General features: G+C 41.4%; 1 long non-coding RNA gene across 1 annotated transcript; it reads left to right on the top strand.

The window, feature by feature from the left end:
• The first annotated feature begins 43,300 nt into the window (after window positions 1-43,300).
• LOC131402129 (uncharacterized) lies at window positions 43,301-44,194 on the top strand. The gene is made up of 3 exons (XR_009218300.1): window positions 43,301-43,392; window positions 43,695-43,730; window positions 44,101-44,194. It is a non-coding gene; the product is annotated as an uncharacterized LOC131402129 (long non-coding RNA).
• The last annotated feature ends 27,895 nt before the right edge of the window (window positions 44,195-72,089 follow it).

Below are 72,089 nucleotides of genomic sequence, written 5' to 3'. Positions count from 1 at the left end.
GATAATTCTGAATTATCTGGATGGGTCCAATATAATCACAAGGGTCCTTACATGTAAAAGGGTAAGTCAAGAAAGTCAGAGTCAGAGAAGGAGTTATGACAATGAAAACAGAGATTGAAGTGATACGAGGCTATTACCTAGGAAAGTGGGCAGACTCTAGAAGCCAGAATGTGCAAGGAAATAGGACTCTTCCCTAGAGCCTCCAGGAGTAATGCAGTCCTGCTGACAATTTGATTTTCACCAGTGAGACTCATTTTAGATTTCTGACCTACCAAAGTACAAGATAATAGATTTGTGTTGTTTTAAGCCTCTAAATCTGTGGTAGATTCCCAGAGTAGCAATAGGAAATGAATACAAGTCCTCTTTTAATCCAATCTGAGTGTCTCTGGGTGACTCAGAATTACAGTATCCCAACATTTTGTTTTTTAAAGCTATATTCACCAGTGAAAATACTTTAATATTAGAGCAACAAAAGCCTATGTCCTATTGTGCAATCTTCTGGAATTGTGTGTTGTACCTTCTCAATTAAATTGTTTGAAAATTAACATTGGATTGAACTTAGATGTGCAAGAGCGTAATCAACCCAAAGATAAACTCTAAAGCTCACTGCCTATGATGGCTTTCTAATCTGTAAAGAAATAGATGAAAAGCTGCAAGTTTACACTGCTCCTTGGACTCTGAATAATTTTTACTCTTTTAGAAAAACATAGAGTCATAAATTGCCTTTCTCTTTGTTTTCTCCCTAAGACTATCTCCTTATTTATTATGATGCAGTTTCCCTGCTTCTGGTAGTATGTTTTTCCTAAGTCTGTGAGGCAGGCAGTTTTAGAAAGGTATATTGCAAAAGTTTTGATGACACCATTCTATTTTCGACTTGCCCTTCCTCCAAGCTTTTCTTCTGCACATCCCTGTCCTACCTAGTTTCTTTGTATGGATCGTGAACTTTTGCTTCATCCTGTTATATCAACACTTGGCCATGATCAACCTCATGTTGCTGTCACTGCATGAAATAGTGCTTGACTTGTAAATAAATATGTAAGTTGGTCTTTTCCCCTTAAGCACCCTTCCAAGTAACTCATTTTAGGACATTGATCTATGTCTTTTGAGTGCAGAGCAGTAGTGCTGGATCTTCCAAGGCTTTGTGAACACCTGTGCATGTGCTTTGGAATCCAAAGTCATGAAGAGACAGTAATTTCTCTGGAATGAACAAGTTGCTTGAGTCAAAATGCCATGCTTTTCCTCCTTGTTTTCCCACAAGAGTTACTCCTGAAGTGTATGACTTGATCTTTATTTCTAATACTATTGCCTTGATACAGGTCGAACTACAAAAACTATCGTTATGTCCTGGTCTTTGTTTTTGCCTTCAAGGAGATCAACGGGAGTCCCCAGCTGCTCCCCAACCTGTCTCTGGGTTTCCATGTCTACAATTTCTTCCACAATGAAGTCAGCACGTTGGAGAGCACCATGAGGTGATCATTAAGACGGGGCCGGAAGATCCCTAATTACACCTGCCAGGCACAGATCAAGATTGTGGCTGTCACTGCAATAACCACACCAGCATTCTCTGCTCAGATACGGATGCTGTTGGAGCTCTACAAATACCACAGGTATGAGCATGGTGGGGGGATGGAGCTGGAGGGACAGAAGTTTTCCTCCTTGGTGAAGATCTTTGGCCAGTCAAGTGGAAAAGAAGAAAGTGGGTTTTCATGTCTCCCTAATAGGAAAATACCTACCACAGATAGTTCTTGATATGGTGGACACATTATTTTGGTGTGTGAAGCTGAGAAGAGATGAAGTAGCCAGAGGCTAGCATCATTGGCTAAAGCAGACCACAGTAGCTTCTGGAAATGTGGTTGCCCAAATTCTCTCAAAGGAATGGAAGCTAGATATTCTCAAATAACCACACCTTAGTTATTTATCTTATAGTTAGTAAAATTTTGTATGTAAATATGTACTTAAAAGCATTTTACATTCGTCAACTGCTTTACAAATTAGTCACAAAATTAATCCTAATAAAATAAACGAAAAGGTACCATTATTATGGGAATCTTTAGAAACATAGAAACTAAGATGGATAGAGGTTATATAACCTTCTCAAGATGGTTAAGTTAGTCATATTAGAGTCAGAATTTGAACCCAGGCAGTCTGGCTTCAAAGCCAAGCTCCCCCTCAATCACATGTACCATCAGATAATATTGCTTCATATTCACAGTGTTAGCACCAAGAATATAAGTTTAGCTACCTGATCATATGAATTTTGCTGAAATTCTCTTTATTTTGCTTCCAGAGACTCAAAATGGAACATTTTTTCTCTTTTGATTCAGATAACCTATGGAGATTATGATCCTGTACTGAAAGGTAAGGACTAGTTTTCCTCTTTATCAGATGGCTTCCAAGGTCATATCTTTAGTCTTCAGAAGGGCTTCATTGTTGATACATTTTTGCTGGACTTGGGTGGGAATCTTAGTGTCAGTTGATATAAAAAGTGAGCAGTCCTCTGGGAACTTAGATGAGAGGTGACTATGAACATTGCCTGCCTGTGACTAAGATACCTGTGACCAAGAGGACATACACTTCAAAAGATTGGACCTACATAGCCAGAATCAGGCTCATCAGTCAATATGTTTACCATGTATGGTGAGACAAGTATATAAATAAGTGTGAGCATTGCAGGAAAGTACTACTTAACCACTTGGAAGGTGTGCATCACTACACCACAATGGAATGCTTCTTTTTTTCCACTTCACCACTTTTTAGATACTTACTATGGATGTCTTTCCGTTGCACACCAGATCTTTGAGATATCTGGATTTAAACACTCTCTATGGACAGTTAGCCCCTCTAAATACCCAGAAGACTTTTTCTTTACCAACTTATGGCTTGAAATTTTCAACTGCTCATTTGCAGGTACTGAATGTGGAAAATTTTGGAGTGTCCGCTCAATGCCTCCCTGGAGTCTCTGCCAAAGGACAAATTAGACATGACCATGTCTAGATCCAGCTACTACACCTATCATGTTGTGGATGTGGTGGCCTGATCCCTCCCTGAAATGCTTTTTATGAAAGCAGAAGTGTTGTCCATAATGGATACAGGCCAGCTCATGTTTCTCCCTTAGCAGGTAAAACTTCTCCCTTAAATATGATTACCATTATTGTTTTTTAAGGATCAGAGTGTTATTTTATTTGAGTACAGAATTGTGATTGTGACATTGTAACAGATCAGCAGTCACTTGAGCATAATAAATTGTTGTTCTTTCTTACAGGTTGCAAGTAAATCTCTAATGATTGTAGGGTCTAATTGGCAACAGTGTCAACTCTTTTAACTAGAAATAATCAATTAAAAACTTTCACTGTGAGAGGTAAGTTTTTAAGATAAGACTTAATGACAATTCATCTTAGGGAATTTTAAAATTCAGTGATTTGCAAACTGTAGTTCTGGCCCTATCCCATGATATCTTAAATGTCTCTGGGGAAAGACAATTTATTTGAACTTCCTGCATTTTTCTAGAAAGGCTAATGATAGCTAAATAAATTTTTCCTCATTGAAATTTAAAATGACTTTTGGAAGCAAGGAGTTTGATCCCCTTTTTACAGATGAGAACGCCAATACTTTGAAATATGTTTTAATTTCCCCAAGTCCTTATCAATTCTACTTAGAGGAATTTAGACTTTCATAAATCCAAAATCTATGAATAATGTGTCTTGAAACTCTTGCTTTCAGGTACAAGGAAGTGAATGTCATGTCAGATCTAAATACACGCATTTAATGTGAATATATATTTATTTATGTGTATATATAACCATATATATAGTTATGTTTTATATAAATATTAGTTATACATATACATATAAATTATATCAATTAATGCATGAATATTGTTTACTAGGAGCTTTCATCTCTTCTCTCTCATTTAATAAAATATTTTGTTCAAAGGTAGTAAGAAGCAAGATGTCTTTCTTTCTTATCTCTTCTTGAGTTCAAGGAAACTCCTAAAGCAAACCTCATTGCTCTGGGTGCAGCTCAGGTTTAGCCCTACAGCACTCCCTGGACATGGAATCTTCAGGAATGGTTTAAACAAATCACCGTGTGCTCTCTGAGGGCAGACACGGATGCCTTCTTCCTTAATCATGCAGAAGAGTAAACACACCCTAAATTGAACTTATTCCTAGGATGATTAATATAGAGGGGAAAAAATCGAATTGTTGGGCAACTGAGTATCCCCACCAGTTCGTATCTGGGTTTTCTGCCTCCAATTTCCATGCTCATTTCATTTCCCAAATTAGTCTCCCTTTCAGCTCCACACATGCCTAAAAAACACCCAATTTAAAAACAGCACTGGAGAGTGAGGTCAGCGTCATGGCGGAGTGAGCTTTCCCTTAAACTCCTCTCCCGATAAGATACAACTAAAGGAACAGTCACAGACCAACAACAAAATCCTAGACAGTGAAAAGCAAGATCAGAAAGATGCACACTGCCGCACTTCTGACAGTGGACCATGCTGGGCCCTGCGAGGAAGTGGGGAGAGGTAAGGAAATCTCCTCTCCCTCCCCATCAGATCAGCAATCCCAGTCCTCGGGGCTCCCAGAGAGGGGGGAGGGGCGGCCCTCTACTGGGAAACCATAGCTCTTCGGACTTTCTCAGCCAATGGGAAACTCCCACACAGAGGAATCAGAACTGCTATGGGGTACCATCAACATCTGGGCAGCCCAGAGAGTGGATAACGAGGGGTGAATGAGAAGCCCCCTATGCCAGGGACCCAGTGGGCAAAAGAGAGAGCTCCCCCTCCCCACAAACCGGACCCTGCAGCCCAGCAGACCAGACCACACAAAGCGACCTGTGAATCACAGGGAACAGCCACAGCAGAATGCAGGGGGCTCAGATTACACAGCCCTTTACCCCCACACAGTGGCACGGTGGAAATTGCAACCAGATATTTCCAGGATGAGGAAAAACAAAGCCAATACAAGAACCATAATTCAAAGATAAGTAAAATCACCACACCATAAGGAAAATGACAAGCACCCAGAAACCAACCATGATGACACAGAAATTCATATCCTAAACGACAGAGATTTCAAAATAGCTATCATAAAAACACTCAATGAAATACAAGACAACACAGACAAACAATTCAATGAGCTTAGGAGTTTCTTCACACAAGAGATTGAAATCATAAAGAAAAACCAATCAGAGCTGATGGAGATGAAGAACACAATGGAGGAGATAAAGTAGAATCTGGAATCTTTAAAGAACAGAGCTGACAATATGGAGGAAAGAATTAGCATTATAGAGGATAGAAATACAGATATGCTCCAGATGCAAGAGGAGAAAGAACTAAGACTGAAAGGAAATGAAGAAAGTCTCCGAGAAATATCTGACTCTATTAGTAAATGTATCATAAGAATTATAGGTATTCCTGAGGGAGAAGAGAGCGAAAGAGGAACAGAGAGCCTATTCAAGGAAATAATAGCTGAGAATTTCCCAAATCTGGGGAAGGAGCAGGAAATACAAGCAAGCAAAGCCAACAGATCACCTAAATACATCAACAGGCAAAGGCCCACTCCGCGACACCTAGTGGTAAGCCTGGCCAAAGTCAATGACAAAGAAACAATATTAAGGACAGCTAGATAAGAACAAAAAATAACGTACAAAGGAACTCCCATCAGCCTCTCAGTCTATTTCTCAACAGAAACTTTACAGGCTAAGTGAGACTGGAATGATATATTCAAAATACTGAAAGACAAAAACTTTCAGCCAAGAATACTCTATCCAGCAAAAATATTCTTCAAATATGATGGAGAAATAGTAACTCTCCCAGATAAACAAAAACTAAGGGAGTTCATGGCCACGAGATCCCCACTACAATAAATATTCAAGAAGGCCCTCAGGCCTGAAAAAAAGAAGAGAAAGGGAATACAAAGCTTGGAGCAAGGAAAAATATACGTAGACAAACTCAGAAAAATAGTAAGTCTTTACCGGAATAGGTTAACAACCACTTAAAAACCAAAATCAAAGATCAAAGGAAGGAATTCACCAAAAATAAATTTAACCTCATCACTGTAAACACACACCCACAACACAAGACAGAATAAGGTATAACAAGAATGACTTAGAATGGGAAGAAGACAGTGATTGAATTGACTTAGTATAAGGAAATAAGAGGCCATCAGATAATGGACTATCTCATACACAAGATTTTTTACACGAACCTCAAAGTAACCACTAAACAAATAATCAAAACAAAATCACATATGATAAACAAAGAGAAAACTAGAAGAGTCATAAGACAGAACAACCAAACTGAAATGGCAGTCCGAAACAAATGGGACAAGAAACAAAGGAAATGCAAAAGAACCAGAAAATAAGTGACAAAACAGCAAAATTAAGCCATTATATATCAATAATTACCCTAAATGTAAATGGATTGAACTCTCCAATCAAAAGATACAGTGGCAGGATGGATTAAAAAGCAAGACACAATAATATGCTGCTTCCAGGAAACACATCTCAGCTATAAAGACAAGCACATCCTCAGAGTGAAAGGATGGAAGATGATACTTCAAGCTAATGGCAAACAAAAGAAAGCAGGTGCTGCCATACTCATATCAGACAAAGTAGACTTCAAGATAAAACAGGTTAAGAGAGACAAAGAAGGGCAATATATAATGATAAAAGGGACACTCCGCCAAGAAGACATATGACTTATAAATTATATGCACCCAACCTAGGAACACCAAGGTACATAAAGCAACTACTAACAAACTTAAAAGGAGACATTAACAACAACACGATAATAATAGGGAATCTTAATACCCCACTTACATCAATGGATAGATCATCTAGACAAAAAGTCAAGAAAGTAATAGTAGACTTAAATGAAAAACTGGATGAGGTGGACCTAGACATATACAGAGCACTCCATCCAAAAACAGTTGACTGTACACTCTTCTCAAGTGTGCATGGAACATTCTCAAGGATAGACCATATTTTGGGAAACAAAGCAAGCCTCAATAAATTTATGAAGATTGAAATCATAACAAACATCTTTTCAGACCATAATGCTATGAAACTGGAAATGAACCATGAAAATAAAAACTGGGAAAGTGACAAAAATGTGGAGATTAAACAACATGCTACTGAACAACCAATGGATCATTGATGAAATTAAAGGAGAAATCAAAAACTACCTGGAAACAAACGAAAATGAAAATATGCCATACCAAAACATATAGTATGCAGCAAAAGTGGTCCTGAGAGTGAAACTCATAGCGATCCAAGCCAACCTTAACAAACAAGAGAAAGCCCAAAAAGCAATCTTAAATTACATCTAACAGAACTAGAAAAAGAAGAACAAACAAAGCCCAAAGTCAGCAGAAGGAGAGAAATAACAAAAATCAGAGCAGAAATAAATGAAATTGAGACCAAAAAAACAGTAGAAAGGATTAATGAATCAAAGAGTTGGTTCTTTTGGAAGATAAACAAAATCAACAAACCCTTAGCCAGGTTTACTAAGAAAAAAGGGAAAAGGCTCAAGTAAATAAAATTAGAAACGAGAGAAGAGAAATTACAATGGATACCATGGAAATACAGAGGATTATAAGAGAATACGATGAGAAATTATATGCCAACAAATTGGACAATCTAGAAGAAATGGATAAATTCTTAGACTCATACAAGCTCCCAAAAGTAAACCAAGAAGAAATGGAGAATCTGAATAGACCAATCACAAGTAAAGAGATTGAAATAGTAATCACAAACCTCCCAAAACATAAAAGTCCTGAACCAGATGGCTTCTCCAGTGAATTTTACCAAACATTCAAAGAAGATATAATGCCCATCCTTGTCAAACTATTCCAAAAATATAGAGGAAGATGGAACACTTCTTAAATCATTCTACGAGGCCAACATCACCCTGATATCAAAGCCAGACAAAGACTGTACAAAGAAAGAAAATCACAGGCCAATATTGCTGATGAACATAGATGCAAAAATCCTCAACAAAATATTGGCACACTGAATACAGGACTACATTAAAAAGATCACACACCATGATCAAGTGGGATTTATACCAGGGACGCAGGGATGGTCCAACATCTGCAAATCAATCAACGAGATACATCACATCAACAAAACAAAGAATAAAAACCACATGGTCACCTCAATAGATGCATAGAAGGCATTTGACAAGATAAAACATCCATTTATGATAAAAACTCTCAACAAAATGGGAATACAAAGAAAGTACCTCAACATAATAAAAGCTATTTATGACAAACCCACAGCCAACATCATACTCAATGGAGAAAGAATGAAAGCCATTTCTCTGAGAACAGGAATGAGGCATGGCTGCCCACTCTCACCACTCCTGTTCAACATAGTACTGGAGGTTTTGGCCAGAGCAATTAGGCAAGTAAAAGGAATAAAAGGAATCCAAATAGGTAATAAAGAAGTGAAACTCTCAGTATTTGCAAATGACATGATTTTATATGTAGAAAACCCTAAAGAATCCGTTGGAAAACTATTAGAAATAATCAACAACTACAGCAAAGTTGTAGGGTACAAATTCAACCTACAAAAATCAGTTGCCTTTCTGTATGCTAATAACGAACGAACAGAAAGAGAGCTCAAAAAGATAATACCATTTACAATTGCATCACAAAGAATAAAATACCTAGGTATAAATCTTACCAAGGAGGTGAAAGACCTATACAATGAGAACTACAACACATTATTGAAAGAAATCGATGATGACATAAAGAAATGGAAAGATGTCCCATGCATGTGGATTGAAAGAATAAAACTAGTTAAAATGTCTATATTTCCTAAAGCAATCTACAGATTCAATGCAATCCCAATCAGAATCCCAATGACATTCTTCATGGAAATAGAAAAAGAATACTAAAATTCATATGGGGCAGTAAAAGATCCCGAATAGCTAAAGCAATCTAAGAAAAAAAAGCAAAACAGGAGGCATCACAATCCCTGATTTCAAAACATACTACAAAGCAATAGTAATCAAAAAAGCATGGTACAGGTACAAAAACAGACACATAGATCAATGGAACAGAATTGAAAGCCCAGAAAAAAAACCACACATATACGGACAGCTAATTTTCGACAAAGGTGCTAAGACTATACAACGGAGAAAGGAAAGTCTCTTCAATAAATGGTGTTGGGAAAACTGGACAGCCACACACAAAGGAAAGAAAGTGGACTATCTGCTATCGCCAGTCACAAAAATTAACTCAAAATGGATCAAAGACCTGAAAGTGAGACCTGAAACTATAAAACTCATAGATGAAAATATAGGCAACACACTATTTGACATTGGTCATAAAGGAATCTTTTTGGATGACATGCCTACCCAGACTAGGGAAACTAAAGAAAAAATAAACAAGTGAGACTTTATCAGATTAAAGAGCTTCTACAAGACAAAGAAAACCAGAATCAAGATGAACAGACAACCCACCAGCTGGGGGAGAATATTTGCAAAACATATATCTGACAAGGGGTTGATCTCCATAAAATATAAAGAACTCACACAACTGGACAACAAAAAAACAAACAACCTGATCAAAAAATGGGCAGAGGAAATGAACAGACACTTCTCCAAAGAAGATATACAGATGGCCAATAGGCACATGAAAAGATGTTCAACATCACTAATCATCAGGGAAATGCAAATCAAAACAACACTAAGATATCAACTCACACCCGTTAGAATGGCTATAATCACCAAGACAGAAAACAACAAATGTTGGAGAGGATGTGGAGAAGCAGGAACCCTCATACACAGCTGGTGGGAATGCAAACTGGTGCAGCCTCTATGGAAAACGGTATGGATATTACTTAAAGAATTAAAAATAGAGATGCCCTATGATCTAGCCATCCCACTACTGGGAATCTATCCAACGAACCTGAAATCAACAATCCAAAGAGGCTTAGGCACCCCTATGTTCATTGCAGCGTTATTCACCATAGCAAAGATGTGGAAGCAACCTAAGTGTCCCTCGACTGACGACTGGATCAAAAATGTGGTATATATACGCAATGGAATACTGCTCAGCCATAAAAAAAGACAAAATCGTCCCATTTGAAATAACATGGATGGGCCTGGAGAGCATTATGTTAAGTGAAGTAAGCCAGAAATAGACAAACACTGTATGATCTCACTCATATGTGGAATATAAACCAACACATGGACAGAGAAAATTGTATTTTGGTTACCAAGGGCAATGTTGGTGGGCACAAGCGGTGAAAGGAGACATATATATGGTGATGGACAAACAAAAATGTACAACCCAAAATTTCACAATGTTAAAAACTATTAAAACATCAATAAAATATAAATAAATAAATACAAATAAAAAAAACAAAACAGCACTGGAGTTCATGTGTCACTGGATGAGAAAAGAAACTCTGTGTCACAGCATGAAATTCTGAACTATATGATTTTCCTAAAGGCCTTGGACTTCAGGTGAAAGTAAGGTAGTTTGTTCCCCCAGATCCACGTGGTCAAGGTTTCATTATACATGAGGAGCTGATAGACTGAGCTGTGGGATTCAAAAAGGTTGCAGAAAACTCAATCTTGGATTAATTCTTCATCTGCATCACAAGATGGAGACCACATATGAAAACAACGGTGAAATTATTTAACTCATAACAAAATCCCAATTAATTGATATAAGTTTTCTTACTGTCCTAGAGATATTGAAAGGACACTTTTAACTAAGGAGATATTCCTGAATTTTTAAATGCTTTATATACTACAGGCAGGACAGTGAGGCTACCAATTTAATAGGATGAGCTGATAAAAAATTGATGATTTAACTTCCCATTTCAGCTGAAAAATTGTCAATCTCATTGCTTGCAAATTTATTGCTCTGCATGGATTGTGCCTCGAAGACATAACAGATGCTGACAAGCTAGACTTTTGATGACTTGTAGATACAATTCAAATTGTCTTTGGCCATATGGTTTTCTTCCAGATAACAGATTTTATTCTCTTTAACTAGAATCAAAAGAATTGACATTGAGGTTTCTTTTTCAATATTTCAATATTTTATTAATATTCCTCATATTTCCATTTCTTCATCCCACCTTTATACATCCTTGTAGAAAAATTCACCGTCAGAAAAAAAGATTCCTTTTGCTCTTCCAGGAACTACATTCTTCCTCTTCATGGGATTTCACTTTAAAACTCAGTCTTGAAAGCCATCCCTCAAGATGCTGTATTATATCATTCAAGCCTGTACATGTGTCTTCGGTGTAGAATCTACCTGACATTAAATATATTACTAAATAAATTCAATAATTGCAATTTGTACTAATCAAAAAATTCTCATGTAAATGTATTGTATGAATTTAAATATTATTTATTATTAAGGTAAAATCTGCTTATAGTTCAAAAAAGTAATCCAGGAATAGCATATTCAGAATCACATTTGACAATAACAAATATGATTCATGTTCAAATGCCCCATTTGCTTAAAACAAATAAGTGTCCTAGTCATTGAGATGGAAAAGGTTTTAAATCATTATGTATCTTCACGTTGGGAACTCTTTTCTGCAGATTGACCTTGATTTTATTTTGCTTTCCCTGGGTGCATCAACCATGTCACATCTTAGAGGTGATCTTTAGGATAGTTTGTGAGATAATTTAAACAATATTATCAATTATTCAATATTATAAAATAATAAAATATCATCCAATTATATAGTATTGTTCAGTATTATCAATAATTCTCTTCTTTCAAACTCCCCTCTATGGGTGTAGGATGTTCTGTCAGCCAGGATTCAGGAAAATCCCTCAGGAAGAGAGCTACCTGCTGCTTTGAATGTGTATTGTGCCGAGAGAGAGAAAAATGTAATCAGACAGGTATGAACTGGCAAAATTACATAATTACAATCACTTTCTCTCAGAGCTTCTTTGTCTCCAAATAAAATGTAAAGGGTCTGGGATTAACCAATAGCATCACATTTCTTCTTTATTTTCAACTATTTCATTCACTCATTCAATATCTAATGAATTAGGGGGATCTAAAATAATATAACAGGCCAGCACTGTGGTGTAGTGGTTAAAATTCAGCGTGCTCCACTTTGGTGGCCTGGGTTCATGGGTTCAAATCCTAGGCATAGACCTACACCACTCGGGAGCCATGCTGTGGCAACAACTCACATACAAAATAGGGGAAGACTGGCACAGATGATAGCTCAGGGTTAATCTTCCTCAATCAAAAGATAAATAAATAAATAAATAAATAAATAAATAAATAAATAAATAAATAAATAAAAGATAAAAGATAAAATAATGTTTCAATTTGTAATGATTTTCCTACATATCAATAGTAAAGTGTTTGATAATGCAGTATTAAAATCTCATTTCTCACTCACAAAAACAGTAAAATGTAATGAACAAAGTACATTAATTAGAATGTGTTCAGCTGAAAGTGATAGAGAACCTCATAGTGGCCTTAAATCATGACATTTGTTATTTGTTACAAGAATTTCAGAAATAGACAGATGCAAAGTTTTCTTTTTTCTATCAACCTTTTGATAACAAAGACTCAGTCTCCATATAACTTTTGCTGCAATATGCTTAGTGTGTTGGATTTTATTTTTACAATTGTCTGCCACTGCTCATCATCCACATGGGAAAGAAAGAGGAAGAATCGGCTATAGCATCCTATTTGATGCACGTTTAATTTAGTGCAAGAAAGAGACCATACAATCAGATTGTCATTGATTTATGTCCGTGGCGCATAACCTACAAGTGAGGTGGAGCACACTCTTGAAAAAATTAGCTTAGATCTGTCACAATTGGCTTAGTTCACTCAAAATTGGGGTTCTAATAGCTAGGCATAATGGAGGAAGTGTACTGAGTAGGTAGTTACTGTATGCTATGCGAAGTATAGTTTTAATTTTGGCTAAAAATGTGTTTGAGAAATTCAAAAGAAAATGAATAAATTTAGCGCCATTAAATTTCCCAAATGAAATGTCTGAATATTACAAAAGTCTGTATCCTTTCCTAAATAATTTTTAGCTTTAACGCAGTTCAAACCACTTTATCAAAGGAAATTACTTTGAAAGTTACAAATTTTACTACATTTTTTATGAAACAAAGATCGAGTTAGAAAAATCGAGAAACAAGATTTATATAGAAAAGTGAGTCAAAAAGAAAAGCTGTAATTACGGTAATTGCATTGTTCTAATATTATTTGTAGAAATAAGGACGAGAAAAGAATGCCCACTTTCAACAATAAGAATGGCTGCTTCATGCTCCGAGGTCAGAGTTGAGTAGTTGTGGCAGAGACCCTATGGCCCACAAAGCCTAAAATATTTGTCCTCTGTCACTTTACAGGAAAAGTTTGCCAAATACAAATTCATAGCCCAGGGTGCAGCCCTTGAATGATGGCTGATGGGCATGCCTGTGTATGTGTTGCAGCTGCCTCATCCTCAGCTGAGATGACTTGTTCCCATGTGTTATTCTTGTCTCACAGTGCCCCACAGAGCGATTGAGCTTTAGTTGAGCACAGTGGTAAAGCACTTGATGTCCCTGATGCTCCGCCGTCCTTTCCCTGCTTCACTTTCCCAGTACCTCACTGGTGTGTTGCAAAATCCCCACCACCGAAAATATTCGCCCCTAAACCCACAAGTTTATGGACACATCCAACTAGCACAAGACCCAAACTTGGAACTTTTGGAGGTGGATTATCACTTACTTGAACTAAAAGCATTCTGACATAGGACAGGACTGTTTAATGTGAATATTATTAACGTAAGTCTCTGCAACTTTGTGTCTCACAACCAAATATGGTGTGGGCTGTGGGCCCTATAATGACAATGAGATTTTGTTTTTTGTCTTGGGAATATGGAAGAGTGGCTGACTGAAACACCAAGACTTTCCTTTCCTTTTCGAATAGAGAGCAATGTATAGGGCGTCCAGGAAGCCAGTATGCAAACAATGAGCGAAATCGCAGCCTGCTGAAAGTTGTGACATTTCTGGCATTTGAAGATTCTTTAGGGAAGACTCTGGCTTGCACAGCTCCTTGTTTCTCTGTTGTCACAGCAGTGGTCCCTGGGGTTTTTGTGAAGCACCGAGACGCTCCAACCTCTTCTTCTTCATTGACACAGATGCACACTCTGAACATGGCCACATCATCATCGTGTGCAACAAGGACTCAGTCACTGCCTTCTACTGTGTCCTGGGATCCCTGTGCTCCTTGGCCCTGGGCAGCTTCACTGTGGCTTTCCTGGCCTGGAACCTGCCTGAGAACTTTAATGAAGCCAAGTTCCTGACGTTCAGCATGCTGGTGTTCTGCAGCATCTGGGTCACTTTCCTCCCCGTCTGCCACTACACCAAGGGCAAGATAATGGTGGCCGTGAAGAGCCTGTCATCTTGTTCTCCAGTGTGGAGCTATTAGGCTGCATCTTTGCCCCCAAGTGCTACATTAACTTCCTAAGGCCAGAGAGAAACCCATCAAGAGGTTTAAGGAATACAACTGGTTCAGGCGAAAGTAATCAATATATATATTTTTTCGCCAGAATCTGTATACACCTGAAAAATAAACTACCAAATTTTTGCAAGCAGACTTTAAGTACCAAGTAAAGGGCCAGCCCCTTGGCTTAGCGGTTAAGTGCGTGCGCTCCGCTACTGGAGGCCCGGGTTCAGATGCCGGGTGTGCACCGACGCACCGCTTGTTTGGCTATGCTGAGGCCGTGTCCCATATACAGCAACCAGAAGCATGTGCAACTATGACATGCAACTATCTACTGGAGCTTTGGGGAAAAAAAGGAGGAGGATTGGCAATAGATGCTAGCTCAGAGCCGGTCTTCCTCAGCAAACAGAGGAGGATTAGCATGGATGTTAGCTCAAGGTTGATCTTCCTCACACACACAAAAAAAATACCAAGAAAATTTAACTTACATCTCAAATTAATTTATTGCTTTACATATCTTTTGGCTTTGTACAATGATCCTCGGGCATTCAAATGCACAAATACACAAATATGAATATTACCTCAGATTAATTTTTCTCTAAAATTATCTGTGGTATCTTACATAAATGTCCACACATCAGTTCTCTCCCTCCATCTGTGTGTTTTGGTAGAACCCTCCCACTTTGACTCTGTGTGAACTTGGACTTGTAAATTGCTTTGGTCAATTGGACACTAGTAAATGACAACAACACATCTTTAAGAATATATATTAAGAATAACTTTACTAATTTTACGATCATCGATATTCTCCTGTATTGTCATCCACCACTCTTATGCACTGAGCGTTTCTAATTTTAATTTTAGCCCTTATAATCTATTTGGAGTGATTTACTTGTGAAAAATGTTAGTCGATGATCCAGTGTTTTATTTTGCAAAGGGATATCTTATTGTCTATAAAACAATTACTGTATCAATTTAAAAGTTGATTTTAAATTCAGTGAATCTGAATGATGCTTGAAAAATGGATATTATTTTCATTCATAATTGTAGTATATCTCTCCATTTCTTCAGAGCTTTTATGTCCTTTGGTATATCTTTATAATCTTCTTCATTTATCTTACATAACTTATAAATTATATAACTACACATGGCATCATGTTGCATAAATCCAATTACTTTAAATATTTTATTTCTCCTAAGATTAGAATAATTACTTATAGGTTTAAAATTGTTCTTGCTAATATAAAGCTATTTTTTATATGGTTATCTAGTATCTTTTCACATTAGTCAACTTATTTAAAATTCTAAATTTTGTAAGTTATTTCCCACTAAAATAATAGATTTTTCTCTTCTTCTCTAATATTATTTACATTTTTCTTTCTATTCTCATTTTTAAATGACTGGGCTCTCTGGTGCCACACTGAATCCCAATAATGTTTGCCAGGAGCATTTTCCTCTTCTGAAGTGTAGCATAAACACCAGATAAATTCTTTGTCAGGGCAAAGCAATCATCTAAGAGAGAGAAAACAAAAATGTGAAGGGGAACCTTTTCTACCTGGAAGTCAACAGACTTCCCTCTCTTGGTTATTTAGTGCTAGAGATGTTATGACAATGTACCTTCTGAGAATTAAAGGATCTCACTCTAGTTCCAGGAATTAATTTTGGTCAAATAGTTTAACCTCTTTAGATTTTCTTCATCTTCATTATGAAGAGCTTGAAAAGTGTTTTTGAGTTTTAATGTCCTATGATTCCAAGGTACCCTTTACCCAGATGCACTTGACAAAGACAAGAGTGAATTTTCAGTTATCTTCTTCTCCATCAACATTGATATCCACATTATCATCACTTAGGGAAGAAGAATGCCCCTGAGATAACATCTGAGCCAAATCTCCCCTAATTTTTCTCTGTGGGATGCACCACTCCTCAAGAATGGCTTGAGGAGTGATACAGTAAATGTTGGGTGGTGCATAGGCCTGTGCTCGGGATCAGAACCAGTGAACCTAGGGCCACGAAATCAGAACACGGGGACTTGACCACTACGCCACATGGGCAGGCCCCAATATTATTTTTGTCTGAGGAAATGGATGTATGGAAACACTCAACTATGGTTTGTAAATAGATATTTCATAGAGGAATTTTGTCTGCAAGAATGGAAAAAGAGGTTACATGGTTGCAATATGTCTTTGTATGTTAATATCTAGATGGAAACTTAACGTGGCTGTGCCAAGGAAGGACATGACAACATGATACATCTAGAACTAATACATCTACACATACAAAGAAGAAAAAAACCCACTATATATTCGATTGGCATAAATAGCATTAGGCTAGACTTCTTCAAAGACAATGAAACCCTGAGCCCAAATTCTCACTTCCTCCACCCAACAAGGGATCAGCTTTGGGTTATTCTAGCGACCCAAAAGTCCCAGGTCCAGCTGTTGCCCAACCTGGAGGGTTTCCACAAAATCCTTTGACTTGTCATCGTGAGGTTAAGGGTAAGAGTGTGCTAGACTTCAGACAAGGGGTATAGGTAGGGAGACCATGGATCTCAAAATCTTAGCCGCTGTCCTGGCATCTTTTCAACAGACTAGATGCTGGACTTCCTGGTGGTTCAGAGTCAGGCCGTCAATGGAGCACTTGTGACTGCACCAGCAGTGAACCAAGACGTGCACTGGAAGTGGACCGAGATCAGCAACAGAAGGTGAACACAGGCTTGCAAGTTGGATGTGGAACATGGCTCTCACCAGGATTAATTGTGTGGCAAGTGGTACTATCTTAATGTAGAATGTGTGTGTGTCAGCAGTTGGCAGGAAACTGGAGTTGTGTGTTTGATGTAAGGACTGAGCGGAGGGGATCTTTGAGGCCTGGGGACCACTAAGCTGTAGTTTGAATGGGTCTGAGTGCCCAATCCTGGTATGGTAAGGTGAGAGGTGAAATTAGCGTTTGTGAATTTTTATTTGGTTGAATAAGACAAACTCTGTCCTGAGATGGACTGTTAGGTGGACTTGGAGCTAAAACAGGTTCTTACAGATTGTCAGGGGCCCACACTCACGACTCCTATTCAACATAGTACTGGAAGTGCTAGCCAGAGCAATCAGGGAAGAAAAAGAAAATAAAAGACATCAGAATATGAAAAGTAAAATTAAAGTTGTCTCAATTTGCAGATGACATCATGACGTTTTTTTCCAAAAAACTAAGATCTAATCAATGAAATCAGTAAAGGATACAAAATCAACATCAAAATCAGTAGCATTTCTGTTCACTATACATGTTTCTGTATATGTTTCCACATTTTGGGGGGACCAACTCAACCCATAACAGTAGAGTTGTCTCAAGTCAGAGGAGGTGGGTTTCAGTGTGGTAAGTCATAAGTTTATGTGGCGGTTGCAAAATCTAGAAGCCCTTGTCTCAGCCAGAGTCTCATGTCTGTATGTATTGGATGCATTTTGCAATTCCCAGCTCAGTAGTCATGTAACTTTAATATTTTTATCTTAATAATATATTTTACTTAACCCAGTATGTCAAGAAATATTATGATCTCAATATATAATCAGTTTAAACATTATCTTTGAGATGTTCTATATTCACTCTGTCATACAAATTTTTTTAAAATCCATGTATATTTTACACTCATAACATATCTCAATTTGGACTACTCATATTTTAAATGCTCAATAATGACATATGGCCAGTGGCTACCAGATTGGTAAACAGAATATTTAATAGATGTTATGTTTTTGGAACTGTTTTAGATTTACGGAAAAATTGAGATGAAAGTATAGAGTCCCCATATACTCCGCCTCCCTGCTCACACGCACGGTTTCCATTATTATTAACATCTTGCATTAGCGTGGCATATCAGCTATAATTCAGGAACCAAGATTGATACTGTCGGGGGAAAAGAAAGAATCACCCTCTGCCCTTTTCCTTAAGGTTGTTATGGCTGATCAAATAATTAACAAGACAGGTTAGTAGGAGAAAATAATACCAAGTTTAATAACATGTATACATGGGAGAATCTCAGAAATGAGCAACTCGTCCCTCTGTCTAAGCTGCCCGCTTAAGTATTGCAGCTAAAGGCGAGGAACGTGTTGGGGGTGGGTAGTGGTCTGGGACTTCAGAGGCCAGGAAAACAATTCTTTTCAAGGTCATCTATAGATAATGTGGTCAGGGAGAGTCAGAGTTTTTGATAAAAGAGGCTTGGTGCCTTTCCTATTGTAACCTCTATCCTACATTATCTTACAGCCATCATGATAATGACTCCTTCCTGAAACAGATCTTTCATTTTAAATACTTTAGGCAGTTTGGGAGGGGAAACTCAAATATTCTTCCTGAGTTCTCTGAGTCCTTATTGTCTTCAGCTCAAAACAATCTGCATACCAGAGTGGTGCCTCCTGTGGTAGCTTGCCCTGAGCACCATCAATACATTATTGTTAACTAAGAACTATAGTTTACGTTAGGGTTCACTCTTTGTCTTGAACATTCTGTGGGTTTTGGGGAATGTATCCTGTGCCCACCATTACAGTATCATACAGAATAATCATTTTCCTGCCATAAAAGTGCCCTGTGCTCCAGGGCCAGATAGATGTATAGATGTGGCCCTTGTCATTGATGTTTGGGGTGATGGGAACATAGGTGTGTTCCAGCTTGTATCCTCCAATTTAGGATGAAAAAATAAAGGAATTTCCCACATAGTCCCATATTCTCATAACAGCATAAATAGTGGAGGAAACTAATGCCGAAGGTGCGGAAGTGGATGATCACACCATATTGATCCCTGGGATTAACAAGTTTAAAAGAACTGAGGAAGAGGAAAGGAGGAAGATTTTTAAAAATAAAAAATGTAGCTTTATTTCTGCATTGATCTTGAGCTATGGATTTGGAATTTTCTGAATTCAGCCTGACTATTGCTTCCCCAGGCAGGGACTCATGTGCTTGTGGTGTTTCTGCACTCATGATTGGTGTGCAGCCCTGCATGGGTCCCACATGGAATGTCCTGTGGCTGCCCTCGGCCCTGGGTGTATGAAGCTGCCCCTGCCTATCTTTGACTTTGGAAGGAGAGATGCTGGAACATCCTTGGCTGAGCCCTGACTGACATGGATACTTTCTGAACCTTTCACCTTACACTTCATATCACATCCTCTGATGCAGTTATTTTGCAACATCACAAATGGCATTCATGTGGATAGCTTGTTGACAAAGGTTTGGGACCCAATCTGCCCAAGAGGAGGTGGTCCCTGGAGCCTTACTATCCATGGACGTGGATGAAATCATAGTGCCTAAGGCTGGAGAGGATGTTCCTCAAACATGTTTTCCAACTGGTGTTTTTCAACTGGACACAGGACGTCAGATGCAGAGCCCCGCAGCAGAGTGGGGTCTGGATCTCACCAGGGGAGAGGAAGAGACTGCTGAAAGGAGTCAGAGGACATGTAGAATTGCTTTTTCAGTCCACAAAAACCACATATACACATATGTGTGTGCATGTGTGTGTGTTACTATACGTGACATGTGTAGATATCTCCTTAGGCTGCATGTTCCACGTCTGCTTCTGCTGCCTCACACCTCCCGCAGACACAGGGCTTTGCAGAGGCTTCTAAGATGTTCCTTTTGATTTTCTTCTTCCTGTTGCTGCAGTTTCCTCTCTTTGTGTATCATTTTGCTTATCCTGACAGCTTTTTGAGAATGTAACCCAGTGCATACAAGGATGGAGATGTGGTTATTGGTGGGTTTTTCCCCCTTTATACTTATTTCTTACACAGAGGGATCAAGAAGCCTAGCAAGGGTGTCACTTTTCAGCGGTAAGTGCCTCTTTATTTATATTCTGCTTGATTATTATGACGAATGATGCCTATGGGATCTGTAGATGGATACACCAAGGCGCTCTGTATCACCTGTCCTGTCTTTCCCCGGCATCCCCACCTTCCCAGAACTGTCCATTATTATCTCTGTCTTGTCCCACTGACTTTGTTGCTTACTTCAAAGAGAAGAACAGTGTTTTTATATTTTCCAGTTTTCTTCCTTTTAGTGTCCAATTTTTAGGGTTGGAAGCTTATGAGACAGCACTCTCCACCAACATACTCCACCGTCTCTGCCCTTCCTTCTGCCTCATCTGCCGCTGTATACTGCTCTAACTTCAGATCTGTTGGGGGGAGAATCCCAGCCTGTACAGAGGAGCCCCTGGGTGAGGGTGATCTTGTGTGCCTACCCCTCACCCATCTGTAGTTGTGATTTAATGTATTTGCTTTAAGCAAGGACTCGAGAGGGCTTTTGTTTTGGTGTTAGTTATTTTTACAAAAGCATGTTAAGGAAGTGTCCTACAAAAAGAATGTGTTTTAGAGAAGTGGATCCTGAATTTTATCAAATGCTTTACATACTTCATGAGCTTATTGTGTTTTTTTCCTGGCAGAAAGGTGAGGACATTAAATGTGAGGATATTAAAAGTTTATCTAATTTCTAAAGTTTGTTTAAGATGATTCCTTGCTCACATCTTCTTTTTGATGCTGGTAACAGGCTCATGTTAACTTCATAATTAATAGAGATATACCTTCTTATTCTATATTCTGGAAGAGTTTCCTGGTAGAGTAAATATCTATTCTTAAGTTTTAGAAATAATTCATCTGTAAATACATCCAACCCACCATATATTTGTAGTTTTCTTTCTTAAAAACTATCTGGAACCCATAAAGAACATTTGTATAACTTTCTATTTTCTTTTTGAGCCAGTTTTTGTAATTCCAGTTTCATTTAAAAAAACAGCTTTATCACTGAGATCCCAAAAGGCATCTCCATGTGCAGATGCACAACATTTTCTCTGACTTCGCTCCTGGTCACATTTTCTCACCTAATGTTGTTGATATTTGTCTTCCCCAAATAGTTTTTCTTTATCAGACTTGTCTGAATGATGCCTATTTTATTGACCTTCCCAAAGAATCAGAGTGACTGATTACTTTTCCTCTGGACTTATTTTATATTTATTTTATACTCTTAATTCTGCTTCAGTCTCTTTTTCCAAATTACTTTTTTATGATTTCTTTCTCCGTTCTCCTTGTTTTGAGTTGAGAGTTTAATTCACTCACTTTCATTTTTATTTACTATTCAAGATATTTAATGGTCAGATATTTTCTCTCAGAACACACAGTTTTCTTCACTTCTTCCTTTCTCTCTCCTCTCTTTCCAGGGCTCCTTGTTACTCTTTTCTAATCATTGGTTTGATTTCCTGTTTCACCAAAGAGTTATTCATGAGAGTGATTAGTGGCTTATAAATTGTCTGATTTGTTTAAGATACGTTGGCAGTTAATGAGCATTTTTGCGTGCAAGTTGGTTAAGGAACTGGATTTCAAATCTGCCTGTTCCTCTGATGAGCTATTGAGTCAGAATTTCTGTGGTTGGCCATGTATCTCTCTTCTGGTGGCTTCAGGAAATGATTACTATGTAGAAATTGCTTGCTGGACGAGGATAGGACCTAATTTTATAATAATATTATTTCTTTCCTTCAGAGTAGGATGTTTGAGACTTATATGCAGGCATATGTATGTGTGTGTACTCCAAAAATAATTAATGATAAATCAAGATTAACAATATATACGATTCTTATATTGACTTTTTTTTGGACTAAGACTGAGAACTTAGGTGAATATTCTTACTATGGTTGTAGTTAGGTTCACTTTACTTCATATTTTTAAAATCCTTTTTTTAATATATGATTGAACATATACTTTTTGACTGCTAACCACCTTTTAGACCCTAAATCTTTTGCCTTCAAATATGTGTACCATTATACACATTCATATATAAAAGTTTCATATTAGTTGTGGCTTTACTTTTGTGAGCACGTGTATGGACTATTACTGACAATTCCCTTTCTTTCAGCATCTATGTTCAGTGTTAGTTTCCTACGTCTTCGTGGAATGTAGAGTAACATTCAATATTGAAAAAGTGATTTAAGTAACTTTAGTATAGTATAACTGATATACGTAGCATTATCTCAGTGGTTCTATTTTTTTGTATTTCGCTTTTTTTCTTTTTTCCTAGTTTTGCTCCATTTAAAGTAATTTTTTTATTAAACTTTTCTTCACTGTGTTGGATATATAGAACTTTTTCACATTCTATTTTAGATTTTTTTTTTCTGAGGAAAATTGGCCCTGGGCTAACATCCATGCCCATCTTCCTCTACTTTATATGGGATACCACCACAGCATGGCTTGATGAGCGCAGCATAGGTCCACACCAGGGATCCGAACCCATGAACCCTTGGCCACCAAAGCAGAGCATGCAAACTTAACCACTACGCCACAAGGCTGGACCCTATTTTACAATATTTTTAATTTGAGAAATAAGAAGAACCCAGAATCTGAAGTCTTGTCTCATTGCCTCCCCAATGTTAGATGAAAAATTAATTAGTATTTTACTTCTTTTCTTTTTCTCCAAATCCAGTGTCTCTAGTTATAGATTAAGCACTTGGGTAAAGATGGTTTTAAATTTTATGCACATTCTTTAAAGTTGTCTGTATTTTGCATTTTTTATAAATCACATTAACACAAAGTACTTAGACAATGGTTTTACTTTCTCAGTGTTCAATTCTTTGGTGTGGTGCTTTTTTTTGAAACCCGTCACCCTCAAACTTGATTAAGGATCTGAATGATCTGCATGGCTTGTTAAAACACAGAAGGAGTGCTGGACCCCACCCCAGATATTCTGATTCTGTAGGTTTCGGGTGGGGCTGAAGGACTAACATCTCCATATTGTGATTGGAATTTCCCCTTCCTAATATTCCTTATTTTTTTTCATTTCACAGGCAGTAAAATCCGTGTCTCAGTGTGAGGGCTGTCCCTCCACAATCATTTGATTCTTCACAGGTGTTATGCCACAATAAACTTCTTGTACTCTTAACTCCACCTCAGCAATTGGAGGCCCCAACTGACATGCAAAAATTATTCATTTTTCCTCAGAAAGGGGTGCTTTATTTTCAGAAAACTCACACAATCTGCAATAACTTTAATATGGATGCTGCTCTCTGCTCTTTAGAGATTGCAATGTATTTTTACAACACCTGCACCATTCTTCCTTGTTCTCAGCATTTAACGCTCTAATATTGGAAATACATGGGGCTTTTGGACATTCTGGACACTCTACCTTCTTCAAGTTTAATTGATCATATCACTTCTAAACTAAGTTGAATTACATTTCGCCATATCATGGCTTGTCACATGACCATCAGGTATATGTATAGTATGTGTGCACCTCACAGAAACAAAATGTTCCTTGAGTGTGTCTCTCAATGATTCTTCTCATAAAGTTTGATTAAATATGTTCTAAATAAAGGTTCTCAGTTTAAGTTTAATGTACCTAATCCATACATACATTACTGGTCTGTAAAATGTTCTATATCATAAACATATTTTGTTGAATAGCATGTAAATTATTTCTATGCCACCAAGGACACACATTTGATTTTAACATTTATTTTCTTTTCAAATGAAATAACGAATTTCTATTACATGAAAGGAATCCAAAGGAGTACCCAAAAGAATGAAATACTATGAATATGGAGGACTAGATACCTTGAAGAGGTTTCCCTCCACATAACAATATCTTCCATAAAATATAATTTTATTGCATTCTTGAGTTCACATGAAGTAAGCCAAATCTCAAAGGACAGAAGAAGGAAACTGTAAGCACTAGACAAATTTGGATTCACCCAGTGGTCAAAGGTCAGTACGATCCTCTAATGAAACGATTTGTCTTTGTGTCACAAGTGACTTGAGGGAATGAATCTGGGAGTCACAGATTACTTGTGAGTCACACAAAAATGTCACTTAGCTTCGTGTCAGCTCACACGACACTGAGCCAAAACCAGTGACATTCTTCTCTGGAGGAAAAGATCTAAACTAAAGCCTTACATTCTGTACACATTAAAATCATACAAAAATGAGCTCATAATCAAAGTTCACCAAACAAATATGGAATACATGCCATTGTCGATAAGTGTCATCAACACATAAGAAAATTAAAAATAAAACAATAGATTTAAACAGTGAAACCTCAAATATGAGATTTACCAACTTCAAGATATAAAATAACTGTGTATAAACTGTTTATAGAAAATGGAACCAGAAAAATTGGAATAACATAATCAAACAGGAGACTCTAGTAATGATCTGACATATTTGGCAAAGGGCTTTATAGAACTTTTAGATATGAAAAAGACATAACTGTTGAGTTTTAAAACTCCATAGATAGGTTCTACAACAGAAGAGAGAATACAAAACTAAATCTGAATTCTGAAGGAAACAGAATGCAGCAGAGAAAGACAAGGAACTAGAAAACGTGACAGATAAGGTAGATATGGAGATGATGAGAGAGAGTAAAGAAAAAGGAGAAATAAAATACTGTACAACAAAAATGAGTCATGAGGGTAAAACTGAAAGTTAAAGGATCTATAAATTTCTCAGGATATGAGAAATTATATCCACTTCAGGCAATCTGGGCTGGTGGTAAAATAGAAGTAGAGAATATAACTCTCACCCAAATAGAGGAGATACAATAGAATATGGAAATCAAGTATAAATCAATAAATTTTAAAGGGAAATAACATAATAAAACTTGTGGAAATATAGAAGGAAAACATATAGATAGTGGGGGCAAAACAGGGATATAAATAATCACAACAAATGTAAATGGAATAAATTCTCTAGTTAAATACAGATTGTTAAATTTGATGGAACAATGACTGATGTAGCTGTGTCATGTTTACAGGACTTGTGAAAAATAAAAAACATGGAAAACTAGAAATTCAAAATAGAATAGAAGATATAAAGATATGCTAGGAAAATACCAATCAAAAACCAACGCAAGGTCGCTAAAATAATATGAGATAAAACAGATGAGGAAAAAAGCATCATTAGGAATTAAGTGTTTAATTCTCACTGGTATATAAGTTTAACTGATCGTGAACATATAGTCGTTGTTATACTACACACGATGTCATGAGAAGATAATATATCCTCAACTAGGAAAGGAAGGAGGAGAAGGAGAAGAAGACAAGAAGAAAAAGAAGGAGGAGGATGGGCAAGTAGAGGAGACGGAGACAGAGGAAGGGGAGAAGTAGAAATAATATATCTTCATAGTGAAGAATTTCAACTTTCCTCTGAGACAAAGAATAACATATATCTATAAATAGAGTATTTGAAAAACAAATTACCAAGTTTGATTTAGTGGATACACATCGAACCCTATACCCAACAAGTGAAGAACACCTATTCTTCAGAAGCACACGGGAAGCATTAACAAGCAGTGAGCATGAACTAGGGTACTAATCAATCCTCAAATAATAGAACACTTGAAATAAGTACAAGTGACTGTTCTATTTTATTCTTGATGGTCTTACAGATCCCAGGCAATAGAGATGCAAAGAATTTTCTTACTCTTAGGAGTTATTTGTGTGTCGAAAGTCTGGAGAAAAGATGAAGACAATATGGGCTATCAGGAATAGGTACCGTTAAAGATGTTAATGATTAATTTTAATTTAATATTTTTTAAATAAGAAATCAATGAAAAGCTTTCTAAACTTTACAATGCTGTGTCTCTTAGATTCCTAAGTGTTTCTAGTCCTTTGATTCCATCTAGATTCTTTCAATTGTTCCTTCCTGTTGATGATTCCTCCTTCATTGGATCTCTGAAGTTCACCTTAGTTTCCTGGTTTTTGATGGTGGCAGATGCACAGGTTTGAGGGGGCAGAGGCTTAGGCAATTTGATTGACAGCTTTCTGTTGCACCATTCTCAACCTGCACACGTCATGCGTCTATGCTTGTCACGTGTATTTCAGTTGTGATTATTCTTCCTCCCCAGGGCTATCTCCAATCTCATGCTAATATTGATGCTCTTCTAAGAAGGAGTTAATGGTGTGCTCATAAAAACAAACATTTTGCCTCCTGAACCAAAGAGCCATTTACAAATCTACTCTGAATGTGATCTGTTTTTCCATTCATTGTACTTTCTTTTGTGTACTGAACCAGTTTCCTTCACGAATGTGGAATTCACTAAGGACCTTCCACAGCTAGAGTCAGGTTATTTTCTTTAGTTATAAATTATAAGGCTTCAGGAGAGCCATCTGTTGCCACAGACGTTCGAGTCAATAGCAAATTCCTTTTAATGAAGTCATTGTATTGCATTTGAAGGAAATAATTTTGAGTATTTTCCCTAAGGATCCCTACCCCTCTATGCAGGTTTCAGTACAAGAACTACCAGTATGTTCTGTCCTTGGTTTTTGCCATTGAGGAAATCAACGGGAACCCTCATATTTTGCCCAAAATGTCTCTGGGATTTGATCTCTATAATGCCCTGCCCAGTGAACAGAGGACATTGGAGAGTTCCCTGATTTGGCTCTCAGGGTTGGGCAAGGACATCCCTAATTAAGACTGCAGGAGAGAGAGCAAGTCTCTAGAGGTCCTTACAGGAACCACCTTGGCAATTTCTGCCCAGATTGGAGCACTGTTGGAACTGTACAAATTTCCACAGGTAAAGCTGGGTGGGATGGGGTGAGATGAAACCATGTCTCCTTTGGTGTCATTCTCAGGTGCCTAAATAGGAGGAGACGAGGAGACTGGGTTTGTGCATGTCTCAAAGGATATGATCTCAAAGGGTACGTGTACAGGATCTTGATGGGCTATGACATTTCCTTTCTTGGAGTAGAGAGAAGGTTGAGGGGGAAGGAGACAAAGCCTTCATGAGATGCTTCTTCAACGTGCAGAAATTCAGCCAATTGGAAGAGGGTAAGATCTGGTGATTTCTACCTAGCAGGTAAAGTCTCTTCTGCATAACAGCATGTACACTCGTAAAAGTGACGTTCTTATGGGGCTCCACAGGTGTTCAAACCAAGCAGTTAGGATTCTTTGTCCAAGAAAAGCACAGGAGTTTCTGTACTTGTTTCACTCCCTAGGAGGTAAACCTAGTCTTGGGTTGTAAGTCATCAAGAAGGCTCTAGTGGCAAGGAGGAAGTGGGCTATGAGTCTATATCAATGCTTTGTGTTACAAAGGATCCCAACATCCTGCATGCCTAATGTTTCAATAGGGATTATCCAGCCTTCTCCCATGCACCTCCTTAATGACAAGAAGACAACTTGTCCTTTCCGTGCCTATCTGGTGCTGAACATCATGGTGAATACTTCATGTAAATGATCTCATTTAATTCTGCAATCACTTTAGGTATAGCTAACATCATTTTGCAGATTGATGGTCTGGGAAAATTCAGAGAGTGCATGAGCTTGGCTAGATTGGACTTTGTACTTGAGATTTGTCTGAATCCTATCACCACTGATCGTCTGGATATTCTTGTCTTTGGGCATTCTCTCTTGAAACTAACTGATATATTAGAAACATTATGATATTGTAGTTCTCCATATGCTTTCATTTGCTTTACTTCATTGGATACTTGTAAGTTACATTATGAATCAAGGATTACAGACAATGAAAGGCTTTTCCCAATTCAGCATTTTTCTCTTTAACACCCGGGCCCAGTTCACCACAGAATGATATGTCTCTTTTAGCTGCACCCCTTTCTGAGGAACATAGAATTTAACATCCTTGCTGGTGACTCAGTGAATTTGGCAAAAGAAGGAAAATCAGATTCAGAGTACACCTTTCTCAACTTTTGGAATTTTCCAGAAGGTCTTGGACTGAAGTTGAAAGGAGGAGAATATTCCCCACATGCTCCACATGGTCAGGAATTGTCTTTATCTGAGGAGGTGATTGAGTGGGCCACAGGAATTACTGAGATGTGTTGAACCCAATCACAATTACTCATACCACACATGAATAACCAAAATCTTGTTGGGGTTTTGTGCCCCCTCAGAGCTTCATAAAGGGCCACATATGGGAATTTAACAATTCACTTCCAACTGAAGTAATTTTTTCTTTTACAAATAATCCAAGATCGAAGCAAGACCTTCACAACCAAAAAGATTGCAAGTTGCTGAAGGTTCAGAAGGTGGTTAGTAATTTTTAGGAATAAATTTTTTTAAAAAATTGTTATGTACATGTTTTTTAGAGATAATGATTTGCACATTTAGTACACTACAGTATAGTGTAAACATAAATTTTTTATACACTAGGAAATCAAAAACTTGTTGTGACTCGCTTTAGTGAAATATCTGATTTTTTGCGATGCTCAGGAAACAAACCCACAATACGTCTGAGGTTTACCAGTGTTTTATATCATACAGTAAGCATGGCATCCAACCTATGAATTGGATTTAGAGATTTCAATCTCCAGTTTGTTAAGGCCCAATACTCTAAAACACTCTAGTTACTGGAAAATTAGGTAAAAGTCACAGCTGTTACCAAGTGGTATCTGATTTTCTCCAGACTCCACACTCTGTATGCAGTGAGAGTTGCAGTCTGGGATTCAGGTAGAGCCCTCAGGAGAGCAAGGCTGCCTGTTGTTTTGACTGCATTCCCTGTCCACAGAATGAGATTTCCAATGAGATAGGGGAGTATATGCCTTGTAGCGATTTTCTCCACTTCTATTTTTTTTTGAAGTGAATCATTTGTCCTGAGATAACTAACATCTGTTGCCAATCTTCCTCTTTTATTATTGGCCCGAAAACTCTACTACATAGTTGTATATCCTAGTTGTAAATCATTCTAGTTCTTCTATGTGAGCTACCACCACAGCATGGCAATTCACAAAGAGATGGTGTGGTTCCATGGCCAGGAAACCAACCTGGAACACCGAAGCGGTGAGCACTGAACTTTCACCACTAGGCAATCAGGGCTGGCTCTCCACCTCTGTTTTATATGCACCGTTCTCCCAAAGAAACGGAAAAGCTCTGATGAGGACTGCAGGGTCCAAATGTTTCCTTCCTCCATTTAGTAATTTAACTTTTATAGCCAAAAAAGACAACTTTTTTTATCATTTCCACCCAAAATGATACACTCTCTCTCTACCTTGAACTAGCTTGCTTGACTCATTTTAGCATCATTGCAGGCATTATCATCTCAAGGAAACCCTTTCTGACCACTCTACAGTAACCTAACTTAAATCTCTCACATGGATTCTAACACATGGTATTGTAAGTCCTTACATTTAAGCTTCTTTAAAGCTACGTTTAGATCACATTGAACAAATCCTTATTTTTCCAGTGTCTGGTGCTGTTCTTGGCATAGAGCAGGAGCTCAGAAATGTTGCGTTTGATTTAAGAAGTAAGTATTTTCATGGTATGCAATGTGCTTAAGGTACAGCTTTCTTCAATGAGTACATACATCTTGGTCTCTGATGTCCTAGAGTTCACAGGTGAGTAGGGGAGACAACAGGCAGTGAGGAGAATTCAAGGTGGAGACATAGGGCTGCAATATTGGTACTCAGAGACCCATGGGATGAAATAAGGGATAGTATATATGTTTGTGGGTAGGGAAGTGTCATGGACTTCTCCATAGAGTCAGTAGCACTAGTATTGTATCAGACTAATGAAGGTGGAATAAATTCTTGGTAGAATTCTTAGACATGGCAAAAAATGGCAAATTAGTCCTGCATTTAATATTCTCGGGAGCTGAGAAAAGGTTCAACATGACTAGAACCCAGACAATGTGGATTTGGGAGTTGGGTCATGAAGTAGAAGAGGGACAGAAAACCAACACTGAAGATTTTTCATATCATAATTAACATCTTGGTATTACTCATATTTTATAATATTAAATGGTGCAATGCTGGTATCCCCTCAATGGTGGCATTTTCTCATTTTATTTTTGTGATTGATATGAAGCTTAATTTCACAACATCTTTTGTATCATTTCAATTTTTTTTTGACATGTACTGAGATTGATGATATAGTCTGGCATATAGTCAATTTGGATAAAGCTTCCATGTGCACATTTGGCACATGGTAATTTTGGGAATATGTTCCATATGCCCATCTAAAGAACACTAAGTCCACTAACTTCAATTTCTACATGCTTGGAGGTTAACAAATACATTTGTAAACAACCCATGATTAATGAGTAAACTACAATGGAAATTAGAATGTATTTCCAATTAAAAATACAATTCATCAAATCTTATGGGGTGGAATTAAAACTATTCTTAGAGAGAAATGTATAATCCTAGATTATATATATTTATATATTATTGTGTATAATATAGAAAAGTTGAAGTTCTCAGTTCTAAGCATTCATCACAAGCTGGAAAAAAGCAGAAAATTAAACACAAAGAAAATAGAACACACAAAATGATAAATATTAGAGGAAGATTTCACAAAATAAAAGACAAACATCGAAAGGATAAATAAAATTAAATTAGATTCTAATAAATGACAAATATGCTCAATAAAATCCTAGTACTAGTGTTCAAAAAAGAGAAAAATCGCAACAAAAAAAATACGAAGGCTTAAAAGGGAGTAATCTGTGCAGATCATATGGAAAATTTTTAACATGAAGAAAACATAAATAACATCATGTTGATACAATGAAAATTTAGAGGAAATTAACAAATTTCCAGGCAAATAAAAGTTACCAAACTGTCTCAAGAAAAATTGAAAAATCTGAATAATGTCATATCTATTAGAGAAATTGAGACCATACTTTAAAATATTCCTACAAAATATTATTGTAGGCTATTTATTTGGTACAAAACTGATGAATCCTACCAAATATTCAAGAAAGAAATAATACACATCTTCTCAAACTCTTCCAGAGAATAGGAAAAACAGAAAACTTTTTAACTCACTTTGAGAGACTAGCTTAACATTGGTACCAAAATCTAACAAATTCATTGCAGGAAAGGAAATTACAGGCCACTTTCTTTCTTTGATTAAATTCATTTATCCTAAAAAAAAAAATCAAATCAAATCAACCTTCAAAATCTAGCTATATTTTATAAGAAGGACATATCATGACCAAATTAGGTTCATGCAATGTAATTCAGCACACTTCAACGGAAGAAGTAAAAAGTTGATGTTATCTTCAGATGATATTATGGTATAAAGGTAAAGTCCGTATAAATTAATGTATTAACTGAGTTTAGTGGTGGCTGAATACAAGGTTAATATACAAAGCTTTGCTTCCATCTACCACTCATAAGGCATTCAAATGTTAAATTTTAAAAAATGACATTTACAACATCTTAAAAGTATGAAGGATGTAGAAATAACTTTAATGAGAGTTTCAAAAGATTTCTGTCCGTAAAGTTATAGAATGGCATTTACAAAAATAGAGGAAGACTGAAAGAAGTGGAAGGATAAACCAAGTTCATGACTGAACAGACTTAAATTTCTACAGATATGAAAACTGTCCAAACTATTCTACAGCATCCACAAAATTGCAGTTAAAATGCTGACCTGTTCTGTGGAAATTACAATTGATAAAATTCTTATGGAAATCATAAAGGAAAAACTTAGCTAAGAAAATCTTGATGACAAAGGATAGAGTGGGAGGACTTACTCTACCTGACATCAAGTATGGTAGCATCACAATAGAGGAGGTTCGTCAAGAGGATAAACAAGAAAAGCAACGGAACCAAATGGTAAGTTCAGATACAGACTGCTTATATAGGGACTCATGTATAGACGACTGATTTACAAGGAAACACTGAGGAGGAGTGGGAAAATGAAAGACTTTTCAATAAACTATGTTGGGTAAATTGGCTGTCTTCATGGAGAAGACAATGACTCGCAACCCCTAACTGACACCATCCACAGAAATCATTATCAGGCAGATTGTAGTACTAAACGTGAAAAGTTAGAGATTTTAAAGGGACTTAAAGAGGAAGGAGCAATGCCCTTGTAGAAGGAAAAAGCATGTATTGATGCCTGCAGGGATGAGTGGGCACGGAACAGTTTCAGAACCACAGGAAGATTTGGGAATCTTAAAAATCAGAGCAGAGGTAGTAGAGGTAGGCAAGACCAAGGTTATACAGTCTTTTTGGTCTTCCCAAGAGTCTGTGGGATTTTTTAATGGAGGATAAACATGATCCCACTTACATGTAGAACTATCACTTGTGATGCAGGACAAGGGCAGGGAACCAGAGTAGAAAGTTCTTGTGATAACATAGGAAAGAGGTGACTAAAATTTTAACAGAAGTGGTGGAAGTGAAATCAAGATGAAATGTACTGGAGATCATTTTAGATGGTAGAAAGGGTCTCATTTTGAACCTTCCTGGGAGTGAGGTCTATGACTTGGTCATCTCTGTTTCCCTAGAATGTAGCATATTATCTGCCTCATGGAAGTTCTCCAATTACTGCTTTCTCATTGAATGAATAAATCTTGGCCATAGCTTACAGAGGTATAGCTCAGAGAGACAGGGATGACTTTTGTTTTTTTTCTGAGAAAAAAGGGCTTTCATGAATATGCAAGATAAATACTGAGAAGGATAATAGCTTTGTTTACTTAACTATAAAGAAGATGGGCAGTATTAAATGGTAACGGTTCTCTGCAGAGCATTCTGTCATTTGGTGCCTGGAGCAACAATGGAAGACAATTGGCTAAACTTACCCAATGCCTTCTTTGGGAGCATGCGAAGAAGAGAGTGACTGAACCTGAGCTGAGGACACTTTGCATCTCTCCCCAGACATGGATCAGTGTGTGAAGTGTCCAGATCATCAGAACGCCAACAGAGACCGAGATCGCTGCCTCCAAAAAGCTGTGACATTTCTGGCTTATGAGGACCCCTTGGGGATGGTCCTGGCCTGCACAGCTCTGTGCTTTTCTGTCATAACAGCTGTGGTCCTGGGTGTCTTTGTGAAGCACCAAGAAACTCCCATAGTCAATGCCAATAATCGGACTCTCAGCTACATCCTGCTCATCTCCCTCATCCTATGCTCCTTCTCTTCATTGGTCGTGCCAACACAGCCACCTGCATTCTTCAACAGATCACGTTTGGAGTTGTTTTTACTGTGGCTGTTTCCAGTGTCTTGGCCAAAAATATGATTGTGGTTTTGGCCTTCCAGGTCAGCACACCAGGGAGAAGGATGTGACAATGTTTGGTGTCAGGGGCACCTAACTTCATCATTCCCATCTGCTCCTTTATCCAGCTGAGTCTCTGTAGGATCTGGCTGGGAACCCCTCCTCCCTTCATTGACACAGATGCACACTCTGAACACGGCCACATCCTCATCGTGTGCAACAAGGGCTAGGTCACTACCTTCTACTGTGTCCTGGGACACCTGGGTTCCTTGGCCCTAGGCAGCTTCACTGTGGCTTTCCTGGCCCGGAACATGCCTGTCACCTTTAATGAAGCCAAGTTCCTGACGTTCAGCATGCTGGTGTTCTGCAGTTTCTGGGTCACCTTCCTGCCTCTCTACCACAGTACCAAGGACAAGGTCATGGTGGCCGTGGAGTTCTGCTCCATCTTGGCCTCCAATGTGGATCTATTAGGCTGCATATTTGCTCCCAAGTGCTACGTTATTTTCCTAAAGCCAGAGATAAAACACATCAAAAGTGTTAAGGAATAAAACACATTTAGGGAGAAAATAATTGAAATGTAAGTAATTTTCATAGGTCACAAGAACTTGCATACACTTGAAAAATCAACTATCACATTTTTCCAGACCCAATTTAAGTACCAATTAACTTACTTTACATCTCCAGTTAACTATTTGCTTTACGTTTCTTTTGGCTTTGTACAATTTTCCTCGGGCATTCAAATGAACAAATACACCAACATTCATACTAATTCTCCTCTAAAATTATGTGGGAGAGATTGCGAAAATGACCACACATTAGTCCTCTCCCTCTGTCTGTTTGGCCATAGCATCCCACGTTGACTCTGGGTAGACTTGGCCTTGTAACTTGCTTTGGCCAATGGGACATTAGCCAATGACATGAGCAAAGGCTTGAAAAACACTTGCTCATTATTGGTACTTGTCCTTCTCTGCCTGCCCTTGGGAAGCCTGAGGCCATCAATATGTGAATGAGTCTAGATAGACTGCACATCTGCATCACTCCAGGTGGCTTCAAGTCAACAATCAGGTATGTGAGTAAGTCCGACCAAGACCATCCAATCCCAGCTGAGCCACCAATAGATCCAGATCAAAATAACTGCCCATTTAACCCACAGAATCTTGAGAAAAAATAAACTGTTCTTATTTGAAGTCACCAAATTTTAGGATGGTTTGTTACACATCAGAAGCTAACTGATACATTATGCTACCATTTAAATATGCCCTCTTATTATTTGTGTAATTATCGCAGATTTCTATTTCTTTATCCAATATCGTAGACTGGAATATTCTTCTCTAGATTAAGTCTCTGAAAGAAAATCAGAGACCATATCATGTTCTACTTTACTTTTTCGCCTTCTTCTTTTCAAGTAGACATTTTTAACCATATATATTAAGATTATCTTCATTAATTTTAAGATTATGCATATTCTTCTATATTCTCATCCAGCACTGTTATACATGGGGGTTTACTATTAATTGTAGCCCTATAATCCATTTGGAATGATTTACTTGTGACTAATGTTAGTTGATGTTCCAGTGTTTTATTTTACAAATGAATATCATTTAGTTTATAAAAAAAAATCACTACATCAATTTAAAGGATGATTTGAAGTATATGGATACTGAACAATGTTTGGAAAACTGATATCTTTGAAACACTGTTTTCAGTCACAAGTATAGTATATCTTTCCATTTAATCAGAGCTTTTACAAGCTTTGTATCTCTTTATAATCTTCATATAACTAATGTGTAGTTCCACTTATTTTAACTACTTATCTTAAAGAATTCATTGCTCTTATGAGTGGAATAATTATTTACATGTTCAAACTAATTCTTGCTCATATAACGGTATTTTTGATGTTTCATATAGGAATCTAGCTTCCTTTCGCATTACTCCACTTATTTACCAGTTCTAAACTTTATAAGTTATGTCCCACTAAAATAATAGATTTTCTCTTCTTCTCTAATATTATTTACCTCTTATTATTTGATTCTCATTTTTTCATGACTGTGCTTTCCAGTGCTACACTGAATCACACTAATGTTTGCCAGGAGCATTTTCTCTTCTTAAGTGTAGTGTAAACCTCAGATAAGTTCCTTGTCAGGGCAGACCAGTCATCTAACAGAGAGAAAGTATAAAAGTGAAGGGGAATCATTTTTAGCTGGAAATCAACAGACTTGATTCTCTTGCCTGTTTGGAACTGGAGATCTTATGACAATGTGGCCAGCTGAGAATCAGAGGATCTCTCTCTAGTCTCAGTAATTAGTCTTGGTCAAATGTCTCACCCTCTTTAGACCTCATTTTCTTCACCTGTAACATGAAGAGTTGGACGAGTCTTTTTGAGTTCTGAAATCCAGTGACAACAAGATACCCTTCACCCAGATGCACTTGACAAAAACCAGAGAGAGTTTTTAGTTTTCTTCCGCATCAACATTATTATCCATATCACCACTTAAAGATATATCAAATATCTACTTTTGCATGACACTGATAAAACAGGTTCCGTACAAAGTCACTGTTCATTGGGATAACAAATCTATAGTTAATTGTTTAGAGGTAAGTATAGAGATGGGCCCTGCTGGAAACAGCAATCAATGGGCCAAAAAAGCTTGCTTTATTTTACAGTGAGGCTGTGGAAACATTCCCTAATATACCAGAATTCTTCTGTACTTAGAAAGTATGAAATAAATGGGATCCTTGAATCCATGGTTACGAACCAATAAGGACATGATTTTTAAAATTTTGTTAATGATGCCATTTGCCTGCTATGGGGCTGTTCTCTGGTGAGTAAAGAGCAGATGTATTCAAGGCCACTTTCATTCCTTTAATAAATATTTACTCAGCGCCTACCACTTGCTGCAAGATAGCAGTCATCTACCCTAAGAGCATTTACATTCTAGTAGGTTGACACAGACCATAAATAAAAAGAGAATCTTGAGGTGATCAATAAAGTTACATATACGTCAAACTTTTTTCATTCTGGACTATTTTTCACCCTTTCCCTTCTTTGAATGATTCCCATAACTCTAAGCATGGACTTGAAACCTCAGAAAGCATTGGTCCCAAGTTTCTTCTCACAACACCCCTGTTTCAAAGACGTAGTGTTTATCATCTGAGTGTATGTCTCTTTAAGACTAAGTTCCTATGAATCAGCATTATTTCATCACTTTCTTGAGATGACGGATGATGTTATGAAGGGAAAACAAAATATCATATTGAATTTATACTCCAAATGATGTGTCTACTCTAATTGTTTTATATAATGTGGTGTGATTTGGGGCAAGTCAGTAACTCCTTCAGAGACAGTGGTAATAATACCTTGAAAAGCATTCTATAGACATTATATGAAACAAATTATAAGAAACTGCTTTGTAAATTGCAAAGCAATCTATTTAAGCTTATTTTTTCTACCAATATTTTCATTTATCCAATCCATTTTGACTCTACACAACCTGCCTAGACTGAGTTTTATAATTTATTCAACAATAATAATAGGTCAAAATGCTTGACTATTAGAAATTTCATATGGTTCAACTTAATTAATAGGGCATCACAATATTTAATTTGGTTATAATTACAGTTAAATTTTTCTTGTTGCCTTACCATGTGCCAGGCACATACTGGGCATTTGACATGTATTCACTCATTTAATCCTCACATCAAAGCTATGGCGACAATACTATTAACCTCTATTGTATGGATGAGTAATATTAGAGGTTATATAATTGTCCAAGGTCACACAGCTTGTACCCAGGCAGTCCACCTCCAAAATCTCATTTAGAGATCCACTAGTGGTCGTGGCGCCTACATCGTAAAAGGATCACCCTGGTATCACTTTGGCCAATAGACCAGAGGGGACTAAGCAGAAAGCACGTGGCTACTGAAATGATCCAGTAAAGTAATTCTGAATACATGATTTCCTTCCTTTTTAAAGCTGAATAATATTCCATTGTATAGATGTCCCAGATTTTCTTCATCCTTTCACCCACAGATTCACAATTAGGTAGTTTCCATTTCTTGGCTATTGTGAATAATATTGCAGTGTATTTGGTCAAATGATTTCCTGACACTTAGGGAGTTTGAAAAAATTCTTCTTATACACATTAGTTACTGTAATGAACTACATTTCTAAATGTCTAAAGTTTAAATATTTGTCATTCTACAGAAATACCTTGCCTAATCATGATTTGTGTTGTTATCAGTTCATGAATGATCTAAGATTTTTGTACAAAAATTTGTTATAATGGTTTTTTTTTCATGTATTCAGGAACCTGGCATAATATGGGTATTCCCTGATTCTTGATTTTTAGTAGAGTTTTCTAATAAGCCTTTAGGATAGGAAGTATCTTCCTAGATGTGAGGCAGAGAGCAGAAAAATAATAAAAATGATAGTTATATTTAATTATATCAAAAGGATATAAAACTGTCGCTTTGCTAAATTGTTTGTACACACCCTTTGCTTATTTATAAGAATGGCACATATCATTTTATTAATGATAAGAACATTCAATAAACAATTTTAATATAAAACAATATCTATTGAGAATTTATATGAAAATTTTAGCAATATGCTGTCACAAATTTCCTCATCTGCAAAATGGAGATAGATAATACCATCTTCCTTATGGGTTGCTGTGAATATAATCAAGAGTAATGTACGTAAAATGCTTATCACCATGGTGGTGGGAAAGTGATGCCCCATTCATTTTTCCTCCAGGATGATGACAGCTTTTTTTACGCTTGAAGTCTGTAGTTTTCAAAATATGTTCTACTGTGTAAAGTGAATCCTTTTATAAATTCTTTGTAGAGTTAGATGATCCCTTTGGAATACAAATTCAGGCTCCCGTGTGTGTGTGTCTATACGCACATCTCTCAAATAATACTTCAAGCCTTATATTGAAAAGCTACCTTCCCCACTCTTGACTCTGGTTCCAAAAACAACTTGTTTAATTTTCTGGTTGAAAATCTATATTTCTAAATTAGCTACTCATACAGCATTTTCATTTTTCAGCTTTTGACTATTTATACTTTCCTTCTTCTCTGAAACAATCAGCATGAAGTGCTCTTACATATGTTAAAAACATAATTCCCCTTGCCCAATATAACTATTTAGTGAATTAGGATAAATCAAAATTCAATATCTACTGTTTTATAAATGTTTACCATTTTATAGCATATGAATCTTATCCAGAGATGTGCTACATCAGATATTATTAATACATTTTCTTTCTCACTTTTTCCTTTGACCTTTTAAATGGGAAAATTCCCTTGTTTCTTTGTTGTCTTCCTCTGGATTCATCACTGGTTCATCTCCTTCCACAGGAAACTCAAATCTCTTTCCAGCAACTTCTGATGCATGAGACAATTGATGTGCTTCAGGTTTTGCTTGGGGACATCCCTCTTGGGCTTCAACATATACACAGGCCCACATATGCACAGTATGTCTGGAAGGATAGAGGAGAAAAGGATGTTTATCTCTGTGCAAAAGGACTGGGAGACAGTGGTAGAGTGAGAATATTTTAGTGACTTTGCAACACTCTTTGAAGTTTTCCTATACGTGTATCTACGAGGCAGTGGCCTCCATCCCCCCAGATTTTATAATTAAAATAGCGTTATATCCTGATCTACTGGCTTGGGACAGCATGTTGTAGAGAAATGTGAATATATGATCCAATTTTTAAACGAAATTAAGAAAAGCAAACCCACACAAACAATTTATAATTTTAAATATGGGCACATCATTCTATGAGTCTGTGTAAAGGTGGGGAAAGGAATGAAGAAAAGCTGTTCAACATCCAGCCACCTTTACAGTTAAGGGTCCAGGGAAAGCCACACCTCCAGCCCTGCCCTTTTTAGCTCATTTCCTCCCCCTGTGAAGTCGGCCTAACTTATTTCAGCCCGAGCCCCGCCTCTTCCTCCCCCTGGAATTGGTCTCCGCCCACAACGTTCGGGCCTGGCTCCGTCCACAGCCTGGTCTCCGCCCACACCCTTGTCCCCACCCACATTTCCGCCACTAGAGCTGGTTTCCACCCACAGCCCAGCCCCTAGACCTGTTCGCTGTCCCTGGTGCTGACCCAGCTCGAGACCTGGCCTCTAACTCACTCTAGAAACTAGACATTTCCCCCGAGGCTGGGGTGCGTGGCCCTTCCCCGCCCCGCACGCCGCCTCAACCCGGAGCCCCCAAACGTCCGTCCTCCCCGAACTTCTGTCCTCCCCAATGCCCGCCCGAGACCGGAAGTGGAAGCGCGGGCGGCGCCATGGATCGAGCGAGGGGGCTTCGCGGTGTGTTCCGTCTTCTAGGCGCAGATCGGATTCTCGTGGACATTTGGTCTCAGGGGCGGGGCACGGTGAGCGGTGGGCGGTCCCGGCTCGGGTAGGGGTCCAGGGAGGGACCTGGGCTGCAGGCAGCCCCGTCAGTGACCGGCGTCACTCCGTCCCCCTGCAGCCCCCTTTCCCCAGGGCTGTTCACTCAGGGTCCCCGGGGCTGCTGTTCCTCCAGGTTCCGGGCACCGCAGTCCCCTCCTCAGAGTCCCCGTCACCGTCCTCCGTGTGATTTTGTTCCCAGAGGGCTTATCCGCGTCTGCAGGCGGTGTTTGTGTTGTTACAAATGGGGGTGCTCCTGGCGTCTAGAGGGGGAGGCAGGAATGCTGCTCAGCATCCTCCAGGGCCCAGGACAGCCCTACAGAGATTTAGCCGGCCCCAAATGTCAGTGGTGCCAAGGTTGAGAGACCTGTTCCAGGGCCTGAAAATCTCCTGAGCCCTGAATGAAGTGTGGAAATTGTTGACAAGTCAGCGAGTCACTAAAAGGGTCCCTAAATGACAAGCTTGTTTAAAGGGTCCAGAATCACCAAAAAGTCTCTGTCCAGCCAAGTGAGTTGAGCGACTCAAGTGCACACAGCACGAAGCTGCTTTCTCCCATCTCGGGGAGCAGGTGGCTGGATAGGAATCGGGAAAATCCAGTCACAGCCTACAGTTACAGTTAAATCAGTAAATACAAAAAAAGAAGAGTGAATGGGGTGGCCTTTCCATGCAACACCCTATATAAGGCCTCAAATGTTTGTTTGCCTTTTTTTTCCCCCCTCAGACACGAAAAGCATCCGTGGAGCTCAAGTTTGAGGTGAAATCAGTCTCAGGGTCCACCTGTCTTCACTGATCCATGGATTTCTGTTTGACCAAGTGAGTACCCTGTGGACTTGGTACCAAGAGGTTCTGGCAGCCTCCGCTGTGCAGAAGACCTGTCACTGGAGTTTCCTGGACTCGAGTTGTCACCACATGGACTCACTGAGAGTGAGGGTATCTTGAGAAAAATTATTGATGTCTGATGGATTATATTCAAGGGAAAGATGGTAAACTGTGTGTGGTTCTGTGTGGTAAATATTTCAGTAAGTACAGTCATATGCAAATAAGAACATATGAAACAAACCTAAATAACTGCAAATATGTATTATAGTAGAAAATATAGATTTACTTGCATTGCATAATACTCAAAAGTCAGGATTTATATATATTATAAATACAGAAATGTTTTGCATGTGTATGTAGTATTAGAAGACATCCTATTAAATATTAGCAGGGATACTCAGCAACATTCCTTAGAACCATTCAGTTTGACTTCTAAAGTCCTATAAATCCTCCACAAAAATTTGAAATAGAGGAGCATTCAGGGAAAAAGATCATTGGAACTTCTTTGTATTAATAACAAATTTAAAAGTGAATATGCCAGTAGCAAGATTTATTTTGAGCATTTTTTTCTTTATGACATTTCAAATCATTTAGAGGAATACTAAGCAACACTGTAGAATGAAGGGAAGGGCACTAGTCTCCAAAAAGACTGTCCTCACCACCTTGCCTTCTAAAGGGAATTAACTTTTGTTTCTTGAAACTTTTCTAAAATAACGGTCTGGTGATTCACGTTGCAGAGAATCTTGTTAAGTAATTTTGTATTTAGTTGTTGGCTTCTACTAATTGTGTGTGTGTGTGCCTTTTTCATTCTAACATTCTTGTGACATTCTTGAGGGGAATGTGTGCTTGTCATGCAATAGATAGTCTCTGAGTGTATAATTTATGGTGACAAACCATCCTCGTTTATTCAGGACAAAGGGGTTTTCCAGGACACAGGACGTTTAGTGTTCAAACTAGGGCAGTCCTAGACAAACCGGGATGGTTCCTCATCTCATGAGCCAGGCCCTGGGACACATGCATGGAGACCTGGAGAACCAGAGAGACCTTGTCCCACCTCCATGGAATTTATATTGTATTTGGATTTTAGACAGTTAATGATGAGAGTGATGTGGGAGTCTGTCACAAGGAGAATCAACCGGAGGGGCCAGGGAAGTCCTCTTGAGAAGGACTGATATTTAGCTTGAGAGCTAGAGTTGGGACTGGATTTAGCTAGTTGGAGGGTTAGACTGGATGAGGGTGTGTGAGTGTGTTCAAGAGAGCGTTTCCGGCAGAGGGACCCGCATGAGGACACCCCTGAAGCAGAGAGCCTGATGTGTCCATGAACTGAGAAGAGGGATGGCTGAGCCGAGTCAACAGAGGGGGAGGGGTGTGAGCCACACAAGCGAGGGGGAAACAGGCTGGACCAGATCAGGGGTGACATGGGACTCTGTTCTAAGACCAGTGGGAAGACTCTGGAGAGATGCGAGTAGAAGGATGATGTAATTAGCATTTGGTCTAATCACCGGGGTTAAAATGGACTTCACGGTTAAGAATGAAGACTTAAGAGGCAAAATGGGAGGTGCTGGGAATAAGATTAGGAATAAGATGATTGTTCCCTAGGCCTGGGTGATGGCTGTGGAGTAGGAAATAAGTAGAAAGAAAATACCTTGGAGTGTAGAACCGAGAGAACATAACGGTACTTTCTTACCTGTGTCGGGGGAAGAGGGAGAATCTCCCTCTGCCCTTTCCCTTAAGGTTCTTCTGGCTGGCCAAATAATCAACGAGACAGGTTAGTAAGAGAAAATAATACCAAGTTTAATAACATGTATACATGGGAGAAAGCAGGGACACTGCGTTTCTCAACACAATAGCAGAAATTCTCGTCTTAAATATCATTTTTAGCCAACGACAAAGGAGAATTTTGGGGGTGGGGGAGTCAGTTACAGGAGATTACCACTAAAGCACAGTAAACAAGAGTAAGGTTTATTATGTAGCTCAAGGACTCACCTTCCACATTGATAAGTCACTAGAAATGAGCTCATCCCCCTCTCTTCTCCAAACAGAGAGGGAGATACCTTTACAAATGGAGATTTCCCTTATAAATGTAAATGATTGTCTGGCAACTCTTCGCAGGGTCATCCAGAGAATGCGACCAGAGAGACAGAACTTCTGATAAGAGGGGCTTGTTGGTGCCTTTCCTATTGTAATATTTACCCTACGTTATCTTTGCAGCCATCATGATAGATCTGTTCCAGGAAGAAGCCACCATGTCAAATTCTTTAGGCAGTTAGTGGGGGAGGTCAAATGTCCCTAGAGAAAACAACCAAGGTAAAGAGATAGATTTCAAGGTGGCCAAATCTTGATCTCCCACACCTGCATGTGCCAGATGTCACAGGGAACTGACTGTGCTCCTTGCTGCTGTCCGTGCAAACCTGCAGGTGACCCCTTGCCCAGGTCTGTGTGTTCACCCCTCTTTGCCACTCACATGCCCCCCTCCACATCCTAAAGGAAGTCAGGCCTTACTTGTGAGGGGGTTGTCTCACACGGGAGACACCTAGAAGAGCCCCTGCAGGCATCAGAGCAGCCCCTTCAGCATCTCCCTCAGCCTCCTCCCTTCCCCTCTCTCGCCTTCCACACCCAGAAGGACACCTGCTCAGTATTCCACTTCCCAATGTTCTTAGTCCCCCAGGATTGAGAAGGGTGGGGCAGCCACTGGGGTGGACATCATCTGCAACTTCCACTCTGACCCGTGCAGGTCCGGGGCTGGACACAGAGTGACTCTACTGGGAGTTGAGCCATGAGACCCAGGGCTTCTCCCACCTGGGTTCCTTCACCCTGGACGGGGACAGCCTCTACGTCACTGGTGAGGGGCTGTGCTACAGCCATGCTGTCTCTCCCAGTTGGAGTTCTGTGTTGCCTCCTTTGCTCTAAAGTGAGCTGTGATCCATCTCTCTATCCTCCCAGGCTGGGTTCACTCTTGGAATCACTGTGTGATCACTGGGTCCAGCCACCTTCCATCTCGTTGCCTCCCCCCTCAACACCCCTCCCCTCTTCCCCTCTGTTTTCCTCTCTGCTTTTCCCACAAAGGTCCCTACATCCTCCCTCTCCTTAATCCTTTATGATCACCCCAACTCTTGCTCAGCTCCTCTCACCTTCTCTCCACAGGTTACACCTATGGAGCCGTGGCCCCGACTACAACCAGTGAGTATTCCTGGCCCTGATCTCCTGGGTCCCGTCCACATTTGGGGTTGAGGAGCACATGTTCTCCTACACCTGCTGTCCTTGGTGAGGGAAGGACCTGGAAGGGCCCTAATTCATCCCTTCTCTCCGTCCCGTGTTCTGGTGGAGAGTCCCAGGCCAGGGTGACAAAGCCTTAGACAGTGACATGTTCTCCACCACATTCTGACCCCATGTGATTTTCACTTTAATTCTGCTAAAGCGCCACCCTTGGTCCTCCTTTTCCACGTATCCCATCCGTCTGTCCAGTTTTCTGCCCATCCATCTGTCTCTCCTCAGAGTTCAGTCTCTCTTGTTCACCTATTTCTCTCTCTTGGGCTCCTCTCATCCACAGGCTTGCTCATCTCTCTACTCACACAGTCACCCGTCCGATCACTCTCATTTATGCTTCATCTGTGAATGGTGGTCCTGGGACAGCCACTGCTGGAGCCCGGGTGAGCCTGGGGTCTCCTCCCACTCTATCCGCCCCTGAAGACAGCCATCGCCACAGCTCCCGAGCCAGCCACCAAGTCCCTGCATACTTGATCATCACCTGTGCCACGAGAAGCCACCACAGGTATCTGGGGGCACCTTTTCCTTCCCAAGGGAAGCTCTCCAGCCCCACTCCTCCACCAGCCAATTGTGATCCAGGAGCTGGGAAGCCAGGGTGTGAAATTCTGGTTTAGGGCAATCATTCTGATCACAAAGATTATACCAACGATTTTGTCTAAGGCCAGCCCTCAGAGAGCCCCTAGTCTTGTGAAATTAACACACCACTATAATACAATGTGGGATGTTTCGAGGAGAGGCACCTGGCATAATTTGGAGGGGAAGAGCTTGCTAGAGAAAATTTCACCAGAATGGAGTCTTTAAGAATGAATAGGAGGGACCCTGGCAAATAGAGGGTGAAGGGTTTTCCTGGCAGAGTGGATTCCATGAGCAAAGGCTCCAGCCAGAAACAACATGCCGTAAGGGGAGAATTTAAATGAATTTGGGTTGCATGAAGCATGAAGTTTAACCCGCAGTAGATGGATAAAATGATACCGAAAGGTCAGCAGGAGCCAGATTGAGTAGAGCCTTGAGTGCCAGGTCAAGAAGGTTGAACTAAACACTGAAGGCCATAGGGAGCCATGGGTAGTACTAGAGCAGTGGTGGCCTTAGTGAGGTATTCATTTCAGAAAGTTCTTCTAGTGGTCCATGTATAACATCCTTTAGATAGAGCATCCAGTGAGCCTGCTGGGGTGTTGGTCTGGGTGAAGGAAGTTAAGACCTGAGCTGTGACAGGGATGGAGTGTATGTGAGGACCAGTGTGCAACTGGAATTGGTGTTACTGGGAGGAAGTTGGAGCTGAGCATATATGCTGGTTCTGACTTGGGTGACCACATGGGTGGCTGGTGGTGCCACTGGGACAGAAGAGGACAGATTATAATGAGTGCAGGACTCTGGTATGGTCTTAGGCCATCTCTAAGTGAGGGCCATCGCTCTACATCTCATCTTGCAGCTTTGGGGCACAACCTGAAGACCCTCAGAGTCAACGTCACCATCTCCACCCTCCCGTATTCATCAGACAGGAGCAACAGCTCAGCCACATTCAACTCCACTGAGAGGATCCTGCAGAGCCTGGTAAGACCCTGGTCCCAGCAGCTCCTGGTGGGTTAAATCCCACCCAGCCCTTCCCCCAACCCCTGTCCCTCCTGCTCCTCCTCCTCCTTCCCCCCCAGCTGGATCCTTGTTCAAAAAAAGCATCCTGGGCCCATTCTACTCGAGCTGCAGACTGGTCTCCCTCAGGTGCGACCCTCCCCTGAGCACTTGCCCCTTAAGACCACTTTTGTGACCACCCCTCCTTGTCTCCCCACTGTCCTCCCATTTCCTCCTTCCACTTCCGGCCCCCACCCCCAGAGGTTTCAGGACCTCTCTCTAGAGTCCCCACATCCCTCTCTCCCCAGGCCTGAGAAGGATGGGGCAACCACCAGTGTGACGCCGTCTGCACCAACCACCCTGACCTCGTGGGTCACCATGCCTCTGTGCTGTGAGCTGAGAGTCTCCACCTGTCTGCTCTTCCGCTCGGTGGCTCACATGGTTAAACTGAAGCTCAGAAAGGGGAGTATTGTGCCTAGGGTCACACAGTGAGTTAGGGGCAGAGCCAGGTTTTAACATCAGGTCTCCCTTGCCCCAAGGTCTGCGAGCTACAAGTAGGGGGACCTGCACCCCTCCCCCCATGCCCACTGGGTGTTGTGTGTCCTACCCTCCTCGAGTTTATGTTGTAGCTGGCAATAACAAGAATAGAGAATTGAAACTTATCAATTATTTAATGTGAACAAACTCATACTTGCAGGCGGAAATCAGAAGACTTCCTGCAGGAAATTACATTGTAGGTTAATCCTAGAAAATTAATATTAAGCAAATAGATAAAGGAGAAGGGGATGATGTGTTTCTAGGCACTGAAGAACACTTTTGTGTTGGATTTTACAAATTTAGAGAGATCCCGTAGGCTTGCCAACAGTGATGACCCATTCTGCCCCCGGCTGTCATAAGAAAGTCCATCCCAAATTCAGTCCACTGTGCCCAGAGGTATGAATTTGGTTTAATTTATTACAGTTTTGTTCTGTGATAATGGTCTTGTATTTTGTAGCAAAGTGTGCTCACTTTTTAGAGATGGAAAATAAATGGTGTGAAACATCATGATGTCTACTTGGTTTTAATATTTCATTGAATACATGGGATAAATCAAGGGTGGCAAGTGTTAATAATTTATACATTGATGCAATATTGTTTTAATTAGAGGGAATATACATTGTTAAATCTAGATGATGGATGTTTATGAGACTGTTCCCTTTATTTTTCTGTGTCTAAAAAGTTTTATTAAAAAGAGTGAAACACACTTACATGCATTCTCCATTTCATTCACTTCCAGAATATTCTCCCAACAGAGATGATGCCTTGACTGAGAAGCCAGGTAAACCTGTAGGAAGCCTCAGCCCATGGTAGGGGCAGTGTATCATGATGCTGTTCCTCATCGAAGAGAACCATGCGCACAGGGTCTTGGATGATGAGGAAAGTTGGCCAACCCTTGTCAAGGACGGTTGAGGCACAGTGGGGTCACCAGGAGCCCTGGGGTGATGACAGGACGTGGCTCATCCCACCACATGTCTCCCCAGACCTCCCCTTCTGGGCCCTCATCCTCATCTGCTTGGCGGGACTCCTGATGCTCATCACAGACCTGATCTGCTGTGTCTTGGTAAGCCATGACGTGTTGCTTGTCTTCTTACTGTTGGGTTGTAAGAGCTCTTTATATATTATAAACACACGTCCTTTTCTAGAGATATGTTTTGCAGATGTTTTCTCCCAATCTGTGCGTGGCTTGCCTTCTCCTTCACCACATGAGTCATTGGGGAAATGTAAGTGACAGTCATCATGAGATTCCACCACACTTGAAAATGGCTAAAATTAAAAAGACTGACTATAGCAAGTGTTGTTGAAGATGTCAAGTCACTGAAACTCTGATCGAGTGCTCGTGAAAAATAGCTTGGATGCGTCTTTAAAAATTACATATGTCTACCCAGCAATTCCTCTCCAAGAATCCATCCAAGGGAAATAAACACGTATGTCTATACACAGACTTGTACACACATGTTGATAACAACCTATATATAGTAGATAAAAATGGAAAACAACCCAAATGTCCATCTATGGGTGAACGGATACAGAAAGTATGGTTTATCCCCACAGTGAGATACTATTCACCCATAAAGAGGAATGAATTACTTTTTTTTTCGTTTTTAATTGTTCTATTGAAATTATAAAGGGTTTTAACATTGTGTAATTTCGGGTGTTCATTATTATTTGTGAATTTCTGTATAGAATGCATCGTGCTTACCAGCGGTAGTCTAACTTTTATCCATCACCATGCATATGTGCACCTTTAACTCTTTCACTCAACACCGAGCCCCCTTCCCCTCTGGTAACCACTAATCTGTTCTCTTTATCCCTGTGTATGTTTATCTTCTACATATGAGTGCAATAATGCTAAGTGTCTTTTTCTGGCTTATTTCGCTTATCATCATACCCTCAAGGTCCATCCAGGTTGTTGCAAACTGGACGATCTTGTCTTTTTTTCTGGCTGAGTAGTAGTCCATTGTATATAATACATACCACATTTTCTTTATCTGTTCATCTGTAGCAGGGCACTTGGATTGTTTCCATGTCTTGGCTATTGTGAATAATGCTGCAGTGAACACAGGGGTGCATAAATCTCTTTGAATTGTTGATTTAAATTTCTTTGGATAAATACCCAATAGTGGGATAGCTGGAAGGTATGGTATTTCTATTTTTAATTTTTTGAGAAATCTCCATACTGTTTACCCTGGTGGTTGCACCAGTTTGCAGTCCCACCAGCAGTGTGTGAGGGTCACCTTTCCTCCTTATCCTCTCCAACATTTGTTATTTTTTGTCTTGGGATTTATAGCCATTCTGACAGGTGTAAGGTGATCACTCATTGTAGTTTTGATTTGAATATCCCTAATAATTAGTGATGATATACATCTTTTCATGTGTCTGTTGGCCGTCTGTATATCTTCTTTGGAAAAATGTCTGTTCATATCCTCTGCCCATTTTTAGATTGGATTACCTGTTTTTTTGTTGTTGGGTTGTATGTGTTGTTTATATATTTTGGAGATTAACTCCTTGTCAGATATATGATTTGCAAATATTTTCTCCCAGTTAGTGGGCTGCCTTTTCGTTTTTTTGTGTGTGTGTGTGAGGAAGATCAGCCCTGAGCTAACATCTGTGCTAATCCTCCTCTCTTTTTCTGAGGAAGACCGGCTCTGAGCTAACATCAATTGCCAACCCTTCTCTTTTATTTTTCCCTCCAAAGTCCCAGTTGATAGTTGTATGTCATAGTTGCACATCCTTCTAGATGCTGTATGTGGGACACGACCTCAGCATGGCCAATCAAGCGGTGCGTCTGTGCGCATCTGGGATCCGAACCTGGGCAGCCAGTAGCGGTTCGCGTGCACTTAACCACTAAACAACGGGGCCGGCACTGTCTTTTTGTTTTGTTCATCATTTCCTTTGCCTTGAAGAAGCCTTTTAGTGTCATGTAGTCCCATTTGTATATTTTTTCTTTTCTTTCCCTTGCCTGAGTAGACATGGTATTGGAAAAGATGCTACTAAGACCGATGTCAAAAACTGTACTGTGTATATTTTCTTCTAGGAGTTTTATGGTTTCAAGTGTTAGAGTCAAGTCTTTTATCCATTTTAATTTAATTTTTGTGTACGGTGGAAGATAATGATCTCCTTTCATTCTTTTGCATGTGGCTGTCCACTTTTCCCAACAGCATTTATTGAAGAGACATTCCTTTCTCCATTGTATGATCTTGGATCCTTTGTCAGAGATTAACTGACCACAGATGTGTGGTTTTCTTTCTGGGCTTTCAGGTCTGTTCCATTGATCTATGAGTCTGCTTTTGTGCCAGCCCCATGTCACTTTGATTACTATAGCTATGTAATATATTTTCAAGTTAGGATTGTGATGCCTCCTGCTTTGTTCTTTCTTCTCAGGATTGCTTTGTCTGTTCAAGGTCTTTTGTTATTCCGTATACATTTTAGGATTCTGTGTTCTATTTCTATGAAGAATGTCATTGGGATTCTGATTGGGATTGCATTGAATCTGTAGATTACTTTAGGTAATATGGACATTTTAACTGTCTTTATTCTTCCAATCCATGTGCATGGAATATCTTCCCATTACTTCAGGTCATCACTGATTTCTTGCAATAATGTCTTACAGTTTTCATTGTATAGGTCTTTAACTTCTTTGGTTAAATTTATCCCTAGACACTTTTTTCTTTTTGTTGCAATTGTAAATGGGATTGTATTCTTGAGTTCTCTTTCTGTTAGTTCATTATTAGAGTATAGAAATGCAACTGCTTTTTGTAAGTTGATTTTGTACGCTGCAACTTTGCTGTAGTTTTTGATTATTTCTAATAGTTTTCTGATGGATTCTTTAGGGTTTTCTATATTTATAATCATGTCATCTGCAAGCAGCAAGAGTTTCATTTCTTCCTTTCCAATTTGGATTCCTTTTATTTCTTTTTCCAGCCTAATTGCTCTGGCCAAACCTCCAGTACTATGTTGAATGGGAGTGGCGAGAGTGAGCACATTTGTCTTCTTCCTGTTCTCAGAGGAATGGCGTTAAGTTTCTCACCATTAAATATGATGTTGGCAGTGGGTTTGTGATATATGGCCTTTATTGTGTTGAGGTACGTTCCTTCTATACCCATTCTATTGAGAGTTTTTATCATAAATGGGTGTTGGATCTTGTCAAATCCTTTCTCTGCATCTGTGGAGAGGATCATATGATTTTTATTCCTCATTTTGTTAATGTGGTGTATCACATTGATTGATTTGCAGATGTTGAACCATCCCTGTATCCCTGGTATAAATTCCACTTGATCATGGTATATGATCCTTTTAATATATTGCTGTGTTCGATTTGCTGATATTTAGTTGAGGATTTTTGCATCTGTGTTCATCAGCAATATTGGCCTGTAATATTCCTTCTTTGTGCTATCCTTGCCTGCTTTTGCTGTCAGTGTGATATTGGCCTCATAGAATGAATTAGGAAGTGTTCCACCTTCTTCAACTGTTTGAAATAGTTTGAGAAGCATAGGTATTAAATCTAGTTTGAATATTGTGTAGAATTCTCCAGAGAAGACATCCGGTCATGGACTTTTGTTATTTGGGAGGTTTTTGATGACCATTTCGTTCTCTTTACATGTGATTGGTCTGTTCATTTTCTCTATTTCTTCTTGATTCAGTTTTGGAAGGTTGTGTGAATCTAAGAATTTATCTATTTCTTTTTGGTTATCCACTTTGGTGGTATGAAAGTTGTTCAGTGTATTCTCTTATTGTCTTTGGATTTCTGTGGTATCTGTTGTAATTTCTCCTCTTTCATTTCTAATTTTATGTCTTTGAGCCTCCTCTCTTTTTTTCTTAGTAAGTCTGGCTAATTGTCTGTCAATTTTGTTTCAGTCTTCTCAAAGAACCAGCTCTTTGTTTCATTGATCATTTCTACTGTTTTTTTAGTCTCTATTTCATTTATTTCTGCTCTAATTTTTATTATTTACCTCATTCTGCTGACTTTGAGCTTCATTTATTCTTCATTTTCTGGTTCTATTAGGTGTAGTTTAAGGTTACTTATTTGGTATTTTGCTTGTTTGTTGAGCTGTGCTTGCATTGCTATGAATTTCCTTTTTAGAACTGCTTTTGCTGCATCCCATAAGAGTTGTTTTGTTGTCTTTTCATTTTTGTTTGTCTTCAGGTATTTTTTCATTTCTCCTTTGATTTGTTCATTGATCCAATGGTTCTTCAGTCATGTGTTCTTTAGTCTCCACATATTTGTGACTTCCCTATCTTTTTTCTCATAGTTGATTTCAAGTGTCATAGCATTGTGGTGAGAAAAGAAGCTTGATATGATTTCAATCTTAAATTTATTCAGGCTTGTCTTGTTTCACAACATATGGTCTATCTTTGAGAATGTTCCACGTACACTTAAGAAGAATGTGTTTTCTGCTGTTTTGGGAGGGTATGCTCTATGTATATCGATCAAGTTGTCTGATCATATGTTTCATTTAATTCCACTATTGACTTGTTGCCTTTTTCTGCATGATCTATCCATAGATGTAAGTGGGGTGTTCAGGTCCCCTGCTATTATTGTGTTGCGGTTAAATTCTCCCTGTGGGTCTATTAATAGCTGCTTTAGATTCTTTTGTGCTGCTGTGTTAGGTGCATACATCTTTATAAGTTTTATGTCCTCTTGGTGGAAAGTCCCCTTTATCATTATATACCGACCCTCTTTGTCTCTCATAGTCTTTTTTATCTTGAAGTCTGCTTTGTCTGATATAAGTATGGCAACACCTACTTTCTTTTATGTGCCATTTGCTTGGAGTATTGTCTCCCATCCCTTCATTCTGAGCCTGTTTGTTTTTAGAGCTGAGATGTGTTTCCTGGAGGCAGAGTATTGTTGGGTCTTGTTTTCTAATCCACCTCCCCACTTTGTGTCTGTTGATTGGAGAATTCAATCGATTTACATTTAGAGTGATTATTGATACATGAGGGCTTAATCTCACCTAATCTATATTTCCATTGTTTCTCTTCCTTTGTGTTTCTGACTACCATTTCACTTTGGGGGTTTTCTGTGGAGGTTTTCTCTTTTTTTATGATCTATGGCTGTGTTCTGACTTTTTCTTTGCTGGTTACTGTGAGGTTTGTATGAAGATCTCATAGATGAGATAGTCCATCTTCTGATAGGCTCTTATCTCCATTAGTCTAAGCAGGTTCCATCCCTTTCCTCTTCCCCTGCTTAGTTATTGTTGTCACATGTTATTCATTTTTGTGTTGTGCGTTTGTGACTAAGTTGAAGTGTTTATAGTTACTTTTAATGCTTTCCTTGCCTTCTTCTTCTAAGTTATAATTAAGTATTTGCTACCTTGTTGTGAAGCAAAGCTGTAGCTTTCTGATTTTGTCTGTCTATTTATCATCCTGGTCAAAGATTTGTAGACATTTGCCATCTTTTTATTTCTAGTATGAGGATGTTCTTGATCATTGCTTGTATGGGAGATCTAGTGGCGTTGAACTCCCTCAGCCTTTGTTTATCTGGGAAAACTTTTATTTCTCCATTTTATCATAAGGATCATTTCACTGGATAGTGTATTCTTGGCTGATACAGTATTTGTAATATATCATTCCATTCTTTCCTTGCCTGTAAAGTTTCTGCCAAGAAATATGCTGAAAGCCTGATAGGGGTTCCTTTGTAGGTTATTTTCTTCTGTCTTGCTTCCCTTAATATTTTTTCTTTGTCATTGGCTTTTACCAAATTTACTATTATATGCCTTGGAGAAGGTCTTTTAGCATTGCTGTTATTAGGCATTCTCTTGGCTTCATGTACTTGTAAGTCTGGTTCTTCCCCAGGTTTGGGAAGTTCTCAGCTGTTTTTTCTTTGAACAAGCTCTCTGCTCCTTTCTCCCTCTTTTCTCCATCTGGAATACATATAATTTTTATGTTGCTTTTATAATTGAGTCATATATTTCTACAGAAATTCCTTCCTTTTTTAAAAATTAGAGTTCTCTCTCCTGGTCCACTGGAAGTATTTCTATTTTTCTCTCCTGTAAATCACTAATTCTTTCATCCATAATATCAGCTTTATTTTTTAAGGATTCTAGATTCTTTTTTATCTTTTTAATTATGTTATTCATATCCAGAATTTCTGCTTGTTTTTTTTTATTGTTTCAGTCTCTTTGATGAAGTATTCCTTTTCCTCATTAATTTTATTCTTGAGTTCATCAAACTGTCTGAACACTCTTGTAATTTGGTGAGTTACTTTATGACAGTTATTTTGAACTTTGTCATTTAGATTGTAAATTTCTGTGACTTCAAGTATCGTTTCTGGAGATTTGTCATTTCCTTCTGCTCTGAATTGTTACTGTAGTTTCTTATGCTGTTTGATGAACTAAACTCTTTCCTGTGTATTTGTGGTAGTATCAGCTCGCAGATTCCACCTGCTACCACTATGAGGAAAGCATGAGCTGTGTTTCTGATACCACCCCATATGCTGGAAGTTGTTTGGGTACAGTGGGTGTTCCACTCGCTGGGAAAGCATCCCCACTTGGCTCAGAGCTGCCACCACATGGAGGCACGTACACAGTTGTGAGACCGCAGCACTACTATGGGTATTTGTGTACCTGCGAAAGCAGATATGTGCACGTATATCTGCTGCTGCTTTTTCTTATGCTCATGTCAGTCTCTGTGCTTGGTGGGTGGGGCTTCTTCATGGGTTCTGAGCATTGGTCAATCATTGGGACTGCAGTGACATGGTGCGCTTTCCAACCATCCAGGAAAGCATTCATGTGCCGGTCCATGGCTGCCCCGAACCCCTACCAGAATTGCACCAAGGCGCATTCCTACTTTGGGGAATGCAGCATTATTATTGGCTCACACCAATATGGGAAGTGCTCGGGCGTGTGCACAGTGCTGCCAGGGAATGGTTGGGGATATGAATGAATTCATAGTACATGCAATGACAAGCATAAATGTCAAAATAATTATGCTGAGTGAAAGAAGCCTGTAAAAAATGAGTACATACTATATGATCCCATTTATAATCATTTTTGTAAAATACAGGAAAATCTATAGGGACATATACCAGATCACTCGTTGCCTGGGAATGAGAATGTGTTGGCAAACGGCAGGGAAGGAGGAATTAAAATGAGCATGAGGAAATATGGGGAAGATAGCGTTCCTTTTCTTGATTGTGGTGATGGTTCAATAAGTTATAATCAAAATGTATCAAATTGTTCACTTTAAATGTATGCAGTTTTCTGTATGTCGTGAATACCTCAATTAACCTAGAACATGTAGGGGAAAGAGAGAGAGAGAGAGCCAAACGAGGGAAAAGGGAAGGAAAGAAGGACTGAGGGTGAAAATTAAGTGGAAAAAAGGAAGAGAGAGACACAGGAGGGATCGGGTCTCTGTGGCTTTGGCATCTCCTTCCCCTGGAGGCTCCCATACTGGGCAGCTGACTGGACCATTCTGATGTGCTCTCCTCACCTCACAAGTCACTGTCTGCTGGTGGAAGAAGGAGGGCAACTATGAGCTCCACTGACGACACCTGGGCTATTACCTGCCTCATGGTGACCTACGGAAGCTGTGATGACTAGATCTGACTAGATCTGAGATCCCTTTTGCCCAGCAGGGCTCCAGAGGAGCTTAACTGGAACAGAACAAAACCACATTGGATGGATGCAGGTTCTGAGCCTTTCTAGAATTGGCCCCTGACTGGCTCACAGGGGACTAAGCTGAAAAGTTTCACCTTCCTTAAGTCCTGAAAGTGACTGCAACTTCTGTCCTGTGGTGTCACACCAGTTCATCCCTCAGGGACACCAGAATTGGTGAAACCAGCACAGACGTTGCCATCATGTAAAGTCGAATGCCCACTTCAGTGCAAGGTTTCCCTTCTTAGGAAAATTTGGAACATCCCTCCCCTTCACTCTGTGCAGCCATCACACCCCTCTCGGTTCCTCCATATTCCTCCCCCACTGAAGGCCTGGCAGTCTCAGCTTCCCCTTTTCTGCTTCATTCTCTGAAGCTCATATTCACCAGGACTTCCAGATCAATCTCCCTTGATCGCTCCTCTCCCCACTCATGGGTCCTCCGTAACGGGAGACAGGCCAAGATGGGAGGAGTGGGTGAGACATGATTCTGCAGTCCCCTTTGGCCTTGGGAGCTGAAATGACTAGGTGTCTGGGAAGCCTGAATCCCAGAGAAAGACCAAGGCTCTGGAAAGAGAGTGTCTACTCTGGATGTAAACGTGAATAATATTCGGCAGGAGGAATCTGAGGGAAAAGAAAGAGTCTTTTTTCATCTTTCTCTGTACAGAGTCCAACTAGCCTCACAGCAGAGGCTGCCCAACAAGCAGCCCAGAGCATCCCAGGCATGAGGCAGGCTGCACTCTTCTGCAGTGTGTCTGTTGGAACAGATTACATTATCTGTACACACTGTGCAGACGACCACAGCTGAAGATACCCAAGGGCTGAGAATTAAAATCAAAGTCATGGCACTCTCTCAGACTTTTTGTGTATGAGCTTCAAATTCTCAATCTGAAGCAGTCATTCTCAGAGAATGCACACCATGAAGATTCTAATGATTAATAATATTAATATATTATTATACATCGCATACATTATACATTATATATTGTACATTATAATTATAAATTAATGTATAATCATTCTTATACATTAATATATTATTATATATTAATTATTATAATATCATTATAATGATTGATAATAGTTATCATTATTGACTAATTTCTTCTAAGTAACATGACTGGAAAACTCTGCATGTATTATCTCAGTTACAGTCACAATTTTAGGGATTTATTTCCATTTTAAGCTAAAGATGTGGAGGCTCAGAAATATTAAATAACTTGACAAAGAAGGAAAAAAATTACTACAAAGCTAAATTAAACACCTATTCAAACTATGTGTCAAAGAAAGAAAGACGTTATCTAACCTGCAAACAGACTCACAGACTCAAAGTTGACCTCCACAGGCCCGCAGTGAAAGAAGCTGTAAAGAAAGTACATCAGGAAGAACAAATGTGAACCCAGGAAAACATAACAGGAGTCACGAGGAAAGGAAAAAACGTCTTTCTAATTTAGTATTAGTTTTAAAACAAGACATTAAAAACACATTCGAACCAAAATTCCAGGTGATTACCACATGGAACAATAGAGGAGAGAAGATTTAGGTAAAATATGACTCATTTTTTAGGGAAGATATAAATACTAAGATACTCTATTATTGTTTAACACATTGCTCTCAGAAACTGATAAATCTGTGGGACAAAAGTAAGTAATGATAAAGAGGATTTGAAGAGTGCAACATACTCGATCAGGCAAATAGACAAATCCCAACACACTGGCTTATTGTGTGACTTGTGATGCTGAAAACAGTCATTCTCCTGACAACATGTTACCACAATGGCATATCAATTTTCATGAATCAAATTTCCAACACATATAAATCTAAAAAACGGGACAAGCCAGTATTTCATTATATGCAACTGTATTCAACATGCAACAAATACCAGAAAAATAGAGACCCAGAAGTAGGTGTCTTTTTTGAAAAGACAGATATAACAGCTCTTTTGTGAAATATTATGTTGGAATCTATTGCAATATTACACAAAAAGGACAATCCATTTGGACTAAGTATGTTTTCTCTGTGACTGTGAGGACAAAACTCTAAAGAATCCCCTGACTGTGATAACTCTTGGTCTTAAAATACAAATAGATAACACTCAGTAAACGAAAATGAGAGAACAAAATGAGAAGGAAAGATCTCCTTTCTCTCCTCACCTGAAACCCAATATCTCACCTCCGAAGGATCACTGTCTGTATCTTCTCTGTCATGCAAAGGAGTCAAAGAAAAGGAAATTATTGGTATATATTAAAGTTTCAAGAGCTCAAAGAAAGAAATCATCAGGACCCCTGCAGAGGCATTAATGTAGTGTGAGCTCCATGTCATCTGCGCCGTCTTCTGTTTTCTTCATCGTGTTTGTCGGGCTGTCCTTCTTAGCCCCTCACTCTCCCTGCCTCGCTAGCGAGTCTGTCTGCATCAGTGCTACCGCCAGTCTGTCTCTTGCCGTCTTCACTTTCCCTTCCTGTTTCCTGATATCTTCCTCAGTCACCAGAAGACGTTTGCAAAGGAGCTGTGGGATGTACAGACCATATCCTGGGATTATCTCTGCCGAATCTGGAGACCAGGCAGGGGTGGGCATGGGACTGGAGTTCAGAACACCTGCGAGCTCACCTGGCAGGGATACACTTGTGCAACTAGGTGCAAGATTCAGCAGGGCTTTGGGAAGGTCCAAAGCACTTAACAGTTCTCCTGCACTCTGCAGACCTGGAGACCTTGCAGTCTCTTCTGCCAGCAGAGTTGTTGGGGCTGCTCCAAGGTTTCCTCCCTTTGATGGCATCTGACCTCATTACCAGGATAGGATGTGATTCTAGTAACTGGCCTCTTGAATATGTAACTGGACATCCTCAAAGAGATGGAGATGCTCAAACCAGGCTGTGGTTTAGATTGCTTTCCACAATCTTGTCACTTCCTCTGTGATGATTTGACCATCATACTTCTTCTCCTCTTACCCTATAAAAATAAATTTTGAAAGTGGATCAGAGTTATAAATGAAGCCTGCCTTCCTAGGACAATTATGTCAGATGCCTTGTACTTCTACCCTCCCTCTCTCCCTGTGGGGATTAATCTGACCTTTGTCCTGGGACATCATCAAAGAGATTTGGGTCAAGAAGAGAAACCACGAGGTCAAAACTCAGGACTACGGCAGGTCATTTCTTCTCCCCCATGTTGTTAGACACTTATGTGTATGACTTCATTCTCTTTTTGTCCTTGTCTCTCTCAACAACAAAATCCTTGGTGCTCTCTGTCAGGACCCACGGTCCCCAGTCTTTTTCTAAATCTCAAATCATACCATTCTTCTATACTATATGACTATTCATTTGATTAACCCATTGACCAGTTGGTGTTCATAGCTCCCTTAGTGCTTAAATCAGTAGTGAAATTATCATCCACACCACTCCTAGTAACTCTTATTTGACAAATGTAAACATTAAATCTCAATGCAGAGAATGTATGTCTGAAAAAACTCGACTTACAAATGGAGATTGTACTGTAAGTGGAAAGTACACACTGGATTTATGAAACACAGAAAAAAAATGTAAACACTCATTATTAAGTTTTGTATAGACTGCACCCACATTGATAATATCTTGGTTATAGTGGGTTAAAATATACTATTAAAGTTAGTTTCTCCTGTTTGTTTTCATTTTTTAAAATCTGGCTACTAAAAAATATTTAAATTCCATAATATAGAGTGCTTAATGTTACTATTGGACAGTGTTGGCGAAGCCATCATTGAAAAGAATGTCCAGAGAAAGTGATTAGGGAAAATTTTTCCCTAGAAAAGGAGTCTACACTGGCCCACACTGCCAGATGCAGCAAAAAGTCTCATACACCCCCACACACACGCGCACACACACACACTGACAGAATGAAACAAACCTCTTCCTAGAGTCCCACCACTTCTCACGTTATGAGGTTGCACTCTTACTTAATCCTAAGTGGACTAATCTCAAGAAAGAAGGCAGAACTGTAGGTAAATTACCAGTTAGGAAGATCTAAAACCAGAGAATAAAGCTCAAGATATGTGGTGAATTTCCTGTCGTGGTTTCTGTTATTAATTCAATATGTTAGGGAGACTTTTCCAAGGAGGGTTGTTTTAAAACTCACTTTTTCTTTACTATGTAAAAATAGACAGGCTATGTAAAGAATAATTACTCTAGCCAATCAATGAAAGGAGATGATAGATCACGAATACCCTTATTATAAGTCACTACTGGATTAGAGAGTCAGGGAACAGCTGACATTGGGTTAATTTGGCCTTAATTAGGCTGATTTTGATTTCATGATCGTCATATTGATTGTATTATGCTAGAACCTACGAAACTTCCCAGCCCCACCTGCTATTTAACCACCAAGGCCCACCAACCAGACCAGTCCTTGCTGACACATCCCCTGCCTCCATCCCTTCTGACAACACCTGGAGGATTTTCCCCAAATCCCACTCTGTCCCTGCGCTCTTTTACCTGCCCCAGGGCCAGGGAATCATTTTCTCCAAGGCTCAGGCTCTGTGTGTGCCCAGCTCTGTGGATGGCACTTCTCCCTCTAGTGAAGACAAAGATCACAGTGCAGACCCTGGGAGCTGCAGCAATAGGACAAAGACTGGGATTTGCTGACATAAAAGAACCTTTAGTGTGCACGGTTACCAGGGTCCAAGAATCCCCAGTGATTCCTCCAGGGAATGTGATGCAGGACAGTGCAGGAATGTCTGTGTGTGGTTCGGCTTGGGTATGCCTGTAGGGTGATATAAGTCACATTGGTAATGCATTCGCCAATGTTGTTCACTCATTTATTCATCGTATGTCATGGAGTGCTTTCTACATACGTCCAGGCAACAGTCTCACCCTCTGGGGCTCACAGGCAGTGTCAGAAGAATTTCTAAATTTTATTTCTAATATATAGGGACAGCACTGGTAATACACTAGGTGTTCCAAGCATTTTTCAAACATTAACTCCTTTATTATTCTCCATAAACCTACAAAGTAGGTATGCTGCTCATTATTGTCAACTAAGATATGAAGAAACTGAGGCACCAATCAGGTAAATAACTCAGGCAATACAAGTATCTAATAAGGGATTGAGCTGCAATTTTGACGTGAGGCGTTAGCTCCATATTCTGTGTTCTTAACCATGACATTTACTCTCTAAAGACTTCACATCATGAGAAAATTTGATCCGTTATCCATTTTCTTGGTGCATTGAGTAGCCACACTATTTTATCTGTTGAAAAATAGAATACATGCGTAGAAACTGCTGCACATACACGCTCAAATTATATCTACCTATGTCTCCAGTCCCTGAAAATTAATACAGAGAACATTTCAGAATGTTTCTTGCCCGGGTTGGGAGGACTCTGAGAAAATCTCAGTATTGCTATAAGAAGATGAGGACAGGCTGGGAGTGGGTCTCAGGGGAAAGGTGTCCTCAGGAGTCACCATTGAATGACAACATTGATGGGTGAGTCTCAGCAGTGACTGGATTCAGGATCTGGTGGTGTTTTAACCTGGTGCTTATCTTCTGGCTGTGGGTTTATGGTGATGCAGCACAGGGAGAGGGGATGGCTCACTGTGTTCTTGGGGAAAACAGACCCATGAAAGAGAGGGAATGACGGTTTCCTTAAACAATGGACTCGTGGTGCGAAAATTTGGCCTAGAAGAGACAGTCGTGTGCCTGCTATAACCAGAAGGATTTGCCTCTGCTTCAGCCAAAGCAGACAGCCCTTCCTCATGCACTCATTTTATCTGAATGGGAGGAAGGAGGAGGAAATCATGTAATGCTCTTCTGGATGTGAGATCTGTGATGGTAGAGACTGTGCTAGGAGGTTCTGAAAGGCTTCCCTGACCTTTGCTGTGACCAGAATGACAAGTGTAAGCACCCCTGCCTATGTCTGGGAAGAGTTAGTGTGTCAAGGAGAAGGCTCCCTGGTGCAGAGACTCACAGGAAGAAGCAAGTTTGACCAGAGAAGGTCAGAAATGCGGCCAGTGTGGCTGGAAGGAGCCTGAGAAGAGAGAGGAGTGGAGAGAGGCGGGTGATCAGGCTGGATCCTGGGACATGGTAGACTGTTACTTTCTGTTCCTCTGTGACAACTTTACTCCAAAACCTGCCACCTATAAAGTACAAATATTTAACATCTCACAATTTCTTTTAGCCAAGCATCAGGCATGGCTTAGCTGGGTGCCTCTGCCTCAAAGTCTCTGTGTAGAAGGGGCTGTGGTCTCAACAGGGCTCCAATGGGGGAGGATTCCCACACAAGATCACTCACATGGGTTTTGTCAGGATCCATTTGGACTGAGAGTTTGAGCTCCTGTCTGTCTGTTGGCTGGACACTCCCTCAGTTCTCTCCTATGGAGCCTCTACATAGTGCAACTGAAAACATCAGCACTTGCTCTCTCAGTTCTGGTGATTTGATAGAGAGCAAGAGCGAGAGTAAGAACGAGCAAGAGAGAGAGAGATAGAGAGAGAGATGGAAACACAAGGAGATAGGTAAGTAGGGAACCTAAGTAAACCAGTAATTGGGAAGTGACAGACGTTTTGTAATTAAAACTTGGAAATGACATCCCGTCACCTTGGCTGTGTTCTGTTGTTCAGAAGCCAGGTACTGACCACTTAGTGATGACATAAGGATGTGCACTCAAGGAGGAAGGGAGCAATGGGAACATTGTGAAGGATCCCACCACATAGGCCAACATGAGGCTCTTGGGACTGATACTGAGTAAAACAGGGGACCATGGAAGGCTTAATGCCAGTGGATCACAATGTCTTATTTTCCTCTAATTTCAACCCCTGCAGGATGCAGACCTGAAAATGAGGCTCAGAGCGGCAGTGACTTACCAAAGATCACATATCTGGGACCTAGAGAATTTCTGACTGGTATTCTATGTGATGTCCTACTCTTTGTACCTCCTCCATCTCTAAGTGTGTTCATTAGACACATGTGACACCAGCTCATAGGCGTTGTACGTATTATTACATATACACCTGAAGAGGTCTCTAGGAAGCTGCTTTTAGCCCAATCCTCATTGTGCAGCTTGGGAGACTGGGGAGATCTTGAGAGGCACAACAGCTTTTCCAGGACACAGAACTGGTAGGAAAAAAGAGATCTGGCCTCAGCTCTGTCTCCTCAATGCTGGGGCCTGGATCCACTCCCAAGGAACTGTGGGGAGGGTGGTGATGGGTATTTGTCTACAGTGATGGAGATGACACGGGCAAGGAGGGAGAGCAGCCAACAGCCTAGCGGGTGATTAGGGTGGATCTCATTGAAGGAAAGGGCTACGTAATGGAACCTTGAAGAAATGACCTCACTTCCTTGGTGACAGCGCCCAACAGAACTTAGAACTCTGGTTACCAGGCACCCACATTGTAATCACAGTCTCTTGTCCAGTTCATTTGAGTGGAGACACTTGACACAGCAGGAAGTTCTCGTGTTGTCCCGTGACTTTCCAAGGCTCTGGCCCCCGGAAAGCCCAGAATGAGAGCGTGTTAAGTCGCTTTAGACATTGGCTCAACCCTCACCTCGAATGTGTGTGGCCTTTTGGCAGGAGGAACCATGAGGTAACAGTGTAAGCCAGGGCAGGCCACTCTAGGTCAGGCCAGAACTGTTATCCCAAAAGGACAGCCCCACACCCCTTGACCCTCATTGTGTGTGGGGGGGAGGTGGAGTTAGGGAAGCTGGAGATGAGGAGGATCCAGCCTGAGTAGGAACAAGAAGCCTGTTGGTGGGAGTCTGACAGTGTGTCATGTTCATGCTCAAGATCTTGGCTGCAGGAGAGGAAGGTGAGTGTTGGGGACCAAGCTCCTCTATCTGCATGTGAATGCTGGGCCCTCAAGGTGTCCTCGCATTCCTTCCCTGGTGGAGTGTATGCAGATGCCCCTCTGTGCCTCATCTGTGGTAGGGTTTCCCACTGTGGCAAAGTCCAGGCAGGCCCCTGATCCCTCCTGGCCTGACTGCTGGGCACTGTCACTGCAGAGCTGCACCCAGGAGATGGTCGAGGAGCTGGTGGTTCCTGGTGGATTTCCAGTTTGCCATCTCCCTGGAGTGGACACAGGTGCACCAGTCCATCAATGACCAGGGCTGCTCTGAGGTGAGTGTGGGTGCAGAGTGGTCTTCACACCCATGACCCTGAGATGATCAAGGCAGTAGTAAAATCCACACTCAAATCTGAGATTCCCCTGAGATCCGCTTCCCCAGAATTTTCTCACTACAGTGCCCCGAAGTCCCACTCCCAAAGGAATCTGGACTTCCACTCCTCCCCACAAGCTACACAGGAGGATAGAAAGTCACCTCAGTCCTCCTGGTGGTTTACCATGATGTCACTGACTGTATGTTCCTCCTCCTCTCCCCCCATTTCAGGGTGAGTCCACTGTGAATTTAAATGAAGACTGCAGGATGCGTGGCATCCAGGCAGGCATGATGGAGAAGCTGACAGAGTCCATTGCACCAGCTTTCCTGAGTAGGAACATCTAGAGTTTCACCACCTTCATGATCAACTACTCGGCCTCAGACACATCCCACCGGGTCCTTGACCAGCTGTTTACTAGGTGAGTAGCCACTCCCTCCTCAGCACAGTGGTGACTGTGTCCTCTGCCAGCTGTGTACCTTGGGCAAATCTCCGCATCTCTCTGAGCCTCACTTTGCTCTTCTGAAAAGTGGGGGGGGGGGTAAATTTCATGTTGATCTTGTAGGGAATAATGGGATCAGCCATGGCAGGTGCTCACCTGGTGCCTGGATCTGCAGAGAGTGCTGTGGACATGCTGTGGTTGGTCTCCAGCAGCCTTGAGCTTGGTTGGCCCCTCAGACCTGGCCAGGGGCAGCTCATCCCCTGGCGCCCTCTCCCAGAGCATCCAAGGGCAGGCTCGACGCCAGCCCCGCCACACTATCCACTGCCACGACCATCGTCCTCCATCGGGAGGCCTGGGCAGGACAGGGACCTGGGTGTGGGAGGCTGCCAGATCTCAGGTCTGACACACCGCTTGCCAGGCTGCTTCCTCCTCTGACGGGGGCCCAGCACACACCCCAGGAGACTTGGCAGCCATACCCAGGGCTATGTCCTCCAGAGGTCGTCCCCTTGGAAGGGGCCTGGTCCAGGTGCCAGGTTCGGCTGGTTGGCCAACTTCCTTTGGAGAAAGCAGGCAAGCCGAGCCAGGCTTGCAGTGGCCATGGATGTGACACCTGCGACCTCAGGCAGAGGGCCTCACCCATGCCCTCCATGGCGGATTTCTCCCCAGAGCCATGGTCTGGGCACCAGGAAGGCCAGGCCTTCCAGACTCCAGGGAGGGTGCTGGGACCTGTCACCAGGTTTGCCCAGTTTGGCCCTGGCTACATAGCCGTGTGGTGCCATCTGCCTGTCTTGGCCCTTCTGACTCCACAGAGCCTTTCCTACACCTGGTCTGGCTGCAGTTGCAAAGTGCGGGCCTGTGGTGAGGCCATGGCTTTGTCTTTCCAGGAAGAAATGAGCCCCTGGACAAAGCAGCTGGTCCAAGCAGAGCCTTGAGGTTGAAGCAAAGTATGTCTGTGGCCATCAGGGCCAGAGCAATGCTTCCAAGGAAAGGAAGCCGCCTTCAAGCTGAGTGGGAGTGAGGGAGGGGAGGGAGCCAGTCAGAGCTTGGTGGGAGGTCGTGGTCTTCATTGAGGACCCCCGAGGCCAGCCCTAGGCCCGGGAGTCTCGCATGCACACTTGGCCTATGCGGGGGTGTGGGGGGTTGAACCCAAGCCCACAGGGCTACCAGAGCGGCCAGAGAAAGATGGCTCTATGTGGGAGGTAGGGCGAGGTGGTCATGGCACACCACCTTCCTCCTCTCAGGTCCCAGAGGGAGAGAGAGCGAGAGAGAGGAAGAGACAGAGAGAAAGAGAGAGAGAGGGAGAGAGATAGAGATCCATGACCTCTGAGTCGCTGCCTCTACAGCTGGCTGGTGCCAACTCGCACACCATCCCACTTGCACCCACCACCCCCACGCCCGCCCCAGGTCCAGCCCCACAACAGAGAGTTCGGTTCCTGGTCACCTCCGTGCCTTTTCTTCTGGACCTGACCCCAGTACATGGGAAACGGGCCGGACAAGCCTTTACATGTCTCTCAGCATGACAATCGTCTTGATCTCCTCTCCCATCCCACAGGCCCACCCACGACATCCACCTTTGTCATTAGCTCAGGAGAGGATGCAAGATGAGAATCTCTGCCATTGTGGCGAGAGACTCAGTTTCCCGATTTTCTCCCATGGACACATGTTCTTCACCTGGGTCTGATTTTCTCCAGTCAACCTATCTTGTTAAGGATTTGACCAGCCCTAAGAACCTGCAGGGAAAGCACGGAGGGGAATTCTCTCTCTGCCCCTGGCAGCCCCGTGCTGAGTCAGTCCCTCAGACCTGGCCAGGGGCAACCCATCCCCTGGCGCCCTCTCCTGAGCATCCAAGGGCAGGCTCCGCGCCAGCCCCACCCCTCTCGTCACTGCCACGACCATCGTCCTCCCTCGGGAGGCCTGTGCGGGACAGGGTTCCAGGTGTGGGAGGCCGACAGATCTCAGGTCAGGCGCACCGTTTTCCAGGCTGCTTCTTCCTCTGTCTGGCGCCCAGCACACGCCCCAGGAGACTTGGCAGCGGTCCCCAGTGCTATGTCCTCCAGAACTCTTCACCTTGGAAGGGGCCTGGTCCAGGTGCCAGGTTCGGCTGGTTGGCCAGCCTCCTTGGGAGAAAGCAGGCAAGTTGAGCCAGGCTTGGAGTGGCCTTGGATGTGACACCTGCAACCTCAGGCAGAGGACCTCATGTGTGCCCTCCATTGCGGATTTCTCCCCGGAGCTGTGGCCTGGACACCAGGAAGGCCAGGCCTTCCCGACTCCAGGGAGGAGTCTGGGACTTGTTGCCGGAAGGCCTCGCCCAGTTTGGCCCTGGCTCCATAGCGCTGCGGTGCCATCTACCTGTCTCAGCCCTTCTGACACCACAGAGCCTTTCCTACACCTGGCCTGGCTGCAGTCACAAAGTGCAGGAGTGGGATGAGGCCATGGCTTTGTCTTTCCAGGAAGAAATGAGCCCCTGGACGAATCAGCTGGCCCAGGCAGAGCCTTGAGCTTGAAGCCCAGTACGCCTGTGGCCATCAGGCCCAGAGCAATGCTTCCAAGGAAGGGAAGTGGTCTTCCAGGTGAGTGGGAGTGGGGGAGGGGAGGGAGACAACAGCTGAAGCCAAGTACAGAAGAACAGCAATGGAACAGCTGCAATGGGTTGGCACCAGAGGTCCGCCCCCGCCGGTCAGAGCCTGGCGGCACGGCAGTGCCTTCACTGTGGACCCACGTGGCAAGCCCTAGGCCCCAGCAGTTGCGCACGCGCCCTTGGCCTGTGTGGGGGTGTGGGGGCCTGATCCCAAGCTCTCAGGGGTCCTGGAGCTGGCAGAGAAAGAAGGCCACATGGGGGAGTTAGATGAGGAGGGCAGGGCGCGCGACCTTCCTTTCCTCAGGTCCCCGAAGGGGAGAGAGAGAGGGAGAGAGTGAGAGATCCATGACCTCTGAGTCGCTGCCTCCACCGCTGGCTGGTGCCTACTCACAAGCCATCCCATTGCACCCACCACCCCCTCGCCTGCCCAGGGGGCATCCCCACCACAGAGAGGCCGGTTGCTGGACACCTCCATGCCTTCCCTTCCGTTCCTGACCCCAGTGCAGGGGAAACTGTACAGACAAGACTTTACATGTCCCTCTCCATGACAATCGTCTCCCTCCCCTCTTCCATCCCACAGGCCCACCCACGACATCCACTTTTGTCATTAGCTCAGGAGATGATGCAAGGTGAGAATCTCTGCCATTGTGTGCAGAGACTCAGTTTCCTGCGTTTCTCCCATGGACACATGTTCTTCAGCTAGGTCTGATTTGCGCCAGCGAACCTGTCTTGTTAATGATTTGGCCAGCCATGAGAAGCTGAAGGGAAATGGCGGAGCGGGATTCTCTCTCTGCCCCCAACAGCCCCTATCTGGGTTGGTCCCTCAGACCTGGCCTGGGGCAGCCCATTCCCCGGCGCCCTCTGCCAGGGCATCCAAGTGCAGGCTCAGCACGCGCCCCACCCCTCTCGCTACTGCGAAGACCATCGTCCTCCCTTTGGATTCCTGGGCAGGACAGGGACCTGGGTGTGGGAGGCCACCTGATTGCTGGTCTGGCACACCGCTTCCTGGGCTGCTTCCTCCTCTGACGGGGCCCAGCACACGCCCCAGGAAACTTGGCAGATGTCCCCAGGGCTATACCCTCTGGAACTTGTCCCCTCAGAAGGGGCCTGGCACAGGTCCCAGGTTCAGCTGTTTGGCCAGACTGCTTTGGAGAAAGCAGACAAGTCGAGCCAGGCATGCAGTGGCCCTGGGCATGACACCGGAGACCTCAGACAGAGGGCCTCATGGGTGTCCTCCATCTCGGATTTCTCCCCAGAGCCATGGCCTGGGCACTAGGAAGGCGAGGCCTTCCCGACGCCAGAGACGAGGCTGGGATCTGTCCCCGGAAGGGCTTGCCCAGTGTGGCATAGGCTCCCAAACGCCTATGGGCTGCTGGCGCCGCACTTCCTGCTTTGCCATATGCCTGTCTCGGCCCTTTTGTCTCCACAGAGCCTTTCCTCCACCTGGCTGCAGTCGCCAAGTCTAGGCGTGGGGTGAGGCCATGGCTTTGTCTTTCCAGAATGAAATGAGCCCCGGGACAAAGCAACTGGCCTAGGAAGAACCTTGAGCTCTTACCCCAGTCTGACTGTGGCCACCCTGAGCAGATCCACCCTTCCAAGGAAGTGATGTGGCCTGCTATCTCTGAGGAATTGGGGGAGGTGAGGGAGACAGCAGCTGCAGCCAAGTCAAGAAGGGCAGGGTTCCTTCAGCTGCAGCTGGTAGTCGCCGAGGGATGCCCCAGCCAGTCAGATCCTGGCGGTAGGATGAGGCCTTCACTGAGGACCCCCGAGGCCAGCCCTAGTCCCGGGTGGCCAAGCATGCATCCTTGGCCTGAGGGTCTTGAATCCAAGCCCGCATGGTTCCGAGAGCTGCCAGAGAAAAAAGGGACCATGGGATATGTAGGCGAGGTGGGTAGGGTGCCCCACCTTTCTCTCCTCAGGTCTCCGAGGGAGAGAAGAGAGAGAGACACAGAGAGATTGAGAAAGAGAGAAAGAGAGATCCCTGACCTCTGAATAGCTGCCTCCACTGCTGGTACCAACTCACACACCATCCCACTTCCACCTACCACTCCCACGCCCTCCCCGGGGCAGCGCCACCACAGAGAGGCGGGTTGCTGGTCACCTCCGTGCTGTCCCTTCTGGACCTGACCCCGGTGCGGGGGAAACGGTTCCTACAAGACATTACATGTCCCTCTGCATGACAATTGTCTTCTTCCAGTCTTGACTTCCACGTGTCCTCCCCCAACATCCTCCTTTCTCATAAGCTCAGGAGAGGATGCAAGATGAGAATCTCTGCCTTTGTGTGGAGAGACTCATTTTCCTGGGTTTCTGCCATGCACTCATATTCTTCAGTTCTGTATGATTTTCTCTTGTGGACCTCTCTTGTTAACGGTTTGGCAAGCTATAAGAAACTTAAGGGAAAGGGCGGAGTGGGATTCTCTCTCTGCCCCCGACTGCCTCTAGCTGGGTCGGTCCCTCAGACATCTCAGGGGCAGCCCATCCCCAGGCACCCTCTCCTGGGACATCCTGAGGCAGGCTAGCTGGCAACCCCACCCCACTCGCCCCTGCCACGACCCTCGTCCTCCCTCGTGAGGCCTGGGCAGGACAGGGACCCGGGTGTGAGAGGCCTCCTGATCTCACGTCTGGCACACCTGTTGCCAGGCTGCTTTCTCCTCTGACGGGACCCAGCACACGCCCCAGGAGACTTGGCGGCCATCCCCAGGGCTATGTCCTCTTGACCTTGTCCCCTCTGGAAGTGGCCTGGCCCAGTAGGATGTTTGGCTGGTTGTCCCGCCTCCTTTGGAGAAAGCAGGTGAGCCGATCTAGCCATCCTGTCGCCCTCTGCCTGGCACGTCTGCACTCAAACAGAAGGTGTCACACGTGTCCTTCGTCATGCTTTTCTCCCTAGAGCCATTTCCTGGGGTACTCTTAGTGTTACGTTAGTGTTATGTTTGGTTTCCGGTTACTGTCAGTTTTAGGGTTTGGTTTAGTTTTCTGGTTAGTGTTAGGTTTATATTTAGGTATATGTTTCTGGTTAGGGTTAGGTTTATGGTTCTGGTTAGGAATAGGGTCATGATTCACGTTAATGGTATGTTTGAGTTTAGGTTAGTGTTAGAGTTAGGGTTGAGGTTAGTGTTGTGGTTGATTGCCAGGTTTGGGTTAGATTTCAGGTTAGGGTTAGGGTTCAGTTGGCATAGGGTTATCATCTGGTTAGTGTAAGTGTTAGGGTTTCTGTTACTATTGGGGTTAGGGTTATGTTTCTGTTTAGTGTTATTGTTTGGGTTTGGTACAGATTTGTTTTACGTGTAGGATTAGTTTTAGAGGTTAGGGTTAGGCTTAGGGTTAGGGTCAGTGGTCAGGTTCAGTTTAGTGTTGGGGTTAGTGTTAGGGTTCGAGTTAGATTTAGGGTTATGGTTAGGTGTAGTGTTAGTGTTAGGTTTTGGGTTAATGTCATTGTCAGGGCTTGGTTTTGATATCAGTTTAGGCTTAGGGTTGTGGTTGGGTTAGGGTTCGGGTTCCGTTATGGGTTCTTGTTAGTGTTAGAATTCAGGTTAGCGTTCGGGTTAGTGTTAGGATTTGGGTTAGGCTGAAGTTAGGGTTAATATTTGGATTAGGGTTATTATTAGGTTTCAGGTTCGAAAAATGCTGATCTTTAGCTTTAGGTTTCTTGTTAGGATTAGGGCTAGGGTTAGGGTTAGTGTTAGGGGTGGGTTTGAGTTATGGTTAGGGTTAGGTTTACGTTTTGGTTTCCGATTAGGGTTATGGTTAGCGTTAGGGTTCGATTTAGGTCTAGGGTTAGGGTTAGAGTTAGGGTTAGCGTTGGGTTTGGATTAGGGTTAGGGGTAGAATTAGGGTTAGAAATATGTTTAGAGTTCAGGTTATGGTTAGGCTTATCAATAGGGTTCACGTTAGGGTAATGTTTAGTTTTAGTGTTAGGGCTAGTGTTCCAGTCAGGGTTAGGCTTAGGGTTCAGGTTCGTGTTCTGGTTATTGTTAGGGTTAGAGTCGGGCTAAGATTAGGTTTAGGGTTAGGGTTACAGTTCAGGCTAGGATTGCTGATATGGGTACGGTAAATTTTCACGTTAAGTTTAGGGTTATGTTTAAGGTCAGGGTTGTTTTTGGGTTAGGGATATGGTTAGGGTTCGAGTTCATTTTCTGGTTAGGGTTAGGGTTATGTTTTGCTTTGTTAGGACGGTTAGGATTAGGGTTACTGTTAAGGTTTAGAGTGAGCTTAGTGTTTGGATTAGGATTAGAGTTAAGGTTTGGGTTCTTGATGGTGTTAGTGTCAGGCTCAGATTTGGCTTTGTGTTTGTGGTAGTTTTAAGTTTCGGGTTAGAGTCTGGGTTAAGTTTGGGGTTCAGGTTATTGTTAGAGTTGGGGTTAGCTTTAGGCTTAGGGTTAGGGTTGGGGTTGGGATTAGTTTTGGATAAGGGATAGGGCTTGGTTCAGGTTGGGTTTGGGTTCGAGTTAGGGTTAGGTTTAGGAATCAGATTCGGGTTACGGTTAGGGTTATTTTTCGTGTTAGACTTAGCGTTATGGTTAAGGTTAGTGTTTGGGTTAGGGTTATTGTTAGGGTTAGGGTTAGGTTTTGGCTTAGAGTTCAAGTTAGGGTTATGTTTTGGTTCGGGTTAGGGTTAGGGTTAGCGTTAGTTTTAGTGTTAGGGTTAGTGTTATAGTTAGCGTTTGGTGTCAGTATCACGTTAGGTTTATTGTTAGGGTTCGGGTTAGCGTTTGAGTTAGTGTTAGGGTTTGGATTCGGGTTCGGGTTAGGGTTAGTGTTCACCTTAGGGTTAGGGTTAGTTTTATGGATAGGGTTGGGTTCTGGTTCGATTTAGGTCTAAGGTTCTGTTTAGGGTTAGGGTTCTGATTCGTGTTCATGTTAGGGTTAGGATTAGGCTTATTTTGAGGTTTAGGCTTAGCTTTATTTTGAGGTTTGCCTTCTGATTAGGGTAAGGTTTAGGTTTCGGGTCAGGATAAGATTAGTTTTATGTTTAGCGTCGGATTAGGCTTCCGGTTAGGGTTAAATTTGGGGCCCGATTTAGGGTTTTGTTTAGGGTTCGGCTTATGTTTAGGGTAGCTTTAAGGTTAGGGTTGGATTGGGTTATGTTTACTGTTAGTGTTCATCTTAGGGTTAGGGTTATGTTTAGTCTTAGAGTTAGTGTTCAGATTAGGGTTGGGGTTAGGGGATGGGGTAGGGTTAGGCTTAGGGTTAGGGCTAGGGCTGGGTTATGTTTAGGGCTAGGGCTAGGATTAATGTTATGGTTATTCTTAGAGTTAGATGAGGTGGTTTGTGTTTCAGTTAAGGTTAGGTTTAGCAGTAAGGATATGATTAGGAATAGGGCTGGTGTTTGTGTTAGGACTGGTTTAGGGCTACAGCAAGGGTTACAGATAGAGTTAGTGTTGGATTACATGTAGGGTTACGTTGACAGTCAGGAGTAAGTGTAGTGATAGTGTTAGTGTTATGGCAAGAGTTATCGTTAGGGCTGGGCTTAGGGCTAAGTTTAGTTATTACATTTAGAGTTAGGATTCTCTTTAGGTTTATAATTAGATTTATTTTTATGTTTTGGGACGGGGCAGGTTTTGATGTTAGGGCTAGGGGTATGATTAAGATTAGGTCTGACGTTAGTGTCGTGTGTGCCTTAGGGTGAGGACAACAGAAAGTGTAGGAATAGTCGTAGGGTTTTTGTTTGGGTTAACACTAGGGTAAGAGTTAGGGTTATGCTAGTGTTAGTGTTACTGTTAGGGCTACGGCTAGGACTAGGTTTTAAGTTAGGGTTAGAGTTGGCTTAGGGTTACAGTTACAGTGGGTGTGCATATGATTAGGGTTAGGGCTAGGGGGAGTTTTAGGGCTTGGAGTGGTTTAGGGTTAGAACTAAAGTTGGGTTAGGGTTCATGATACAAACCCCAACCCTATCCCTAAAAGTAATGTTAACATTAATCCAAACGTGAAGCCTAATTCTCATCATAGCCCTAACCCTAACCCTAACCCTAACCCTAACCATAGCCTTAGACATAACCTTATCCCTAACCCTAACCCTAAATCTAAACCTACAATTACCCCTACACTAAACCTAGGGTTACCACTAACCCTTACCGCAACACAACTCAAACCCAAACACTAACATTAACAATAACAATAATTCAAGAATTAGCACTAAGCCTAAGCCTCGCCCTATCCCTAACACTAACCCTATTCCTAGACTTAACCCTAACCCTAGCACATACCCTAGATCAAGCCCTAACCCAATCTACAGCTGAAACTAATCCTAGCCCTAACCCTAAAACCCAGACCTTACACTAGCCATAACCCTAACTCTATGTCTAAACCTAACCCTTGCCCAAATCTTAACCGTAACCCTAAAACTATGCTAACTCTAGTACACTAACTCTTAACATTAAGGCTAACACTAAACTTAAATTTAATCCTAACAATAACCCTAACACTAATACCACCCTAGCCCTAACCCTA

Source organism: Diceros bicornis, assembly GCF_020826845.1.
Source record: "Diceros bicornis minor isolate mBicDic1 chromosome 30 unlocalized genomic scaffold, mDicBic1.mat.cur SUPER_30_unloc_2, whole genome shotgun sequence".
NCBI lineage: Eukaryota > Metazoa > Chordata > Mammalia > Perissodactyla > Rhinocerotidae > Diceros > Diceros bicornis.
This window is presented reverse-complemented; position numbering and strand designations above follow the sequence as displayed.